This window comes from Cryptomeria japonica, chromosome 5 (assembly GCF_030272615.1).
Source record: "Cryptomeria japonica chromosome 5, Sugi_1.0, whole genome shotgun sequence".
Classification (NCBI taxonomy): domain Eukaryota; kingdom Viridiplantae; phylum Streptophyta; class Pinopsida; order Cupressales; family Cupressaceae; genus Cryptomeria; species Cryptomeria japonica.
Genome location: NC_081409.1, coordinates 930,186,301 through 930,258,389, shown reverse-complemented (window position 1 = coordinate 930,258,389; position 72,089 = coordinate 930,186,301). Strand labels below are relative to the sequence as shown.

Below are 72,089 nucleotides of genomic sequence, written 5' to 3'. Positions count from 1 at the left end.
ACTACTTTTTTTTAATATTCTAGGACATTTCCATAGCATAGCGACATTGTAGGCAAATAAAATAGACACTTGAACACATTATATTAAATTTTCATTTTTTTTAATATCAAATGTTAATAACTTCAAAGAGAATGACATTTAAATTTTCTATAATTTAAATTTAAATAACAGTAAATTAAATTACAGTAATACAGTGAATTAAATTACAGTAAATTACAGTAATACAGTAATACTATTGCTTATAATTATTAACAGTAAATTTGCAGTAATAATTAAATTTACAAAAATACAGTAATATTACCGTTAATAATTAAATTTACAGTAATACACTTAATATTTACAATATTAAAATCATAAAAAATTATAGAAAAGAATCAAAAACTACTTTTTTATATACATAAGGGCATTTCCATACCATAGAGATATTGTAGGCAAATAAAATAGATTTTTGTTGTTTATATTCATTATCACTGACTCAAACATACCACAACATAAATAAGTAAACTAGGTATAAAGTTTAAACAATTTATTGATATTAATTAAGTATTTATATATTTTTTAATTTTTTTGATATCTTTTATTAATGTCCTTTATAGATTGTTTAAAAAAAATACCCCTTTTTGTGTTATTATAATAAAAAAAAGTATTTAATATTTAAGTTGAGATTCAATACATTTCATATATATATTTTTTAAATAACAAACTTTTATTCTTATCATTAAAAACATTTGTTTCAAAAAATCAAAATAAAACAATCAATAAATTTTATTTAACAAATTATTAAAACATCTATATAATTATTTTATTTTTACATCTAAAAACAAAATAAAAATACCAAATTCTATTTTAAAAAACATTTATATTTTTAAAGTTGAAAACAAAATAAAAATACCAAATTTTATTGTATTTGAAAAACATATGATTAATAAGTATATTAAAATAATAGTAAATTTAAATATATAAAATTTAAATTTTTTATATAAATTTTATATAAATAAGATGATAAAATGTAAAATCATTGCTTGAAATTCGCCACGTTCGAATTCAAGTTCAACTCGCCAATAATAAAATTCGAATAAAATTAGCAAAATTCCGCAAGAGAAAAAAATTAGAAAAAAATTTCGTCATTAAATTGGCTTTATATAAATTTGATTCTAAAAAATATAATAAACAATATCAAATTTGTTTAATTTAATTGAAATATTTTAATTTAAATTTCTCAAATTTTATATATTAATAATTGAAAATTTAAATAAAATATTCTAAAATATTTAATTATTAATATATTAAATGTAGAATCCCACAAATTTTATAATAAATATTAATATATTAAATGTTTATCAAAATAGACTTTATATTTATATTGATTAAGTTCTACTTAATTTTTAATACTAATTGACATTTATATTGGACAGCTATTCAAATCCCGCAATTTTTTAAAGTCCTTTTTAACATTATCAAAATGCATTTATATCTGATGGCATTAACAAAAATCTGGCAATTTTTTTAGACGCAACTACAAACCCTACTGGCGGAAGCACTGCATCAGCGAGTGGCCCTTCAGCGACCGTCATACTTCCCGACAACAGCAAGGGTGAACTAGTCGTCCGCCGATAGAAGACACCTCTGCAAGCTATCCATCGATTTTAATTTTGCAAATTTCGTATGATTTTTATACATTCACTGAATTTTGAATTAGGGTTCGCATTTTTTCTGCGTTTTTCTCCCGACTAATCCCGATTAATCCGATGTTTTTTGTGTTAATTTTAACACTTTCAGATTAACTAAGACTCAGAAAATCAGAATTTATTTACTAATTAGATTCATTAGATTTAGAGATTTATAGTTTCAGATTTAACACAACAAAGAAAATAAAGAAATAGAGGCAAGACACAATTACCCTGGGAAAACCTCCTAGGAGGAAAAACCCGGCCAGAAAAGATCCTCAGATCTGATTATGGATTATAGTTATGCAAACAATACAACACTTATCTCATGTGCTTTGTAGGTTCAGATTTTGCTGTCACTGGAGGTATGGTAGATCACGGTGGCTGCCTTCAACATTTACTTGCTATTATGTGAGAGATGGATGTTGATGTTGTCTTAACCTAAATTGCAGACCTTTAAGAAGTTCACTGATTCCTTGTGATGGATTTTGCACCTCCTTCTAATGGCAGATGTATATTGCTGTTGCTGTCATGATTTCGCACCTCCTATATATGTATGTTGCTGTAGCTATCATGTATTTCGCACCACCTTCAATATGCAGATTGCTTTAAGTGCAGATCTCTTGTGATTTCTTGGAGTTCGCATTAGGCATGTAGGTTTCGCATGAAGAAGCAGATTGAATTGATTGTTTAACAAATGAATCTTGATCTTTTATTTATATGGAGCGAACTCCTTAACTAGGTCGGCTTTTCAATAATTAAACTTTTAATTATTTCCTTTTATCTGCCTTGTTAATAGGGTCGGCCCTATTGGATAGTGCGCTGAGTGTTTATTTGTTATAGCGTGGGGGATAGGACCACGTTAGAGGGAAGAGGGGCCAGACCTTATTTGGGCTGTTTCCAATGTTGCCTAAGGCAATATGAATCCGCCCTTCCCTAATTAATATCAACATTTTGGCCTTTTTTTTGGAAAAAATCATTGACTATCTTTGACCGATTAAATTCGATGTTTTTTGGGAAAAAATCGGCAAGTTGCCCGACTGCCGATTAATCACGATTTTTTGCAGATGTTTGCTTCCATGATGCAAACCATTCTTTTCTTGTGCAATATATGCCTGAGTTCATATATCACTCTTTTTTTGAAATACTCTAGGCCAACAAAGAAATAAGAGATAACTCACTTTTACATTATCTGATAAATTTTCATCTCCCTTATTCTCAGAATGCTTGAGTATCTCATTGGTTTGGAATGCACGAGATTATACTCGTTTCTGTACCATCGCTATTAATATCCAACCTTTCTGTGATTGTAAATCAAAAGTTTTATTTGTTGTCCCTGCCTCTGCTGGTTTCCATTTTGTGCTCATGTTTTGGGTTTTATTGTAATCATCTATGTTGACAAAGGAGAGCTGGACTTCTCAATTGAGTAAAATAGATAAAGATTCATTTTTCATAAGTTTAATTATTTTTTTCTGATATCCTAGATGCCAAAATGAAAAACCTTATGAGGAAATAGCAGCAGTTTGGGACAACAGTTCATTACTATTGTGCAAATCAACTGCAATTGAAGGATATACGTTCTTCATTAGCCAATGTGTAATCCATTCTGGCATAGGGAAACTCTAATTTTTTGTTGCTGAATTATGTAATGTCAACAAGTGTCCAAATTATACACAGTTGAATCCAGAAACTCAGCATAATTAGTGACCAAATTTGTTAATTAGGGCTTGAAAGACATTGTTCAATAGGAAAGTGAGAGGGTGAATAGAACCCTATAGGCTAGAATGTAACTAAATACTAAGCATATGACTACAGAGGATTAAGTTTAAGCAGTTAAACACCAAACCATATCATCTACGTAAGAACAAGTAGTCATCTGAGTGAAGTACCCTTAAGTGAAATGGAAAAAGGACCAGAGAAGAGGGAAGCTTGTGAGCAAGATTGGAAATTGGTGCCACAATTCATATTTAGCAAGGCTTGGATCAGTAGAACTGTGCCATATACACTACCATGTGAAAACCAATTCAGATCTCATGTAATCTATATGATGAGTTGGCATTCGAATGAATTAAATGTTGCTTTTTCCTCATTCCTTTATTTTTGAGAAGAATCAAGTGGTTAGGTTGGGGAAGGGAAGAACATCCATATGTGTTACAAGGGGATGAGTCTAATAGAATTGGAAATACCAATTATTGAGTTTGTTTTCCTTTTTGAATGCTCTATATGCAACATAATACACTTGAAAAACAATAGGCACCTGTAATGTTGGAATCAATAGAGTAATCCCATGCCAATAATCAAGTAATCCCATGCCAATAATCAACAAGGATTGTGATTAAACTGCTCAATCTTCAACCAGTATGATAGCAAAAACCATCTGCTAGGTAAGTTTGACAATAACAAACTATGCTATGTAACATATGTAAGAAAGCTATTATTTTTCAAGTGTTCATTATGCTGCATATAGTGCATTCAAAAAGCAAAACAAACTATGATATTTGGTATTTCCAGTTCAATTAGACTCATCCCTCCCATACCAATAATCATCAAGGATAATTACATACTTAATATGATTACAAAACCATCTAATATAAAAGTTTGACAATAACAAACTATGCAATGTAATATATGTAAGAGAACTTTTGCAAATAGAGAACATAGCTTAACAACCTACCTATCTTCTATGCAGTTTATCGTATTATGTATTAAGTTATTAAGTATTAACTAATTGATCTAACATTTGTTCCTGTAATATGTAGTTTTAAGAGTACAAGATCGAATTTTGAATGACTCAAGCTTCACTTGTGCAAGTGATTTGGTGAATGTATTTGCAGGTTGCTTTTGAGCTGAATATCATGTAGCATGCTTGTGTATGAAGTGTCACTGAACTGTAATGTGTTTTGTGCACTAATGGAACACTGGATTGTGGACTAGTTTTAGAAAACTGTAATTGTTGTAGTATATGATTAGTTGTTGTGTGTGGTACTCTTTTCTTACTAGTATACAATTTTACCATATTGCTTCATGGTGTTCAATACTCTACTGTGGTGAAAGTTTGAATAGTTGTATTCTTATTCTTTCTTCACCATGATGTTAAACCTTAGAAAGAAAACATATTGTGATGTGGATTTCTTGTCATCGATGGACCTTGATCTAATAACTTGAAGAAAGGTACATCCTTTCTTGTGTTCTGTTTTGAGTTGTCCCAAATGGACACATCGAAATACTCTCTTGGTCCTCAGGTATAGAAAAATAATTTCTTGTGACTAGATTGATAGGTGGTTCTAGAGGATTTTCTTTCCTTTTCTTGTAAGCTCTTTGGAATTTTTCATCTCCTTTGATCTCTTTGCTTGTGGGGTGATTTGAGTCTTCTTTTATAGGGTTATTAAACTTTCTTTAAGTTGTTGACTGCTTTTTCTCTTGTTCTTGCTATTGATGTTGGTCACTGGAGTATAAGGATGTTTTTTGGTAACTCCACGTGAGGGCATACTCTTGCAAGTTTCCCTGTGCATGGTAAACATGATATCTGAATGGCTGTCGTCCTAGTCAATTGGTTGTACCTATTCAGTGTATCCTAGAACCAATGCTATTCTATAATGAAGGAGCATATCGAAATTTAAATCAACACATATGGAAAGTTTCCTTGTGCATGGTAAAAATGATATCTGAATGGCTGTCCTAATCAATCGGTTGTGTACCTATTTAATGTATCCTAGAGATGATGCTATTCTATAACGAAGAATCTTATCCAAATTTGCATCAACACGTATGGATGTAGTTTATATTCCCAGATTTTTGATGAACTTAGAGGCCATGACATATTCGTCCATGATGTTTTGTGACCATGTCAAAAAAGAGTTCCCGCCAATATTCACTTTAAAAAAGGAGAGGAATTCAAATTTGGACCACACCATGCTAATCCTTTGTTTGGTTGAAGGAAGGGATCTAATGTCTCACAAAATCTTAGAAGCCTCGTCCTCTAATGAGAATGTCAATGTAATTATTGTTGTCAGGGTGACTGTTACTCATCCCTTCCGTAGTAATATAAGTTGTTTCCTTTTCTCAAACGACAGATCAAGGAGCACAACTGTCATTAGGTAATGCCAAGTGTGAGGCAATGGTGGAGTGATAGATGGGATCATGCCACACCTTTGGTGCCCATGCCCATTGCAACACAACATGTGCCTGTAATTCTATAACATTGTTTACCTTTAAACTCTTAGGATGTCCTCCATAATTGTTGCTGCCTAAGTCACAAGGTTCGAATTCAAGTTCGAGTTCGGCAACAATAAAATTTGGATGGATTTCGACAAGTGTAAAAAATTCGAAAAAAAAATCGGCATTAAATTCGCTTTATATAAATTTAATTTTTAAAATATAAATAATATATTCACAAAATGATGAAAGTATTTTAAAATTGATAAATAGATTTAGATTCATTCATATAAAAATATATAAAATTAGTGCAAAATTAAAAATTATTTTAATATCACATACATAATAGACAAATTCACCATAAAAAATAAATTTATAATTTATAAATTAAATAATATTAAATTATAAATATATATAATATTATATTTGTTAATTACAAATATTAAAATTTACATATAATATTTTGAATATATATAATATTATATTAATAAATTAGAAATATTTAACATTAAATATAATTATATTAAATTTTAATTGTAATAAATTCATAATCCTACCAATAATAATAAAACTATTGCTTAGTACATAGTTTGAAGCTATGTCGAGACTTTCGAATCACTCGCTCAATCCAGATCTTTGTAGAATCCTTTTGTTGTTTGTAATTAGGGATGGTGGATTCCAATTGCTCTAGGCAACATTGGAATCCGCCTAAGGGTCTGGTCCCTCCCTTTAGCGTGTAGGGCTGGGCCCTATACCTCACGGCACACCTTAAAGAACCCACGCCACTCCACGTCTCATGCAAAGGTCCAACCCCATATAGAATGCACTTCGGATTAAAGGAAAAGAAATAAATTAAAATGATAAGCCGACATACATGGTCAATGCATCATATAAATGAAGACACTTCTCACCTCAATAATATACACTTGATCATTCTTATTCCATGCGAAATATACGTCTGCCATTGCGACTTAAGGAGGAATATTAGATCTGCCATCACAGCGAAATACCTCAGTTACATCAGCGAATTACTTCTGACAGTAAAAGTGCGAAATTCATTCATGTGAAGAGCGAACTGGTGTTGAAGGAGAGCAAACTGAAGTTGCAGTAAATCAAGAGCAGACTTCATACAGTACCAACCTAGGGTTTGGACCTGATTGCTGTTGGAAGGGTTAAAGGTGCAGATGTGACTACTTGATGCTTGTGAAAGTGCAGTCTTGTGGAAGACATTATCAGTTCTAAGCACAAACACCTTCAAGTACTTGAGATAAGTGTTGTAACCCTCATATGAACATAATTCATAATCAGATCTGAGGATCTTTTCTGGCTGGGTTTTTCCTCCTAGGAGGTTTTCCCAGGGTAACTTTGTCTTGTTCTTATTTTGTTCCTTTCTTTGTTATGCTTAAATCTGGAAAATAACAAACCCTTCATTTAATCAATTTAGTTAGTATTTAAATTCTGATTTTCTGAGTTTAGATTAATCTGAAAGTGCTAAAAATAACACCTTTGTCGCTGTATTTCTAATCATTGAAGAATCCCTAGGAAAGTCTGCTCCAGATTATATGAATGCTATTCGATGCGAAATTGAAGACAATATTATTGCAAACTTAGGCGGAACCCTACAATGGCGAATGATTATTTCAAACTCAGACAGAAATCTAAAACAGGGAAAAAATCCTCTTGAAATCTTAAGAAGCGGGAAAAAACACCTACAGAAAACATTTTCCTGGAACATATTTTATTAAATATGCTATGCCATTTAATCCGTTGAGGGCCAAAAGTTGGAGCGATCTTGGTCTCTTAATCAGACCCTAAGAGGGAATTAACTTACCCCTAAAGTGATTCTTCTTGCTACCATAATACATTATAGGTAAATTAAATTTGTTGACAATGGTAAACTGCAAAGGAGGTTTACATACACTGAAAGGCTGTGAATGTGAAGAGAGGAAAGAGAAGAATTGAAGTTGTAGGGAACAGTATCTCTGTGTATCAAAGATCAATATAGAACTACAATCTTTCAATTGTAAAAGTGCTAAGGAGATGTGTAATATCCCCAAATAGGATACTAAAAACAAGGCAATAATTTCCGCAAACTAGGGCACAAATCTGATAACAAAAACTTTTACAAACTAGGCAATAAATGTGGAAATTTATTTGTATTAAAGTAGTTTCAATCCAACCCAGAATTTCTGATCAAATTTTAGATCAGAGTCAGAGTAGCTGGAAACTCTTTTGTCCCTCCTTGGGCACGCATATCTCCATATCCGTTCCCGTATCCAAAACAGATACGTATCTGATATAGCCCAGATAGACGTCGAATACTGTACCCACACGTACCCAAAAAACCTTGATTTCTAACAATGCTAGATAAAAAACCTTAATTTCCAACCATCCTAGATAAAAAAAACCTTGATTTCCAACTGTGCTAGATACTATGTAATTTGATTTTTTTAAAATTTGACGTAAATCCTTCTAAATTTAATTTTAAAAACCTTCATTCATGCATTTGTAAACAAAAGCTACACCAAATGATAGAGACAAATGAAATGTTTTTCTATTTTAGTGACCCATTTTTTGGGTTATCTTCCAATGCAACTCTACCATTTTTGCATATTGTAAAATGTTAAATCAACTTATCATTATTTATGTAGCAATTATGTATCTATATTGCTTTTGAAGTAATGAAAATCTCCTCAAATAACTTAGAAAATTGTGTTAAATACAAGGTTGCATGGGTACGGGTGTACTTGGAGACTTTGGAGACTGGTGCTGGTACTGGTACGGCTATTTTTTCAAAATAGGAGACGTGGGTACTTGGAGATGCCAATTTCTTTTAAATATAATTTAATAATTTATAGAAAGTCTGAAAATATAATGACATTGAACATTAAATATAATGACACTACATATAATATAATAATTTAGTAATGGCTGTTGCAACGTTTCAAGAAATCCTTGTGACTTGCATTTGTTTTGAGCATTGTTTTTTTGCCATTTGTACTACATTTTGATTATTTTGTTGCTTGTGTTTTGTTTTTTTTAACATTTTAAGGTTTCCTTTTTTTTTGTTTGGCTTGGAGACGGTGGGAGATGGGCGGATATGTTAACGAGAAGTCTCCTCTCTATGGAGACGTTTCCAATGAAGTTTCTGGTGCGGAAGACGCGTCGGAGTTTCCGGTACGAGTACCCAAGGGCTGGGTACGAGTACCCATGCAACCTTGGTTAAATATATGTGTATGTGTTTTTTATGAATGATGTATCCAGCTGTATCCATATTAGGGGTCTGAAAAAATGGCCGTATCCGTATCCGTATCCGTGTCCATGCAACTTTGACTTGAGAGCTAAAACTGAAAGATAGAAAATTATGATTATTAGTTTATTATTATGCTCAGAAAAAATGACAATTTAACCCAAAGTTGCATGGACACGGATATGGTATCCGATACGGATACGGTATTGGATACGGATACAGCTATTTTTTAAGACCCCCAATATGGATACGGCTGGACACGTCATTCATAAAAAACACATACACATATATTTAACACAATTTTCTAAGTTATTCGAGGAGATTTTCATTACCTCAAAAGCAATAAAGACACATAATTGCTACATAAATAAGTAGATTTAGCATTTTACAATATGCAAAAATAGAAGAGTTGCATTGGAAGATAACCCAAAAAATGGGTCACTGAAATACAAAAACATTTCATTTGTCTTTCTCATTTGGTGTAGGTTTTGTTAATACCATTTTTTTTTATAATGTGTTAATGAAGTTTAAAAAAATTAAATTTAGGAAGATTTACGCCAATTTTGTTTAAAAATCAAATCCTATCAGTTTTTAGCATGGTTGGAAATCAAGTATTTTTGTGCATGCGTGGGTACAATATTCGACGTGTATCTGGGTTGTATCGGATATGTATCCGTTTCAGAAACGGGAACGGATACGGGGAAACGCGTTCCCGGGGAGGGACAAAGGAGTTTCCGGCAACTCTGTTTAAACCCTTATAACTGCCCAGATATTTCCAGAACTAAGAATCAGACATTTTCATCAAATAAATGTGCAGATATCATACCAAAATATTCCAGATTTGGGATAGAATATTTGTTCTAACCCTAGCTGACCTTCCAAAAGTGGTGCTGGGCTCCCAAATTGACTGGCATTAAGTTTGTAATTGATGCTCTTCAACAGTTGTCCTCAGAAAACTTAGGAATGAATGATTTGCAGCAGTGAATGTTCCCAGATCTGACTCTCCAGCTCTGATATTGTCCTCAATTTGGCTTCCAAACCTGATGAATTCTTGCAGCCCAAAATAAACAATGTGCTAGGGTTTCACAAACCAGAGTTCTTCCACCGAAACACACTTTCCTGACTAGGGAGAGTCCGTATGTCTCACCGAAATTAGGGACACTCAAGGGTTTTAATCCTCAAGCCAAGTTGCAGTAGCAGACAACAGCAAATTTCATCACATAATCATCTCAAAATGAGCCTTTAGGGTGTTATATAACAACTCCTAACAATATGATTTAATCTCCACCCTCCAAACTTAACCTCATAATCCAAGGGCTTATAGTGAAACCCCAAAATCTGTTCTTATCTTCTCCTAGAAGCTGGACGCCCCCTTAGGCAGATTGTCACATGATTTTAAGATGTCACTTAAGTACATAAAAAGGGCACAATTTAAGTCCCATGGCTAGGCATTACTAAGTTACTTTAAGTTGCCTAAAAAGATGTGACCAACTTAAAATAACTTAAGTTCCCTTAAATAACTAAGTTGCATAAAAATACATGCACTCAACTTAAAATTAGAATTTAGAACAAGCCAAGGACTTCATTTCTTACCCAGTGATGCTCTACGTCCTCTTCCTCTCGGGTAATCCAAGGACAGCCAAACTGCTGCTAATTGTCTTGATTTGAGTTGGGTACATTACAAGATGACAAATCCTCCGGGAAGATTCCTACAGGTTGAAGATAGTCCAATACTAAGTGATTTGGAAAACCACAAGTTTCCACTGAGTCCTAATAAGATGCCTTTAAATTTATTATAATTTTTTCAATGAAATCTATTATAATTTTTTTCAACAGTGGCCCTTGAAACTACTAAATTTTTTTGGGGCCCTCTATACGAATTTTGATTTCTTTTGGGCTCTTAGGTGTGGATTTGGGTTTCTACTTTATTGAGCTGTTGGAATTGTTTTCTTATTATGCTTCCTTGGGATATGCCTTTAATAATTGTAGTTGCCTACCTTTTCCAAGTAGTCATTCACATTATTGGCATGGAAAAGGGAAATGATTTTGCCTATGGAGACTTTTTCTACCCTAGCACTGCCCAAGATGCTTAGTTCATCCTTTTTTTTCGGTGGAGAAGATTGCCATGAAATACCACGTAGCAATAGTTAGAACCTCCAGGATCAAGGACTTCTGGTTGTCTTGAAACAAAGTCTCAAACTCTTAACAAAACTTAGCAATCGTGTGTGAAACATTGTGACTTTGATTCAAGATTTATTCTAATTATTTTTTGAATTCACAAATATTCTGAATTAACATTATGAAAAAATCAAGTTCTTCTAGAGTAGTTGTAAATAGAAGTGAGAAATTAAAAATTGCCAGATATAAGGATTAAGAGTGGACAGAGGTCCAAAGGCAAACACACCAATCTGAAACAGGTCCAAAATGCTCTTAAGGCTGTTTCTCCTTTGAAGGGAAGGATGCTTTGAAATGCTTACCAAAGGTACATTTTTCCAAACTCCTAACTTTTATGTTCCAAGATTTAACATACCTCCAACCATTGTGTAGAGAAGTTGTCATGCATAATGGTAATGTGTTAATCTTTTGCTATAACCCTCAGCAGCCAAAAATCAGGAATAAGAGCACTAGCAGTACAATAACAAGTGTAAAATACCCTTAAGAATGGTCCCCATTGGAAGGCATGCTTTAAAAATTCCTAACTCATATGGTTTAAGACTGGGCATTCCTTCAACCGTTTTAAAAATAGAGGAATTCAACCAAAGTAGGGATGGCCCATTCTTTTGTTGGGTAGCTCGTATCAGCTGAAAATCGGAACAAGAGCCCTGATTGCCACAATATAAACATGAGGGTGTGTTACTTGCATTCTCATATTTTTTTATCAATATTCTGCACAATTGGAGATTGTTATCCAAAAGTAAACATTTCTGATCATGAAACTCCAATTGAGAGGTTGATTCTCACACATACTGATTCTCATGAAACTAGTGTTGGTGAGTTCAGATTGTTTTACAGTCGTTGCCTGTCACTGAAAGCTCACAGCGACAATGTGAGGCTCCCTGGAATCAGCTTCTTAGCTCTTAAGATGAAAACTAACAAGCCAACTGTACTTGGGCCAGATGACTAAGTGATGCGTGTAATGAAGTTTAGGAAGGAGAAAAGCATGGATTAAGAAGGAGAAAAGTATGGTCTAGGAAACATGCTAGGGACCTCAAGTAGTTGTATGGTTTAGTGTCCATTACGATTTCATCTTGCACTGAGTTGTAGCACACCAATGTGCTGCAATATGTGTTATTTTAGTTATTTGTATGGCTTAGTGTCCATTACGATTTCATCTTGCACTGAGTTGTAGCACACCAAGATCCTGCAATATTTGTTATTTTTGGGAGGGCATTATAGTCATTTTCTCTGTATAAGGAGATGGAGCTAGAGCCTTTCAAATTATGAAAATGGCATTAATATTTGATTTTTATCCATAATAGATTGGATGTCTGAAGCTAAAATGCTCTTCTTGCAAGGAACACAGAGTGGACAAACTCAAATCTGATAAGGAAAACAAAAATCTATCAAATCAATCATGCTAGAGATGGTATGGCTAGATAACAAGGCTATAATCAGGAGGAAATAATATAAAATTAGAATTAATAAAAATAGAAATCCTTGATGGTGCAGTCTAGATGATCGAAGTAAAACTTTTTAGATATCATTCTTGGTTGGAGAATTTTATAAGGGAAACAAGGGAAATCATGATTTTATATTCCAAGTTCTATAGGGGAGCTATCTTGACAGTCTGGATCTCAGTAGATAAGCACAATATGTATAGTTTTATAGAGAACAAATACAATCAAACACATTTTCTCTTTTTTATTTCGATAAGAAAAGAATTATATTTGATGTCCGCAAATCACCAAAATATGGTAATGGGACAACACATCGAGTTACAGTAGAAAAAAATATTGATTTGGAAAGGATCCCAGAATTTGAAAAGGTCACTAAATTCTAAAACACTATGACAATGTGAACATAACATGGGGGTGGCAGTAAGGGCAGGGATGACAAAGTAACATAAACCATTTGATCCATATACAAGCACAATAGACACGTGGTAAAAGTTCGTCAAGGAATCAAGAATCTAATGAAGATCAAAGCTGGATATAAGGGTTGGAAACCAACAGTGTTATGTGCCTGTACAAAAGATTAGACCGGAATTGGATAATCTACAATAGACCATTACAGAAAGACAAATCCAAATTCTGATAATATCAGTAGGAGAATGTCTAGGGCTAAGGGGGATATGATGGACAATTCTAGGAGGAACTATTGTGCATCTCAAGAACCTATTTTAAAACAGAAGGCTTAGTGAACTAGATGTATATTGTCTAACCAATTTGTCTACTTGTGTTTGGATCGATGCAATCTAGAGGTTCACTTGCTACCCCCAGTGTTCGAGATAAGCTGGAAGAGAGATGAATCACAGCATTACATTGCCATACATCTATAAGTGACTGTCTCCCAAAGGAAAGGGTCAATCACGGCATTTGTACAAGAAGCATTTGTGCATTTTGTAAGGAGGATTTTTCACGATGCATATAACTTGAACAAAGAATAACTGGATTCTAATATTTGATTCATGTTTGTGATGCTGACAAGTTGCTGTATTCTTTGCAGCTTGGCTGATGAGTTTGAGATTCAACGGTAAATTGATTCCCTTATTTATATGGTTGCAAAGTTCTTGACACAATTGACTTATATGTTCATATACCATGCCATCTAATTTTGAACTGATGCTTTTAAATTTATGAAAAACACATACCCCAAATCTGGTTGGTTTGTCTATTTTAAAATACTTCAGCATAAGGAAAATGTGAGACGTTGATTTAGAGTGGTTACTTTGGTTGGAAACATTAGGATGTTCTGGCTTGGGATTTTGGTTTATCCTATAATTTGCAATATAGAGTTTTGAATCTATTATCACCCAGTTTGGGTTGTTGATTGTAAAAAATCTAACAGTAACCTAAGATGGTTTAGCTGACAGTGCTATCTTTACAAAGATGATTGCACCATCTCCTTTCTGTAAGATTATTTCGGTTTAAATGTTAAACTATTTGTTTGAATCTTTCAGAATCTCTGTGACTTTATGTTAACTAGTTGTTTGAATCTTTCAGAATCTCTGTGACATTTGTCGATAAAGATGGTGAGGAAAAGACAATCCAAGTGCCAATAGGGATGTCAATGCTTGAAGCTGCTCATCAAAATGACATAGAGCTGGAAGGTGTTTAACAAACTGACTTACCTCACTTTAGTACTGTGCTGTCCCTTTTCTTGATGTATAGAATTCTTACAGTTTTAAATGTTGTGCTTGGCATGTTCAGGGGCCTGTGAAGGATCGCTTGCATGTTCTACCTGTCATGTTATTGTCATGGTAAATTATTTACTTTTTCCCAATAAAACAGGTCAAATTTTGAGATGGAGATGGTGGTATTCCCTTTGATTATTGTTAGAAAGATGTACACGTGCTGCTTATCTGTCATAGGAGTTTGAGTCAAATAAGAACTGTAGACCTGTTTAAGTTTGCTGCTTTGAATTATATTTATTATTTTTTCATATTCAACAAATATTTTCTGTTACAGGATGAGAATTATTATAATAAACTAGAGGAACCGACAGATGAGGAGAATGACATGTTAGATCTGGCTTTTGCTCTTACTGAAACGTGAGTATTTTTAATTAATGTAAATACAACTGTTTTATGTGTTTGGTAGGAGGCATGTAAATTTTTGCTTGGTTTTTTGTAGGTCTCGACTGGGTTGCCAAGTAATTGCTAAGCCAGAACTCGATGGAGTGAGACTTGCTTTGCCTTCTGCCACCAGAAATTTTGCTGTTGATGGATATGTTCCTAAACCCCATTAGTAATGGTAAATCAAGAAGACCATGGATTGATAATATTTTTGTAGATGTAATCTTTGCCATTTATTTGCGAATGTGCTTTAGTTTAGTCTCACATGCACCTTTATATGTCAAGGAACTTTAGTGAGTGCTCAAAAGATGAGTTTTTTTTCCCTAGATAACCGTTTTTGCAACTATGTTCTTTTTTTGGCAGCAGTCAATACATATTAAATTATATTCTTGTCGGGGTAAATGTGATCATTTAATATTGGTGAGAACAAGTATTTTTTTGTCAGTCTACGAATACTGAGGCATTTTAGGAGAAATATTATCTTCTGAAGGCACAATCTATGTAATAACATTTAGTGATGCTCTAATTAACTAGAGTATTAGCAGTCCCTTTGCTATTATTACATTGGATTTACATGTCCAATCTTCCCCAGAAAGATTTTTAACTCAGAAAGAAATCAAATTCACTTAATAAATGCAAGAAACTTGGAGTCGGTAAATGTATAGTGGAGAATGGTTAAATTTTGGCAAACACACAAAAGAGTATTGTAAGTTCAATAAACATTCAAGTGCTATGTTCTCCAACCTCTTTTTTCAATAATATATTTTTAGAAGATAAAATGTGGGTAATATTTGAGCTCCTGTCTTCTTAGAGTGATGTTAGTATAGCATATTCCACGAGTAGGAGGTAATATTTGTTTTAGATTAAAGCCAAAATTGGAAAGTAAGTTGATAGATTCTTGTTATAGTATGTATTATTGAGGTATCATTTAAAACATTAAAGCATTTAAAAAATTATTTGTTACATTTATAAGATTTCAAGGAACTAAGTGAATAGCTTCAAACTAATGAGACTAGAAATGGAGCATTTTTCTTTAAACAGTAGGGTTTAATGCAACTACTTGGGGTTTTTTTAATATGAAAGTGTCTACGTGGCATGTTTGTGGTTAAGCAGCAGTTGTATAATTCAACTCGGTTAAAATCTCAATTATTAAATTATAATTGCCTCGCCATTTTAGAAGATTTAAGTTTTATATTTTACTAATTAAAAAATTGGATGTAACCATCCAAAAATTATGTAGCAAGCGGCTGCATGGGTCCATGCAATAAAATTATAAGAGAGCAAATTATATGATTTTTAGCTACCCATTTTTCTGTAAATTTACAAAGTTTTTGAAGACAAATATTAACAATTAAAATGATTTAAATGAAATGCTATTGAAAACAAAGAATTGTTTATCTACTTATGAGTTATTTTAAATTAGGCTGCTTTATTAGAAGTATACATTGGTTAAATAATACATGGATGGTGTTGTCATTTAAATACAAAATACAACTAGAATAATTAAGAAAGTACTTTCAAAACATTTATTAAATTTCTCTTCATTTCTAACCTTCCAATTATGACTGTATTTCAATTGATAGACAAAGCTATAACACATTATGCCTTAGACTTAAATTAGTAACATGACCAAAAATAATCTCAATTAAAAAATTGCTTTTGTTGTTGTCCAAGCACTTGATACTTGCACAAAATATTGGGGATCAAATATAAAATGCACTCTTAAGGGTAGATAAAGAGTCAAGAGAAGAGGGAAGTTGGAAAGACAATGATAGTTAGACTTCATAATCAACAATCTCTAACTTGAAGTCCAAGTACATAGGTGTCTCTATTTTTTCAGGCTTATTTTTACTTGATTACAAGACAAGGAAAACTTTTGCAAAATTTCAATTTCTTGTGGAAAAAGTTTGGTGAATGGATTTGTAAGGTTCAAATTGGTGTGTATATTCTTCAACTTCAGCTTGTTGTTGCAAGTTGATCAATGGGGCATGGGAGCTAGATTGATGACAAGGGATGAGATGTGCCATTTGTCATATATTCATTAGAATTTTTACAACTATACACCACTAGAGTATATATGTACATTTTTTTTATGCAGTATGATCCTTTCAAATTATTAATGTTGTTTGGGCCGCCTCACTCATTCCTAGTGGACTAGTCTTGCCTCAACATGCCTCGCTTTGACCCTAAAGCTTGACAGTTCAAGTTAAGACCAATGAAAGGTTTGATGGGAATCGTTGGGTTGAGACATAGGGACACCTCTGAGTAATTAAAAAAATAATTATTGCAAAAAAATGTGTTTCTTTATATTATATTATCTTAAATATATCGAAACTAAATTCTATAATCTATTTTTTTAGCATTTTCATGATTACATATAGGACATTTAAGTGGTTTTGTTATATTTTCTTAGATGACTACTTCATATGATTGAATAGTCTTCATTGAGAGTGCATTTAAATACCTCATATCCTTTGAGGATTATTTTATTAATTTTTTTGGAATATCTTTATTCATTTGTGGATTTCTAAGGTTGACTTAGTTATAAATATTTCTTGTAGATTTGGAATGTTCCTCATGAATATACAAATATGAATATGATTATAAGATTCTAATTATGATCATATTTCTCTTTGCAATCATGGTTTATGCATTTGAATCTCACTTCACTTGTGAGCTTGATTCTATCATCAACAAGATCAAGGAACCAATCTCTCATTGTTTCCACCACATGCGTAAAATTAATTTGAAGTTCAAATTTCTTTATTTTTTTGCTTTATTTCTCCTACCAATTTGTATGAAATGCAACTCGAAGTTCTTACAAAATCTTATGCAAGCCAATATATTGAACTATCTATAGAAGATTATGTATTTCATTTATATATATATAAAATCACTAATGTATTGTAATCTTGAGTTACATAAGTTACTATTGGAAAAAAAAACATGTTTAAATATATTTTATATATATATTATTTATATTTACAATTCTATGTAACTTTTGTTCAATGGAAAGTTCATGGGGCATCCCTACACATATACTATGTCTTTTTAGTGAGATCAATTTTATTATTTCTATTTCTCTTTAATCATTTTAAACTCTTTAGAAAGAGTCCCTATTTTGTTGATTTATCCTTAATTATCTCTATTCTAATCATAATTTTTCCTCATCATTATAGAATAACTTTATTCTTAGGTGTAGGTCTTGAGGGTCATTCTTAGGTTTGTGGGCTATGTGGTTTTGGGAAACATTCGGTTTTTCTTGTGCTTATTTTATTGGTTGGTATGTGTAGGTGCCACTTTTTTTGGTTGGTTAAATTTAATAACAATCCTAAGGTCTTCAATCATATGGTTGAATGGATAAGGATCTCCATATATGTTGTCTCTTATTTTTATGTTTAAGCACTATGACAATGTTATGTTTAGATACAAAACCCATTACACAAGTTCATAATAATCCAATAACATTGTTTATTAATATCCTAGGTATTAGACACAATTGTGTTACTAGTAAGTGTAATGATCTACTCATAGGTTGTCTATGATCACTGTAAATTCCTTTGATAAGAACATCTAACTTCCCCATTTTAACATGCCAATATTTAATCTTTAAAACAATCTCATTGCATACATTCAAGCTAGATCCATTGTCAACCAAAGCAATTTTTACACTCAAGTTAATCAATAATGAATATATTTTAAGTTGATCAATGGTATAATATCAAGCACATGCAAGAGGAAAATTTTATATTACAAGTGTAATAATCAACTATTTAGATAATTTTATATCCTTTATCCATCCATTTCAAAGAATAAAGCACTGTATGATGTATGAACTTTGCACTGAATCGACATAAAAACAAACTTTTACTTTTTCAACTTAATATTATAAGCATACAACTTAGTCTCATAAACATATCCATTGCCTATTATCATTCACATAGTCTAACTATCATGTAATACAAATAGAACACAAGATATACTAGAGAAAACCACGACAAATTACTTCTTTATAATAATCTTGTACAAATTTTGTAGGCTTAACCTACTAGAGGCACCAATACCTCATTCAAGTCATGGGAACTTTCCCACTAGAGGCACCATTCCCTCATTCAATTTGTGAGCACTAATCCACTAGAGGCACCGACCCCTCATTCAAATTTCTACCTTATCCATGTCGTTTCTTCAACAAATGATGGATAACTATTTTGCCACACATTTTGATAGAAAACTCTTTTTCAAACTGTTACAATCTTTTCCTCGAATCTGATCACAAATTCCTCATTAAACTAATTATAAATCTGCTATTATATATTCTTATATACTCTTTATTACATTGCTCTTCTACAACTTTATATGTGTAATATCCCTTGGCTAATCTGACCCTGTTTCGCTTATTTGAACCCCAAGGAATATTGTCAAACACTTGGCATACAATGTTTGAAGCCGCTGTTATGAATTTTTTATTTATCTTCTCTGGGTTTGTAGGCTGCAAATGAAGTTATGGAAAGCTTCTAACAATGCAAGGTTGTTATAGAAATGATATATTAGCTGTTTTAGACCTTTCCACACATATGTAATGACTGAAATTAACTAGTACAGCTAGTTGACATTAAGACAAACACTTGTCATGCATCCCAATGTATACCTACAACCATTGAGCATTTAAGCAAACAATTGGCATGAAAGCTAAGTGGCTGATCAATGTTGAATGTTACCATGAATGTGGAATATGCAAATTATATCTCCATTAAACATATGCAACCTCCAAGTATTTCATGATATAATCATAATAGAAAATGATGCAATGAAGTAATGATTTTCTAATACAATGACCATAGATAGAAAACCTGGAATTTCAATGGCTGCCTTGATATATTGGTTTGATTCTCCTCATATGCAAATCCCTTGTCAAATATATATAGCTGTTCACCTTTCTAAATCCCCTTCTATAGAACTCGAACTACTGTAGCGCACTGTTCATGCGCATTGTAGCGCACTGTAGTCTCTTTCAATTTGCAAACAAACTCTGAAATAAACCCTCCAATCAGTTCAATATTGACTTCTGAATGAAGCCAACTCTCACAAGCACAATCAGATGATATTGCACACCCTCTATATGTTGTTACAATGAAGAAGCCACGCTCTCCAATGCCGACAAGCCTTGAATCCTGCAGAAACCCTTGGTATTCTACACTTCAATGCTCCAGAGAAACTTCAATCAAAAACTCCAATCACATAATGAAGTTCGATTCCTTTTGAACACTTATATTTCCTCAAGAAGTTCGAACTTCTTCAAAAAGCTCTTAATTAACATTAAAATGTTATAATATTTCATTGGCATCAATAATGTAATTAAACCTTGGGTTATGTGCTCATAAATTATTAATAAACTTGGCCCCCTTATCATGATAAATAGACCCTCATTTAAGTGCTTTATAATATAAAGTCATTTTATAACTTAATAATACAATCTCCAAATAATTAATGTTTAATTGAGCCAATTAAACATTAATATCTCCATGAATACTTTGTATTTTCAAACGTCGTCTGAACTGGGAGCTAACATGAGGAGACTGCATATGACCATAGCCCCTTTACTAAAAATAGCAGGGGTCCATCTTTAACATCCCAAGACTTACTAAAAATAGGAAGTAGAGCAAATGATGTCTGAATGATGCCAAACGAAGACCAAACTGAAGCACTCTGAACACTGGAGATGATACCAATCCTCAAAAGACCCTCTATCCAACACATTAGCCTACGAGGGTCAGGATAATAAGCTAATCTCACAAAATCCAAGTCTGCTAAAATGGGGACATTACAATATGCAGATCTGTGTATGTCTAAATGATATTTTCTTTTTCTATACACTTCAAATGTCCTTCACACACACTTATTACCCCATTCTTCATCTCCATTTATATCTGCATTTCATCAAAAAGCCATGTCTCTCCAAACACACTTCTTCAAAAACACAATTACTTCTTTCTAAAAATTGAACCTCTTAGATAAAATAATTTCTTTAACAAACCGTACTTAATTATCTCTGTCTTTATATGGCTGTAGCATTATTTATAATTAAAATAGGCTCTTTTCAATCTGTTGCTCCCTTAACAAGTCACACCCTTATAGATTTAGGGAATCACAGCTTTCTTGATTTGTTAATTATTAACAAACCTGTCTTGTTGCTAATCGCTGCACTTTATCTTATAATGAACTTCTGAAGTTGCTGCCTTAATGACACACAATCATAGCTTTCATAAAATCTGTTGTTATGTATTATGTATGATGGATCATTGCTTGTTGTCTTAAAAATGAAGTCGCTACCTTAATATTTTGTGTGTTATTAAGGAAGTTAGCCCATGTAATTATTATATTCAGACATATGATGAAATCCTCTATGATGAAGTATTTAAAATTAGATTGTAGAAATAAAGAAACAATTGAACAGAAAAAGACTGAGTTACTGATTTATTCATTTAAGAGTATCACATAGTTATAGCTGTAAAAAGTTCAAATATCTTTCTATAAAACAACTACTTTTTTTACAACAAATTAGAAACTAGTGACAAATAACTAAAATATATTACAGCTAACTGGAATTGTTCAACAACACAATTTATTTCAATAGCCCCTCTTAATGCTATAATTTTAAACCAACTTACAAAATTAAATAAAAATTACAATATATAGAATCTATTATTTGAAAATAGTTCATAGACTAGTAAGGCTTCTTCAAGTTGCTCCCAGGTGCTGGTATAGTTATGCAACTACCATCCAAGTTCCCAACATCATTGGACACCATTTGTACATGAAGTGTCTCATCAACCTCGTAAAGGTATAATGTTGAACTTTCAAATTTTTTGTTCTCCCCTAAACTATTGGACACCAATCCTCACATGTATGTCTCATAACCTCAATGAGGTATAGTTTTTTTTATCTGTTAGCACCTTAGACTATTGAGCAACTATCTAGCCTCTATTGCATCTTTTCCTATCTTCAAAGCATTGGCCTCTTCAAAATAGAACAAGTTTTTCATCTTCAATGATGTCATCATCACTAACAACATCTGGTGGTTCCCCAACAACATCTATATTTACTGATTTTTTTACTTCATCTTTGATAAGGCCATTTGCACAAATTTTACAATTAATTGCACTATGACCTAATTTCTTGCAGTAGTAACATTCAATCTCATTCTTACCTTACATTCTCTTTTCCATCCTTTTCTTTGAGTATAATGAAAGCTCAATCTGAGCATCTCCTCCTTAATCTCCTTTAATTGCACTCTTTTCTTCAACTAAGAGCACTTAAATCACATCTTCTAAAGTATGTGGCAACATTTGACTAAGAGTAATATAACATTGTTATATTTTGAAGGCAAACTATTCAACAAAATAGCTTTAGCATCTTCTTTATCAACCAAACACCAACTTTTGCTAGTTGTTTAATGAGAGATCTTAGATTGCTTATTTGGTTAGACATGGTAATATCATCAGATATCTTGAATCTAAATAAGTGTAGCTTCAAAAAGAACTTTGCATTTGTTACTTTTGTTCTAAACAACTTATTTAATTCATTCCAGATTTCTTTAGATGATGTTTCTAAATCAATATGATGTAATTTTGAATTGAAAAAAAGAACAATAATGGACTTGGCTTTCTCATCTTTACTTTCCCAGTCAATTTTCTTTTTAGCATATGTAGGTATTACTTCAGTGCCATTAACTATATCCTATAAACTTTTGTTCCTCAATTGCATTTGCATTTTTACCTTAACATGTGTGAAAATTATGGACATTATATTTTTTTTCTAGAGGCACGTCCATTTGCAGATACTTCAATGATGAAAGACAACAAATTACCTTTAAATGTTGCATAGCAACAAAATTTACACCCTCACACAATAGCAACAACTTCTTGTCCTTAGGAAAATGGACATTGTGCTTACTGTTGTTGAAATTCCAGCTACAGTAAAAATAGAAATAACTTAATAGAATAGTGAGAAGATAGAGTAGCACATAAGATCTGACACCAAAATAGAAAACTAGACTGCAGAAATAAAGAAACAACTGAAAATATAACATAGAAAAATTGAGTGGGGGAGGCTTTAGGCGACTTTGTAATGATTGATAAGGATTTTTACTATATATATCATTCTACTTATGCTCGGATTTTGGTTGACACTGACGTTTCTAAAGGGCTCCCAGCTGAGATAAATATTGACTCTTCTTTGGGATCTTGGGTCCAGTCGCTCGACTTTGAGGGTATCCCCTTCATATGTCGAAATTGCTTCCAAACTGGGCATGTTGCTGCACGGTGTGAGTCAGAAAAAAAGAAAAAAAGATTTGTTTCTTGGTGGAAGGGTGCCTCTTCTGAACACTACTTTGTTCGAAAGAAAAGCTTCTCCTAGGTGGTTGCTCAGGTTCCTCAGGCTGATGTGGGTGAAGGTATTGTGCCTCTAGCTACTGCCCCTGGTTCTGGTGTTGCTTCGCCTCAGGTGTGTGTGGATGCTTGTGGTGGCATCTCGGCTGATCAGTTGAAGGATGCTGGATCTTCTTCTTTGGTGGATGACCTTCCCGCTTCCCAGATTGCTGCTGGATCTTTGTTTGATCCTTCTGATTCTCAGATTTTTGTCATCCTTGCCTCTCTAGATGCTGCCTCTGTTCCTGGTGGTGGGAAGTCCTCTATTCTGGACCCATCTTCTTGGCAAAGGACTTCTGCTAGGGTTGAGGAGGGATGGATTATCATTAAAAGTAAGAAATCTAAATCGTCCCAGGTCTCTTTTGATATGACCCTTCGATCTCACAAGTGTAGATCAAATCCTTGATAATCTTGGTTGGGTTGGGGCTGCTTGCTGGTCTTTGGTTTTTGTAGCCCGTTGGCTCTTGTTGGGGGTCCTTCTTGTGCTATCCCCCATCTTTTGTCTAGTTTTGCCGTGTCTCACTTGTGTTCTATTTCATTTGGTGGACTTTCAGGCTTATCTTAAGGTTTGGGTTTCAGGTCCCTTCAAAACTTGTTTTCCCTTAATCAAAAACATAGAAAAATTGAGTTATTGATTTATTCATCAAACAATATTTCATATTTATAGCTACTGAAGACTCAAATATCTTCCTATAAAACAACTAATTTATTTGACAACACACTACATATAATTGACAACAAACTAGAAACTAGTGACAAATAACTAAAATATATTGACAATTAACTAGAATTGTTGAACAACAAATTGGACTTAACTAATAACAATCAGTACAAATGGACACATCTACATGTTTATGTTGGAGCATTTATTCCAATAGAAGTCACTGTCATTAAGGAAGAAGTTGACAATCTAGTTTGGTACAAATTTTCCATAGCAATCAATATTTTCTCAGTTTTTATTTCTTATTTTCAACTATGCCATGTTTTCATACTCTTCTAATATCTAATTACATCCATTGCATTAGTTTCACAAAATGTCAAGTGTGGATCTTTGAATTAGATCCTTCCAATTATCCTATAATGCTTTTAAGCTTTTCCTTAAATAATCCATGGGGTAAATCAAATGTTATTAACTTATAGGTGAAATCAAAACCCAAATTACATTCCAAAAACTTTATCAACTTTGCAACTATTTTCCAAAATGAATCATTTGTTCTTATGGCATCTATGCTTGTCGTAACCAAAAGACTTTGATATGAGTTTCTTAATATATTCTTTCTTATCCTTGTCTAACCTTCATTCTTATTGTCACTCTCATGTTGCAAAGTCTTAATACATTCAATGATCTTATTTATACTCTTTTGACATCAATGATGATATATTTGCTAACTATCTCCACTGAGTGCCTTTTTGACATCAACGACGATATTTCCAACAAAACTAAATCTAGGGTTTGGAACCATAGTTCTTACGAAAATGTTGAGGACTTTTTATTTAATTAGTGGAATGCATTATGATAGAAACCTAATGATACTTTCAAAACTTGTCTCCATACTTTATTCCAAGATATTTCATCACATATTATTTAATGTATGATTTTATGACTTTATTTTGAGGAAATTGATTTATACATATAAATTTAAAATAAAAAACCCTAATTTAATTTTTTTATATCTATTCCATTTACATAGAAATATAGCTCATTTGCCAATTGCTAAGATAAATACAAAAAATCCTAATTTATAAATCCTAATTTAAATCATAACAAAAGACCCTAATTTAAACCAAAACAAAAAAAATACCTAATTTAAACCCTAATACATGTAAGACAAAAAAATGACATTGGTTGGAGGAGGTGGCAGAGTGTTGGGGTGACAAGAAACCGAGTACCCATTTCTGTTATATTAACTTCAAGTAGAAAAAATGAAATTGCAAATTTTCTTTTAAAATAAATAGTTTTAGGAAATGTTTCCTTGTTACTTACAAAAAGGGTACTTATTTTCTAATTAATGAGTACCCGTTTCTTAAATAACAGGTACCTATTACCTAGATAATGGGTACCCATTTTGTAAATAACTCATACCCATTTCTTGCTCTTTAATATTAAAAACTGCTACCCATTTCCTTTCTAATCCAAACAAAAATGTGTTCTTGCTTTGAATTTATTTTGAATATGAAAAACATAATAGGAAATTGTTATTTACAAAATGGGTATCTATTTTTGTCAACATTTTAAAATATTGAGTATATTAATGTTTATTTCCTCTAAGCATTATTGGAAAAAAAAAACATTCTTGCATCATTATATCATCTTCAAAATCTCACATTCAACTTCTTGTGGGTGCCCCATGTAACTCATCAATCTTAGGGATGGGATACTTGCTCTTAATAGTCTTTTTGTTTAGGCTTTGCAGTCTATGCACATTCACATTGTGCCATATTTCTTCTTAACCAACATTATTGAAGAAGCAAAAAGACTCTCACCTAATTTAAAGTAATGGTTGCATATGGATTTAAGCTCATTTACACATATAATGTTTTTTTACTTGAGTAGACAAATGGGTGATTATGATTTGAAAGATTATTTGTATTTTGTGGTTATAGGGGATACAAATGTGGTTCTTGGCATGCACTAGATGTGAAACCTTGGGGAGTTCACTATGAATTTGCATACCATGGAGATGAGGTTTGATTCAAATGGAAAGAAAATAGAGCTCACAGGCATATTAGATGGTGGTTCGAGAGTGGTCTCCTTCAAGAGAATGGAAAGACTAATTAGACATGATCGGGTGAAATAGGTAGTAGAGTGCATCATAATGCCTATAGTTACAAAATAGCAAAAGAACAAACCCAAATATTCAGATTTTGTTATCCAAGTACAACAAGGTGTTTAATAGTATACCTCTTGGGATACCACCGGAGAGAGGCATCAAGCATGTTATAGCTCTGGAGAAAGGGTCTAAACTAATGATCCCAACATCATATTAACATCCAAAGAAACACAAGGATTAAATTGAAAAGACCATTTAAAGGAGTTGATTGAGATGAGACACATTAGACTAAGTGAGAGTCTTTTTGCTTCTTCAATAATGTTGGTTAAGAAGAAATATGGCACAATGCGAATGTGCATAGACTTCAGAGCCTAAACAAAAGGACTATTAAGAGCAAGTATCCCATCCCTTAGATTGATGAGCTTATTGATGAGTTGCATGGGGCACTCGCAAGAAGTTGAATGTGAGATTTTGAAGATGATATAATGATGCAAGAATGTACATTTTTTTTCAATAATGCTTAGAGGAAATAAACATTAATATAATCAATATTTTAAATACCCACAACTTAGAAAATTTTAAATTTATCACAGAGTATGGACAATGAAATAACAATGAAACTATTAATAAATATTAGGGTAAATAGCTTCAAAATGATATTACAAACATACCCATTAGTTGTAATAGACAAGAAGTCCGAAGCAAACTTTGAACTACCAAACTAGGATTTTGATAATGGCTCCAAACTCCTCCAAAACAAAACTCCTCTCCATAATGATTGCCAACCATGCCCCAAAATTGTCCAAATCTTAGGTGTTTGGTTTCAAAACTCCCCATGCCCCTCCTCAAGTTTAATGGTCAACTAAGAAGAGGGTATGACCAACTTGAGTGATGGAGAAAATACAATTAATGTCTTCAAATCAACTCCTTTGTATTTATGAATTTATCAGGAAATCCTCTCAAAAAAACTTGGAGATACACATAAAAAATATTTGCAAATATGCTCTTGTATAGTTTTTGAATAAAACTACTTGCAATTCCACCAAGAAAGATCTTTCACTTTCATAGGAGATGTCCTTTGCGAAGGTTTTTGTCCTCACAAATCCCTTGGAAGAATTTTGTTCAACTAACAATATCCTTTCATGAAATTTAGAAAACATGAATGCTAAATGATCTCCTCAAAAGTCTTTTATTTATTCCTCCAATTCTCATGCCTAGCTTTAGGAGTTAATATATTTTAAAAAATCCCCCTATGTCCCATGTAGGTGTCCCATTTAATAAAGAAAACTCAAAAAACCTTTTAAAGTGTCTTCTTATGCCCCTTAGACGCCACTTTACAAAGTCACATATATACTCAAAATAATGTTAAATTAAATATTTAATTTAACTTATAACATTAACATTATTTAAAATAATTTCGTTGATCATTAAATATTGTCAAATAATCGACAATGAATGCAATCACTTACCATACCAGAGTGAAACTCTACCATCTGACCAAGTCAGTGCCCAAGCTGACACTTAGTAAAAATAGGAAAATGAACTAATTGTCTGAAACCACCCTAGAAAGTGTCATAATGCATTTCTCACTGAACTGAGCTCAAGCCAACACCCGCAAATACCTAATAAGATAATTTGCCATGTCTCCAAGTCCTAAAAAATCTCTTAACCCAACCAAATTAGCGAGAACCTATTGAATAGGCTAATGGTCACCAAGTTGTCAGTTCTTAGGATGGGGACATTACAATTCCATTGGACATGAGAGGAAAAATATTAAATATTTGTATTATATGTCAAATTGTAATTGCATTGTCAAGAGGTTAACTTTTTCAGTGACGAGGATAGACAAAATGGATAATATTCCCTCCTAGACATCCATTTTTAGGGATTTGAACAATTATGCTTTGGGTGCTCAAGATTGGAGGGTGAATGGTCATATATTGAGTGATCCGAAGAGTCATCAAGAGTTACGACCCATCCGAGAAGATAAAGATTTGAGTTGTTATGGGTTGGGCACTGATGTTGGAGCCATTTTAAGGAAATTGATATTTTATTGTATCATGGCTATCCATTGGCCTAGGCATGCCTTATTGCAAATGGTTTTTTGCCTTTTGTTTCAAGTTATCACCATGGCCTTTCCTCGCTTATTTTTCTATAAATTGGAGTCATGGCATAGTAGTTTTGTATTGGGTTTCTACAGGTAACAAGTTGCTTCGAAGTTAGAGAGTAGTGAAATGTATTGTTATGTGTCCCATTGAAGATTAAAAATATACTTAATCTCTTTTCATGATGGTGTTTTTTCTCGAAAGGGTTTCTTCACATAAATTCAATATCTTTATGGCTTGCAAATTTTTCTATTGAATTGAATGTTGTATTCACTTTCTTAAATCTCATTTGGTAATCTAATTTTTAGTTTTACAATCACGTAAAGAAGTTGCACTTACATGGGTACCTAAAATGGCCTCATAACAGAGACCCATCTTGCATCATTTGCATTGGTTTGTTCCTCCCTAAATTGCACTTAAGGGGGTGCTAGTGTGAACAAGGCCTTGTACTTAACTAGTTCTTTACGAGGACCTAGTCACATGTTAACTTAGGTTCTAGGCGCCTTTGTAGAAGTCTTAGTTGTCAATGAGATCATATCTCTTTTACTTCTTGCGTCCTAAGTCATAAATAATATTTTTTTTGAGTTAATTGTCTCATGTTATAGGATTAAGATACATGTCAAGATCTTGTTTAATCCTATCACTCACCTTGCCTATATAAGCAAGACTATTGTATGCTTCATAATATAACTCATAGATCTTAATATCAAGCAAGCTCTTTTCTTGCATACTCTCTTGTGGAAGGTTTTCATTGTTTTTGAAGGTTATCCTCAAGTCTTGAGCTAATATTCAACTCTAGTAGGTGACACATGTGGTAAAGTTGTTGCTCTATGTAGATAACCTTAACTTAAAGGAGAAAAATGACACATAATTTTCAAGAACATTTGAGAGCTTTAGAACTACTTTTTTATGAGGTGAGAATGCAAATGTAGACTATCAAAACTAAGGTCACAATCTTTACCTTAAGAAGAAAAATGTAACAAATAAAATTTGAGTTTGAAGAAAGCCCCTTTGCAAGTGATAAATGAATACAAATAGATGGGCATTGATTTTCACAACAACCTTATTTGGGGGCTCATAGGACAAAAATGATACAAGGGGGTGTAAAGCCCTATACATGCTTCAAGATAGATGCATATAAACTAAGTTATGGGATTGAAAAACAAAGAAGACTTTATTTGGGCTGCTTGTTATGCGAATGGTGTTGTATGGATTTGAAGTTTGGGGCAGTAACACATCAACATCAAAATGGAGACAAATAAGAAGATCTACAAAGATATCGAATAACAAGTAGTTTCAAAATAAAAGCCATGGTTGCATATGAGATTGTCTTAGGCAAGACTAAAGTCATTCTCATAGAAGCAACCATGTTGATTTGGCTGTTAGGATATTTGAAGATAATTTAGAACATGAAGGAGACAATTAGTCCAAAGTAGCACCAAATGAAAAGTTAAATAGAAGGAAGAATGTAGATGAAGTGAAATAGTAAGTGGATGAATAAGTGGGAAATTAACATGCAAGAGTGCCCAAACACCAATTTAAAAATTAAAAAAACTATGTGAGAAAGAAGGTCAAAGCAACCATGTGTACAAAACAATTCATTCAAAAAAGAAAATATTATGTCAAGCAATTCAATCCCACATGTGACCGTGGGCAAAAGCATTATGTAGGAGTGAAAATAAAGTGGATGTTAAAATGTTAATAGCCTAGCTAAGAGTTGACTCACACCATCTTAAACACATCATGGAAAGGAATTACAAATAAGTTTTGTCATCTTTGCATGTCACAACCAATGAAAAAATAGCTTTAAATCATGTTGGATATCTAAATTAAAATCCCATACTCTAATTAAATTAAAATGTTAACAACTTTATTTAATTTGATCAAAATTTAAAACAAAAAGATCCATGATCAACAAATAAATATTTAAGGTTGTTATTAAAAATTCCATTAGATTTGGGATTAGTCCATTCTTGGTATAATACATAAAATAGATTGTGGAAATCTCACAGATTCTTGGTTTATCATATCCTTTAATGTTAGAACATGCGGCTAACTACTGGTCCATATAACAACTGGAATCAGTATAAAATAGATAAATTGAAATGGAGTTCCCATTGGGGATATGTTGATCTGCTCTGGCAGCTGGTTACTGATCTTTTCATTGCAGTCTATTGACTGCTCTCCTCCTGCATTGTTTCAATAACAAATAGAAAATAAAAATTGAAATGGAATTCCTGATTGTTAAGTTCAATTCTATACCAAGGAATCGTGGGAGTTTGTCAGAATATAAAAGGGCAATGAGTTTAAACACCGGCAATCTAACTAACCAGTCTCATTCAGAGACAGAACAAATTGGCAAATACACCACGTTGGAAAACGAAGATGATGATTATGTTTCGTTGTGATAAAAACAGAACTGATTTAGCACAGACATTTCCTCGCGCTTCCGTAATAAAATGTCATCCGTTGGCCATGCCAGAGTTCTTTATAGAGAGGGTAGTTTAAAGGAGGCGCTACACATGCTGCTTACTACACACAACCCTCCTGTAGATTTTTCTACGCATATTCAATTATTGCAGACCTGCATTGCGAAGAATGCGCTCTCAGAGGGAAAGTTAATCCACTCTTTCATCACCGACAGGGGTTTTTCGTTTGCTTCAGGCACATTTTTTCAAAATAAACTTACCAACATGTATGTCAAGTGCGGTAGTTTAATTCATGCTCGTAAAGTGTTTGACGAAATGATAGAACGAGATTGCTTCTCATGGAATGTGATCATTGCAGCATATGGAAAGCATGGGTTTCCTCAGGAAGCAAGAACCCTGTTTCACCAAATGAAAAAAACAGGCGTGCAACCCGATCAGTTTACCTTTACAAGCATGCTCTCAGCTTGTGCCAAAACAGCAGATCTGGACCAAGGCATGGACTTACACGAGAGTATAATAGAAAAGGGATTTCTATCTAATATCATAGTTGCAAGTGCCCTGATAGACATGTACGCTAAATGTGGAAGCATGCAGAAGGCACGCGAGTTGTTTGACGAAATGCCCAACCGAGATGTGGTTTCATGGACTACTATAATTACAGGATATGCACAAAATGGTGTGGTTGATGAAGCTTTAAGGCTTTTTAAAGAGATACCTGAACCAAATGTGATATCGTGGAATGCAATCATTGCTGGATGTGCTCAAAATGGTCTTATGGAAGAGGCTTTAATGATTTTTAATGAAATGCCTCAACCAAACGTGGTTTCATGGAATGCAATTATTGCAGGATATGCACAAAGTGGTCATCTTCGGAAGGCTTTTAAGTTTTTAAAGAAAATGCTACGTACAGGTGTTCAACCCAACCAGATCACATTTTCCAGCATTCTCCCAGCATGTGCCAGAATGGGAGCTTTGAAAGACGGCATGTATATCCATCAGAGCATAATTGAAAAAGAAATTTTGCCAGATGTTGTAATCGGGAGTGCCCTGACGGACATGTATGCAAAATGCGGAAGCTTACACAAGGCACGCCAACTATTTGACAGAATGCCTCAACGAGATGTGGTCTCATGGAATACAATGATTGCAGGATATGCACAAAATGGCATTTTTGATGACGCTTTACTGCTTTTTAGAGAAATGCCTCAACCAAATGTGGGCTCATGGAATGCAATCATTGCTGGATATGCTCAAAATGGGATCGCTGAAAAAGTCTTGGACACTTTCAATCAAATGCAACAAACTGGTGTCCAACCTGATCAGTTCACCTTTGCTATCATCCTCTCAACTTGTGCTAAAATGGAAGCTTTGAAAAGGGGTATGGACATCCATCAAAGCATAATCAAAAGTGGATTTTTGTCTAATGTTGTTGTTGGGAATGCTCTAATTGACATGTATGCAAAATGTGGAAGCATACAGAGGGCATGTGCATTGTTTGACAAAATGCCTCAACGTGATGTAGTCTCCTGGAATGCAATGATTGCAGGATATGCACAAAATAGTGCTCTTGCTGAGGCTGTAAGGCTTTTCAAAGAATGGCCTCAACCGAGTGTGGTCTCATGGAATGCAATAATTTCTGGATATGCACAAAATGGCCTTGTTGAAAAAGCTATGGAGGTTTTTGAGCAAATGCAACAAACAGATGTCCAACCCAATCAGTTCACCTTTGCCAGCATCCTCCCAGTTTGTGCTAAAATGGGAGCTTTGGAAAAGGGCATGGACATCCATCAAAGCATAATTGAATCTGGATTTTCAACAGATGTTGCAGTTGGGAATGCCCTGATAGACATGTATGCGAAATGTGGTAGCATACAGAAAGCACGTAAACTGTTTGACAAAATGTGTCAACCTAACACAGTCTCGTGGACTACAATGATTGCAGGATATGCACAAAGTGGGCTTTTTGAAAAAGCTTTGGAGCTTTTTAAGCGAATGCAATTGGAAGGTACAAAGCCCGACTCCACAACCTTTGCCAGCATCCTCCCTGCCTGTGCTAAAATGGGAGCTATTGATCTAGGAATGGAGTTTCATCAAAAAATAACTGAATGCGGATTTTTTTCAGATGTTATAGTTGCAAATTCTATGATAGATATGTATGCCAAATGTGGAAGCATACACAAGGCACGTAAATTGTTTGATAAAATGACTCATCCAAATGTGGTCTCATGGACTGCGATGATTGCAGGATATGCAATGCATGGATATGGAAAAGATTCTCTGAAACTCTTCGAACTAATGAAGCTTTCTGAAACATATCCAGACAATGTAAGCTTTGTTTGTGTATTATTCGCATGCAGCCATGTGGGTCTAGTGGATGAAGGCTGCAAATACTTCAATGATATGAGTAACTCTTATTGCATTGTGCCTACATTAGATCATTATGTATGTATGGTTGACCTTCTTGGACGTGCTAGCTATCTAGAGGAAGCAGTGAACTTTATCATCAAAATGCCAATTAAACCTGATGTTTTTGTGTGGATGTGTTTGCTTGGTGGTTGTAGATCACATAAAAATATAGGGCTAGGAGAGTTTACAGCAACTCTTCTTTTTGAGTTGGATCCTAAAAATGGAGCACCTTATGTTCTTCTGTCAGACATTTATGCAAAAATGGGGAGGTGCAGTGATGTTCAAAAGGTACGGGGATTGATGAAAGATAGAGGAATAAAAAAGATGCCTGGATGCAGTTGGATTGAAATCCATAAAACGGTACATGCTTTTGGTATAGGAGAATGATTACCCACAAACACATGAGACTATGCAAAGTTGGAAATTTGTCCCGCGATATGAAGACAGTGGATATATCCCAGATTCAGGACCTGTATTCAATGACGTGGAGGAGAAAAATATTCCATTGGCACAATACTGAGAAGCTGAAAATTGTATTTGCTTGTTAAACATATCCATTGGATCAACTTTTGGAGTTGCCAAGAATCTTCATGCATGCTGCCATGCTGCAATGAGGGTTGTCTTTATGATTGCAATAGAAACTGTTGAAAGATGTGAACAGTTTCTGTCTCTGCAAACATGGAAAATGTTCTTGTACAGATTTCTGATCATGCTAAGTGAAGCAAACGTTAAATACAGTCTTGCACTTTAATAATGCGCCTTGTGCCAGACTTGCAGTGATAAGAATAATCGGATTGATTTTCAATATCTAAAGAGAGTTGTTTCTAAGTTTTTGGAGAGCTTGACAAAATCATATATGTAGTATGAATCACTGCCTAGATGTACTAATGGAATGTTTATAAAATCCTTGCTTGACACTACCATAGAGGAGTCATACCATTGAACTATTTTTCAAGAAGCCCATTCAGCTCTGGAATGAAAATCTGGAAAAGGCGGAAGTATTGGAAATATAAAAGAGAAGGAAACATTAGAAGAGGGCTTCTAATCATTCCAATGCTTGAGTGCAATTATGGGAACATCTGTTGGTAGTTCTTTACCCCAACCTTTGTTGTTTCGTATGCCGTACATATGTCAGGTCAACCATTTGGGATTTAATCATATGCACCAAACTACAGGTATGTTGGTTTTGTGTCGTTTATTTTGAAGATTTGCAATACTGAATTTTTATTGTTTAATTTTTGTTACTTTTCTGAAGAGCTAACATATTTAGGGCACTCACAATGTTTGTAATTTCTGGTACGATTTAAATTCAATTGCGTTGATTCTAGTTTGAAAACTGAAATAAATAAGTAGAAATAAATAATCTGTAAGTGCAGACAAAATATTACATTTTTTGTTGTTGATGTGATAAATCTCTCTTGTGTTGGCTTAGATGCCGCAGTTGGTGCTTTCTGTAAAAGTCCAAGTTGCTGTATCGGGTATGGGTATGGGTATGGGTATGGGTATGGGTATGGGTATGGGTATGTGGGTATGATAAGCTGGTATGACATATTTTTGCGTGAGGGCTGGGTATGTCTGTACAAAAAAAATGAATAGTATATTATATATTAATATAGAATATATATATTCATATGTATAATTAGATTTATTAATTTACAATATAGTACATATTATATTGTATTTAATTTTACCAATTTAATAAAAATAAATAAATAAAATATTTAAAATTATGTAATATTTAAATATATCATTTAATAAATTTATAAAATTATATAATATACTATATTTCATAAAACTGTTAAATAAATAAAATATTTAAAATTATGTAATATTTAAATATATCATTTAATAAATTTATAAAATTATATAATATACTATATTTCATAAAACTGTCTATATTCATATATATAACAGATAGACATGAAACGATATACATGAAGAATAGATAGATTGCTATATGGAAGGAGGAGAAGATTTGAGTGAGTGTAGTGAAAAGGAGAGATTTGGGAAGAAGAAAATCCTCTTGAAAGAGGATAATGCAAGAAGTGAGAAAAGAAATGTTGTAGCTCTCAGATACAAGGGGCATGTAAAGAGAAATATGTGGGAGCAGCCTACATAGTTACAAAAGGAAGAAAAGGAGATAAGTAAAAGAAGAAAAGGAAAGAGAGAATGATCACTGTGGAACATAGAGTTATTAATTATTTTTTTGAATAATATGAGATTGAAGGGTGTAAACAGAATGGATCTACATCACAGGTTGTAAGAGCAGGGGAACCAAAAACCCTCAAGCAAGGGGATAACGAAGAGGGAAGAGAAGAAACATTTTGTTTACAGGCAGAGAAAGAGAGAATCCTCATGGAGGATAATAAAAAAAGTGGAGAACATGGAGCAGGTAAAGAAAAAGTTGAGAACATGGACCTTGAGAGTCTTGTGTTTGATAAGATAGCTGACGAGGATGAGGGCAATCTCTTGTTGAAAGAGGAGATGCGGAGAATATAAAGATTCTTGCATGGAGAAGTGTTATATGAGTCTGAAACAAAGCATGTGGTTATGGGAGAAGATGAATCCTAGATTTATAAGGACATTATTGGGAATGCAAAGAAAAAGGAAGGGGCAACGAAGTGTCATATAGATGGAATTGAAGAATAAATTGATGAGAAGAATGAAAAGATAGCCGACATATATCCTGTGCAAGGCATAAGAGTAGAGGATAAGGAGATTGCATGTACAGAAGAAGTTGCAACAGCAACAAAAGAGGAAAAAAAGATCACAAAGGTAATGTGTTACTTTTTAGAATTTTGTAAAAAATGAAGTTGATGTTGAGTTACATATAGAAAAGAGATGGAAGAAATGGTGGATGAGAAAGTGTGTAATGAAGATAGTATGGCCAAGGCAAGGAATGGTGTTGTTGCAACAGATTTTGGTCTTTTGAAGGGCATAATGAATATAATGCATCTAAGAACAAGAAGAGAAGATAGAGGATCTGATGATATAGAAGAAAGTAAAGAAGAGAAATTGATGATGGATGAAGAATGGAGAAGTGTAGAAGATCATGTGGTGTAGTAAAGCACTGATGAACATGTGGGCGTGCAAAAAGAAGAGAGTGAAGGAGAGGTAAGTGAAAGGGAAGAAGACTTTTGTGGAAGAGACTAGAGCATGGTGGGTTTAATCCTACAAGAGGAAGAAGAGGAATCAATAAAGGTAAGAAGATGAAGAATATTAAGTGGAGGAGTACTTGGAGGAGGTTAGGCTATGGTGGGTTTAGTCCCACGAGAGGGAAGAGAAAAGTACAATTAAAGGAGATAGTGGACATAGGTCCACAAAAAAAAAGAAGAGGAGCAGATTTGGCAAGGAAAGAGACTTGTCCCAGCATGCTGGAAGAGGAAAAGGAAGAAATAATAATATTTTGATGGCCCTACTATAGTAATGGAGTTTGCTGCAGGTTGTGTGTAACCTAGAAGGGTAGATCTACCATTGAACTATGTTTTGTGAGTCTATGTTCACAAAATTCATACCTCGAGTACTAGGGTGCAATGGCAGTCTTGCGACCAAAAAGAGTTTCCCTAGTTTGTTGTTGTGTTTTCCTTCTTTGTGTTGGTTGTAGGGGTTGAGGGTTCGATTTTTGAAAATTTGCTGATGATTCATGGCCAAGTGACAACATCACCATGTTCAGAAGCTCAAGGGGTACTCACCTTACTCACCTTTCAAGTTTGGTGAAGTTTGACCAAATTTGAGCAAGTTACAAAGTTGCAGAATTTAATGCCTATTTGGATTGTAGAACTTAAGTCTACATATGGATCTCATCCAATTACACCCTGAATCCCCACAAGTTCTTGTCCCTTCGATTTTTTGCAACTTCTCCATATTGCAGAACTTCAATGTGTTTCAGAAACTTGTCTAGCCCTACTTGAAATCCTGCGATTGCCTATGCTCCTGATTTCTTTGGAAAGCCTTCAAACTGCAAAACCTTCTATGTTATGTGGATTTATCCACATACCCCTTGAAATCTTGCAACATCCTAGATCTCCTCGATTCTCCACAGCTTCCTTTAACGCTTATTTTACCGCAAGAATCAACAATTGTGGAACTTTCTAAGTCAAGTGCAATAGTGGAATTTCTGACCATATTGGGATACCCCTCGGATTTTCACAATTATTTGCTAAAACACAGAAAAAGACAAAGTGATGGTTTTAACTGCTTGCATGTGGATCCTAAGGACGAATGGAGGCCCAACACATGTCATATCTTGTTTGGACATGAATTAACCACTTCAACTCCATTTTGTACTGTAAATATAGATCTTGAGCTCATTGTCGGAGAGCTTTTTTGGAGAGTCTTGTATAGGGGTTGTGAGTTTGCTGGGCAAAGTTAGAAGATTTCTATGAACAGAAGTTGAAGCATGTTTGCTGGGGTTGTAAGGCTTGAGAGCCAAGGTTAGTTGGTCTGTAATGACATGTAAGGATCTATATGAAAACAAAACCAAAAACTACTGAGAGGGGGGGTGAATTCTACCAAATGAGAAAGCTGAACAAACAACCACAAAGATGACACAGAGTTTATTTCATGGAAAACCCTCTCAGGTAAAATACCACGACACAAAATAGTTATCATAAATGAAAATGGGCACCAACCCTATTACAAAAAGTGAGCTACAACTCACATCAAGAGCACCGACTCAACAAGAAACACTGAGGCTCCAACCTCTCTGATCATATTGAAGAAACCATGACAGACTTTCAATATCACTGAACATTTTGTGGGACTTCACAGTGCAGACGGCGTAAAATGCCTATGGTTTTATTTGTTATCTGCCAATGTATTAATTAATTATATTATGTGGGTTGTCACTCTCGATAGTTATGTGTCGGTTGGTTGACGGTTGTGTTCCTCTTGACAACCGTCAGGCTCTTTAACTATGTTCTGTACTGCCAAGGAAGTGGTACGGTATTGTCGGATTGATTGTAATCCTTGGCTGACCATCTCTGGTCTCTTCTCTGTAATAATTGTATGTGTGAATAAAGATATATTTTACTGCCGTGTCTGGTATGCATTGTCACGTATATTATAGTTTTCTGTATTTAATTTACCAGTTGTAGCGGTAAACATTTTGGCGCCGTTGCCTTAAAAGAAATCGGGTCAGCCTTGAGTGATTCATGCTCGTAGACCCCATTAAAAGTGAGAAGAGGTCACAGGGTGGTCAAGACCAAGCGATTAGGTGATCTGTCGACCCTTGGCCAGAGGGAGCACAAAGACGAGTTAGAGCCTGGAGGTACCCAAAGTGTTGGGACACTGGAGGTGGACGTGTAGAGGACGCGCACGTTTCTGAGAGTGCAAGGAAAGCATTAGAACGTAGCGGTCGGAACAGTCCACCCAGGTTTGACACACCTGGAAGTATTTAGAGTGTTGGGGACGTTGAAGGTGGACGTGTAGAGGATGCTTGCGTGGTCGAGAGTGCAGGGAAAGCACTGGAATGTAGCGGTTGAAACAGTCCACCCAGGTTCGACACACAAGGCGAATACGCATGTACCTTCCGAGTGAAAACAATGTTGAACACCTAGGAGAAGCATAAACTGTCGAAGTTCGCGGGGGATGGATCAGAGGACCCCGTATGACATTGCAAAACATGTATAACCATTTGGGAGGCAAATGGCCAAGACGACTAGGATTACTGGTTGAAGGCGTTTCCGACCACCCTTCGAGGGATGCCAATTGATTGGTATACCAACCTCGATGCTCAGTACAAAACAAGATGGAATAATTTGAAGAAGGCCTTCGAGGAGGAATTCAAACTCCTAAGGGATGACAATGAGATTGTGGCTGAAATCTATAATACCAAGCAAGGGAAAAATGAGATTGTGCGCGCTTACAACCTTAGGCTCAAGGAGTTGCTACACAAGATGGAGAACTAGCTAGCCGACGGGTTGAAGAAGAGGTGGTTCACTGAGGCATTGATAGCCTCACTGCGCAAGAAGATGAAAGTAGTGCCTCCGTCCTCATACGTTGATGCTTACAATCGAGCGATGGACATCGAGAGTGAAAACAAAACCTCCTCCTGAGGGAAGAGGAAGACAGATGATGACGAGAGTGCTGAAGGTAGCAGTGATGAAGAATCCAAAACTCTACGAGCCTTTCGACGGGATATGATGAGAGTGATGAAAGAGTTGAAGGTCAAGAAAGGAACCAACAAAGAAGGTAAGGAACTATGGTGTACTGAGTGCAAAAGTGAGGGGCACATGAAAGTTAATTGTCCTAGAAATATGTTTTGTGAGATTTGCCAGGTAATGGGTCATTCAATAAAGGAGTGTCTGTATAATTTGATCCGTACAATTTGAAGACTAGAAGTATGCAAGTACTCTTTGCACAAGGAGAGTCCAGCCCATCGAAACCACAAAATGTATCGCCAGGCGGTTCTGCAAATCAATGAGGGCGAAACCAAATACAGTATGACTCCAGAGGACGTCCTATCATACAGTGCCGACAATGTAGTGAATGGGGACACTTTACGAGAGATTGCCAGAACAAGAAAGACAATGTACAATTATTGTGCAAATTGTGTGGACCAGGTGACCATGAGGACACTGATTGCCCAAAATAGAAAGGGGTGAATATGCTGGACATCAAGGAACCAGACGAGGAGGTACTGGCAATTACAAGATTGCAGAGAAAAAAGGCTATGTACTTGAATCCCTGTACAGAGAAAGAAAGGCTTCGGGAGGCAAATGTTGATGTTGAACGGGCGATGGCAGACGAACGAACGTTGCCAGTTGTGGAGGGGAAAAAGCGAGACCGGGTGACTAAGACCTAATCCCACTTTTGCCAACACATTGGGAATACGAAAGAACCTAGGGAGATAGCTCACTTTGGCTACTTCTTGTGAGAAACAGAGAGCCAAGGATTATCTCTTAGGGTTTCTATTCCTCTTGTAAAATAGGGTGTGATTGTTAACTAGACTAGGAGATGAACAATGAAGCATATATGAACTGATATTGCAGAAACTTGTAGAACTGGAACTGAGATGCTGAAAGCAGAGAAGGGGGAAGAATTTGAATGTGTACCTGGTGTTGAAAAATGAGTCAAAGAAAGCTGCAACTGAAGACCTGCAAATTTGATGTTCCGAGCTTCCACCTTGCCAAATTTCACTTGAAACTGGATGGACCAGGGCGCCCAAAGAGGACCAGGGCACCCAAAAAGGACCAGAGCACCCAGAGAGGACCAGAGCGCTCAGGGAGGACCAGGTCGCAGGACCAGGGCGCCACACCCTTGTCCCGGTGATTTCTTCTCAAATTTGATCTTCGGGACTGTCTGTGTGCTTTGCTGGACCTGAAATTTGTAGCGACGATTGGATCCTGTACCTGCACCTGCAACTGAAAATAGGGTTTTGGGTGGTTATATAGGGTTTTTCCTTAGTCAAACCCCTGTGTTGGTGATTTCCACCTCCACAAATAGCTGATTTGTATAGTAAAATAGTTTGTGCAGGAATCTTGTGTGTGCAAGACCCTAAAATGATGAATGCAATCAATCTAGAGCAATCCTAAAGAGTAAACCCTAAATGCTTGTAATTGAAAAAGTAAATCCTCTAAGTCAATGATGCTAAGTGATCTAAAGCATGAATGTAAATGTGCAAATGAGTGTAAAGAAGCTCATACAAAGACATGAACATAACATGAAATCATACCAATCCCCAAGGGAGAGATATTTGCCACTAGATCTCCAATTATTCTTCAATTTCTTCAAGGCTCCTAATTGATGATGAATGCTTGATGAAATGTTGTTGAAGACTCCACATAGGCTTCTCTTTCACTACATAGAAGGCTCCTTGCGCTCCAAAAACCCGCTCTTAGATTCTTAGATCCCATTAGATTCCATCCCTTCAAATGAAGAAAGAGAGCTCTTATGTATAAAACACTAGATCTTAATTTCGTCTTTAGGCCGACCTAGGATTTGAATTTACCGCCAATCTTTTAGGGTTAAGCATTATAATATCATAGAATTATGCTCCCGAAATTTTGGGAAAAAAGCCGAGGACCAGGTGCACTTTCAACATGGTCCGACCAACTTTTCACCAAATTTTTGGGGCTGTTAGATATGATGATATTAGAGCGAATCCCAAAGTTACAGTTGATTTCGAGGTGTTTTGATATGTGAAATCGGGCCTTAAAGGTCGAAATAGGACATAATTAGGGTTTATGACTTAATTATTTATTGGAGGAATAAAATAAAAAGGGGCACACTTAGGGTAAAGGGCCCAATTTTATGATGTGTGAAGTGATGAAATATGCCTTTAGATTTAATTAAATTAATCAATTAAATGCTTAGAGGGAAATTACAATGCAAGATGCAAACCCACTAAGGCAGGTGCTAAACTAAGTGTGGAGTTGTACCACCCTAAGAAGGGCGTACAATTTACGATGCTACACAAGTACTCCACTTTGATTAGGGTCCGAAAAAACCATAATCAAATAGATGTTGCAAGCCACCGTACCTATACAGGTATCTTCTGCAAACAATGCCACAATTGAGGATGGCTCTTACAAATGTGGTTGGTGAGAACATCGTCGAACAGGAACAGCGTCAGATGGCAACAGAACCATCTGGCACGGACCCCATGACAGAACCACCTGGCACGTCTGCCACAGACCCCTTGCTGCTCACTATGAGTATCGGTCGAAAGTCAACCGTGGTGGAAATGGAGATAATGGGACAGAAGTTGACGAATACAATCGTGGACAACGGCTCCGAGGTGAACGTATTGCTAGAGAAGACATGGAGGGGTCTGGGCAAACCAACCCTCTGGCCACCATTCCACCTTGTTGGTGCGGACCAGCATGACATCAAGTCCCTTGGAACACTCATGGCACAAAAGGTTGTGGTTGGCACACAACATTTCTTTCTTGACTTCGTGGTCATCTCGTTGGAGAGAAAAGCTTACGACGCTCTCCTTGGAAGGGGTTGGCTGATTATGGCCAAGGCAAATCACAATTGGAAGAGAAATACACTCTCCATCGAGAATGAAGGCTGCAAATATGTGATTGACTTGAGGAACCAGGCGGTGAGTGAAGAACTGGCATCCTCCGACTCAGAATCTGAGGGTGGAGAGTTTGGTCTCGACGAAGGGAGGAAAGGCATGGAACCCAACGATGAAGGGGTGCTCGAACTCGAAGATTGCTTTGAAGATGAGACGAGTTCCCTGAACAATTGATGAAAGCATGTCAAGTTATGAATAATACATCTGGTAGACGGAGATGGAAAGTGGAAGGGAAAAGCCCACGAAGGAAGAACAAAGGTAGTACGAACAAGGCACTCGGAAGGAATTACAAGTTGTCAAGTATTGGAGCACATTAAAGTTATGCAGAGGAGAAAACCAGTCGGCAACTCAACTGTACAACCTCGTACAAAATTCAGGAAGCACCATTGACACAAAGCTGTACACACCTGTACGAGACCGGGGAAAGCAACAAAGAAGGGAATCAACTGTACAATTCCGTATGGGAGAGATATCCATACAAACCCGTACGACAAGATATTGGCGAGAGGGAAGATCGGTCGTACGCATCCGTACAAGCATGCAACTTTGGCAGGAAAACATCACACGCACCATACGAATCTGTATGGAGAAGACAAAGGTTGGTGTTGTATGGATCCATATGGATAAAGCAGGCGATGAGATGGAAGGGCCGTACGGAAACCTATACGAAGGTTGGGGCTGTTCGTACAACATTGGCAGAGAGGGGTAAAGGGATTCGTACGGAACTGACTAGGGTAGAAGGCACAAAAGACATCCGTACAGAATTGGTAGACAAATTCAAAGAAATCTGGAATTCCGTACACAAAGTTGCAAGATTGAATTTGTACAAAATCCGTACCATAACAGAGGAAACAAGTCGCGTCGAAGGAAATATGGCCAAACATAGGAAAATCCATATGGCTAGACACAAGGAAATCCATACGGCCAGCGACAAGAACTCTAGTACGGCTAGACACAAGGAAATCCGTACGACCAACCACAAGAACTCTTGTACGGATAGATAGGAGAAATTCCCTACAAACAAGTAGGAGAGATTCTGTACGGCCAGGGGTTGACAAAGAGGATTCTGTACGCTCAAATTGAAGAAGGATTTCTGTACGAAGAGGAGAGGTGGTCCGTACATAGTCCAGACAGTATGCTGTATGGCTTTGAGGTAGAAATTGCAGAAAATAATCACTGGAGAGGAAGTTGGGAGCCGTACACGGAGATGCCACCTGAGCCGTGTGGGATAGACTCTCACTAGAGACTATTGTTTGACTTCATCAACAATGTTTTTGGCCTCTCAAAAAATCACAAAAATTATGTGCGCCATGGAGTTCCGTGTGGTTTTGAAGGTTGTAATTTGGTGTTGGCGGTGGGGGCGCTGCCCCTCGACCCTGCCCCGTACTGCGACAGGGAGTGCACCCTGGACACTGCCCTGGGACCCTGTTAGGGGCGTTGCCCCTCGACCCCGTTGGGGGTGTTGCCCCAAACCCCATTTGATTTGGCAAGTAGTTATGTGTCGGTTGGTTGACGATTGTGTTCCTTTCGGCAATCGTCGGGTTCTTTAAATATGTTGTTTATTGCCAAGGAAGTGGTACGGTGTTGTTGGATCGATTGTAATCCTTGGCCGACCATCTTTGGTCTCTTCTTTGTAATAATTGCGTGTGAATAAAGATATATTTTACTGCCGTGTCTGGTATGCATTGTCACGTATATTATTATTTTCTGTATTTAATTTACCAGTTGTAGCTGTAAACACAACACAAAATTTATGATAATGTCAGACCTTGAAAAGCTTTCTGCAAAAACTGAGAGCAACACTCTAGAAGTACCAGCACTCAATCTTCCTTCATACAAACAAGTAAACCATGTTTACCTCACTGGGTAAACAGGAAGAATACAGAAACTGAACAACAATGCACAATGCAATTACAAAGGAAGTACCAGAACAAGCTTTCCATTAATGTCAAAAGATGTTCATATTATAATCCGTCGTCCATATTACATGTCCTCCAACACCCGGAGGTGTTACAATATATGACAGCCGAAGGGGTGTGACACAACTGTCGCGACTCCAACTACCTACCCGTCGGCTAACTGACTATCAATAATTAACATTACTAAACGATACATATTTTCCGATAACATCATCCCCCCCAAAAAAGAAGTCGTCTCCGACGACTAACAACAAAATGGAGACAATGCATATATACACCCAAAACAAAGTCAAGGAGGGTGCTAAGGAAGCGTCCCTGAAGTCGAAGGCTGGGATGTTGGTGTCTGGGCCGCCAGGCGGGCGCGGAGGTCATAAACCTGCTGAGTGCGTGCTGCCACATCCCGCTCCGCCACCAACACCTTCTCTAAAGCCGTCTTCACCATATGCGCAGCTTCCAGCAACTCCTTCTCCTTGGTATCCGCGGACTCTGTCATACCGACCAACTGAGTCTGCAACAAACCCCGCTCTGCAGTAACAACATCCAACTCCTGCTGCACAAGGCTCCGCGCACTCTGCTCCTCCGACAGGCGGATGTCAACCGCAACCTTCTCTGCACGGGCTGTCTCAAGCTGTGCTAACAACTGCGTCCTCTCGGCTGCCCACGAAGCCTGCTGTCTGGCGAGATCTCTCTCTATCTCTACACGAGCAGCCTCGCGGACCGCGGACTCATGCTGCGTCTGCCGCAGTGCATAGTAGGCATCCCTGTAAACCTGCTCAATCTGTCGGACGAGAGTAGTCACCCTACTCTCCACGACGGGCTGAGGCACACTCCAAGCCTCGAGCATTGCATCTGTCTGAATAGTTGGCCACCCTTGTGACTCAAAGCATGTAGCAAAAGCTGTCGAACAGCCTACCCGCATAAACTGGAGGACCTGCTCTAATTCCTCCACAACCTGCTGCAAAGCTTGCGTCTGAGCCGATGCCACCACTCGCCGACCCCTCGTCACCATATCTGCTAAGTAAGCCTCAATGTCCTCCCCATCCTGCCCCGAAGGCTGGGACCCCGATATAGGTGCAGGGGGCTCGAGTGGGACCAAAACTGCTGCATCCTGCTGGCACAAAGGTGTCTCCTCTACCCCCGCCTGCTCCTGGATAGCAGGGATGACTTCTCCTATCTCATGCCCTACTGCTGGTACCTGTGTCTCACCTGATGAATCCTCCAAGTCTACCACCTCCGTCAGAGGCTCTCGCCGAGGTGAGAATACAGCAGCTCCTACTGGTGGCATCACCGTCATCTGAAATCGCCGGGTCAGCCAACTCCCCATAGCCACCACTGATGGATCCGTACTCAACACCTCCAAGCCTCTCTCCACCTCTAAAGTGTGTCTATCCAGGGGCTCCTCCAACAAAGAGGCAGACACAGTCACTACTGCCTCGGATCCCACAACGTCCAACCGCACCTGAGGCTCTGCGTGGACCACCTCCCTGTGCTCCTCCTCTGCCACTACTTGCTGCGGTGATCCACATGACTCCGCCATGCCTTCTGTACGTGCCTCTATGGCCGGAGGCGGTCCCGCGGGTGGCGCACTAGCCTGCGGAGGTGGTACGATGGAAGGTGATGCCACCTGCTGCATGGGCCCAAGTGCAACGGGCGTGCGGCCCTCCCCAAAAGCTGGAATCGACGTGCCTCCCACTCCCGTGGATGACCTCACAAGTGTGCCAAGTGGTAGTGAGGGTGGCGCAAACAAGACTCGCTCCCCCGCGGGCTCCATCCTCCCCTCTTCTGTCGCCCTACTGCTACTATCCTCCGCCGAATCCTCTTCCTCTGAAGCCTCTTCGCTGCTGGAAGTCTCTCTTCCACTATCAGGTTCTGCCGAGGGGGTCTCTACTATCCTTTTCCGTTTCGCGGAAGAATGGCCAATGTCAAGGTGTCTCCAATGCATGATAGGAGGCTCACCTACAGTCAATGGTCTCTGCGGCTGTATCTCCAATTCTGCCTCCGGTACTACTTCTCGTGTGGCCTCCAGAAACAATCCGATGGCATAGTGGGGCATGTAGAACGTGCGATGCTCCATCCTCAAGAACTCGCACATCCGCTCTGATAACAATGTAGCCCAATCATACACAATGCCATTCAGAAGTTCATTCATCAATATGATCTGCGGTAGAGCGATATCCGATGCCCTACCAGACCCCGTCAACCTACTCTTGAGGACGTCCATTATGCACCGCCAATGGCCCTCGGCAACAAAAGACCTACGCATCCCACGGCTCTTCGTGGCATCAACAATGCTCTCCAATTCTGCTGTGGTCAAGTCTCGGGATACTCGTTTAATCCAATATTCTTTTTCCTCCCGCGTCATCTTCTTAGCTTTCAATTCCACTTTCTTGCCATGTACTCCTGGAATGCCAAACACTCTCGTGAAATCTGCCGGTTTGAAGGATATCGTGAGATCCTTCCCAAGGTACTCAAAAGTACTCGTCCGTGAATGGCTATCAAAGGTATCAACCATGAACCGTAATGCTCCCTCGTACTCACGGATAGCAAACACAGGCATTCGGATGGCCCACTCCACTCCTGCTTTCCGAAGGCTCTTCTTCACCAAATCATCATCTGGTGTATCTTGCCACCACCTCCTGCATTCGGACCCATTCAATCCCTCAAAGGTGATATTCTGCGGAGTCCATGTGTTCTTCCCTCTTGCGGCATGCTGCTGTGGTGTCTTTCTCTTCTGTGTGGCGTCCATTGTGCTACCTGCTATGCGTACACCCGAAGGGAGAACTTGCTTATCCTTATTCATGTGGCTGCCCTCCTGCAACCGTTTTTTCCAATTCCTTTTTCTTGTAGACTCCATTAGTTTCCTCCTGCAACTGATTCTTGAGTTTAGCCGTGTCGTTGCAAAAGCCGCTAACTACCTCCGGGCAGCTAAGACCGTGCGGAGGTGATCATCACTCTGCTTGCCAACCAACTACTGTCCACGCGGCCATATATGGCCCAGCGCCGCCAGTACCAACCAGGACGCGCGTGGAAAGATCAATACAATTGGAGCCCCCAAATCACCAATACGAGTCGGTGCGGAATGTTCTATTACGCCCAGCAATCAAACACTTCCCTTAACCGAGATGACTGTGCCACTTCCAAGCAGACTTGCTACACGTCTAGCTGTGCGATGACCACGGCCAATGACTCCCACACCCAAGCGTAGGTCAGAACGGTTAAAATCCACCTCCAATTCGCATGCCCTCAAATTGCGAATACGTGTTTTGAACAATCCGGAGCACAAATTGCAAATACGCGTTTTGAAGAAATGTTGGCCATGCATGGAAATGCCTGCCAAGTAATTCCCCTCAGGTGATCCCACAGTTGTATGTGCCTGTGCGTTGGGCGTGCGGTAGACACCGGGAGGAGCAAACCCAAACTTCTTGCTGCCTGTCCGTGGGGTATGTGCGGTGTGCGGCGTGGTGGCTTCTTTCGTGTGGCGTAGTGTCTTTTCCTTGCGGCGTGGCGTGGTGTGCCTTCGGCGATGTGCGTCCTCTTCCTTTCCTTGGCGTCTTTTCCTTGCGGCTTGGCGTGGTGTCTCCTTCGTTCCCTCGGCGGTGTTTATAGCTTACGTGGCGTTTTAACCTTGCGGCCTTCGGTGGCTCCCACCGCACGGTGGTGCCACCGTTGGTGGTCCCACCGCACGGTGGTTCCACCGTCAGTGGTTCCACCGGGCCACTTTCTCCTTTTTTTTTTTTTTTAAATTTTTTTTATTTTATATATATTTATATTTTTTTTTTCAAGTTTTTCAATTTTTTATTTTTTATTTTTTATTTTTTTAGCGGCTGACTGACTGGGAGGGTCCCGTTTCCCTCCGTTCGTGATAGTTCTTCAATTTCGACCCGTTGACTGCATCTGGTATCTCCTTCCCGTCCAGCGTCCATAACTTTATCGCCCCGTTCGTGTTGACCTCATGTATCCGGAAGGGCCCTAACCATCGGACTTTGAATTTCCCCGGTTTAATTTCGTTTCGTCCATTATATTTCAAGACTAACTGCCCTGGGGTGAACCTCGCCCGCCGAATGTGTTGGTCGTGCCAATGTTTCCTTCGTTGCTGGGCCACGTCTGTCACCCATTGTGCCATCAGCCTTCGTTCATCGAGTTTGTTTAGAGCATACAGGCGCTCCCTCAGGCTCTCCATATCGCCAAGTTTATTCTCAATAGCAATTCGGAGACTTGGCACCATGAACTCCATCGGTACTACCGCTTATTGTCCGTACATTAATTGAAATGGTGTCTGGCCCGTCGTTACTTTGTAGGTGGTGCGGTATGCCCACAACATCGACGGTAGTCGCTCCTCCCAATCTTCCTTTTCTACCCCGCACGACTTATAGATGACCGAAACCAGAATCTTGTTGGTCGCCTCCGCTTGACCATTGGCCCTCGGGTAATACGGATTGGACAAGGAGTGAAAATTTTTGAACTCCATCATAAGGAGTCTCACCACATGGTTCACAAAATGGCCTCCTCTGTCACTTGTTATCTGAAGCGGAATTCCATATCTCGTGATAATTTGTTCATAAATAAATCTGGCTATACTCACCGCGGTGTTATCGGGTAGGGCCCGTGCTTCGACCCATTTTGTCAAGTATTCCGTAGCTACCACGATGTATGTACATCGCCGCGGTCTGCTGACTTTTAAAGGCCCCACAAAATCAAGCCCCCAACGTTCGAATAACTCTTGTGCCGCTGAAGGGTTTAATGGCATGAAGTCTCGTTTTAGTGGTTTTCCGGCCCTCTGGCATGTATCATAGCTTCCGACCCATTCTCTGGTGTCGCTGTGTAGCGTCGGCCACCATAGTCCGGCTAACAGTACTTTCCTAGCCGTCGTGTCCGGCCCCATATGACCTCCTGCGGGTCCTTCGTGTGCTTCCTTCAAAATCCCCGGTATCTCTTCCTCCATCACGCATCGGCGGAGTACTTGATCTGTCCCCATTTTGTAAAGGAGTCCATTGATCAGTTGGAACGTTCGGCTCCTCAGAACCAGTTTGCGTCGTTCCCCTGGTGGCATGTCCCGAGGGAACTGGGACGTCAATAGGTACTCGCCAATACGAGTGTACCAGGATGGTAAAACCGCAATCCGGAATAAGTGCGCATCCGGAAAATCATCATTCACCCCCTCCGCTCGTTCTCCCGACTTGATTCGTGACAGTTGGTCAGCGATCACATGGCTCTTCCCTGGCCGTACTATAATGTTGAATGTGAATTCTTGCAGTAGTAACAGCCACCGACTCACCCGTCCTTGAATAATAGGTTTATTCACCAAGTACATCAAAGCTTGGTGGTCTACATAGAAGGTGAAGGGTGTCGCCAACAAATAATGCCGGAACTTCTGTATTGCGTAAACCATGCCGAGCGCTTCCCGTTCAGTTGTACTGTAATTCCTCTCAGCTTTCGAGAGTAGTCTACTGGCGAAGTAGACTGGGTGATCCAACCCATGATCCCCAACTTGTGCTAATGTTGCACCTATTGCATAGTTGGAGGCGTCGACGTGCACATGAAATTCTCTGTCCTAGTTTGGGTAGGCCAGTATTGGTGCCGCCAACAGTCGTGACTTCAATTCCTCGAAGGATTCCGACTGCGCCGTTCCCCATACGTACGGTTCCCCTTTTCTTGTGAGGTTATCCAGGGGGTAAGATATCTGGGAGAAATTTTTTATAAACCTTCGGTAATACCCGATGTGTCCCAAAAAAGATTTCACCCCTGAGACATCCTGTGGGGGTTCCATCTCCACAATCACCTGAACTTTATCCGGGTCTGTTTTAAGTCCCGCTTTACACACTATGTGTCCGAGTAGTCTACCCTGAGGTACCATGAATCTGCATTTCTTAGGGTTCAGTGCGAGTCGTGCCCTTCGGCACCTGTCCATACATTCTCCGAGTGCCTTCAGATGCGTCTCCTCCCCGCTGTAGATGGACCAATCATCTAGGAACGCCTTGAAGTTACCCACGGACATCTTATCAAAAATGTGGAGAATTATTCGTTGGAACGTTGCCGGAGCATTGCAGAGACCGAAGGGCATCCGGTTGTAAGCATATACTCCGTCCTCCACCACAAATGTCGTCTTCAGCGTATCTTCCTCCGCTATTGATATCTGATTATAGCCGGAAAATCCATCCATAAATGAATAGATTTCATGGCCGGCCACCTCTTCCAGAATAGAGTCCGTGAACGGTATGGGAAATGGATCTTTGATGGTAACTGCATTGAGTCGCCGGAAGTCGACACAAATCCGGATCTCGTTACCATCCTTTTTGAGAGATATTACGATGGGGGATACCCATTCGCTATTCTGCACCCTAAAGATAATCTTGGCCTCCAGCATTCGTTCAATCTCTTTTTGTACTTTTGCAGCATAGTTTTTATTCATCCTGTACGGTCGCTGCCGTACTGGTACTGCTCCTGGTACCAACAGAATACGATGAACACATAACTCCAGTGGGACTCCCTTCAAATCCTTATAAGTCCATGCGAATACATCTTTGTACTCGGTGAAAATCTTGAATGCGGCCGTTTTCAGCACTGGGTTCCAGTCATCTCCTACCAGAATGATTTTCTTATCCGCCTCCGTACCTAGATTCAAAGGTTTCACCGTCGGTTCTTCATACTTCATGGCCTCCTTGTTTCTAAATTGATGTGCGGGTACGGTGTCCATTGTAGCTTCTCCTTCCTTATACTCCCCGTATTCTGGAGGATATTGATCTGGCTCCTCTCCTTCGACGCTTAATACGTTACAGGAGGGTGAGAACATCTCATAGTCCTCCTGGTGCCAATGGAACAATCCATTTAGTGAATCTGTGTCATCCTCTGAACAGCAACCTCCGATTTTTAATATGCCTTCAACGGCGCCAAATGTTTACCTCACTGGGTAAACAGGAAGAATACAAAAACTGAACAGCAATGCACAATGCAATTACAAAGGAAGTACCAGAATAAGCTTTCCATTAATGTCAAAAGATGTTCATATTATAATCCGTCGTCCATATTACATGTCCTCCAACACCCGGAGGTGTTACAATATATGACAGCCGAAGGGGTCGCGACACAACTGTCGCGACTCCAACTACCTACCCGTCGGCTAACTGACTATCAATAATTAACATTACTAAACGATACATATTTTCCGATAACAAACCATTCCCCTTTTTGAACCTCAAGATGAAATTTGAAATCAGTGCAATAATTAGAAGTACAACACAGCTGAATATATCAATGATCTCACACTTTTCTCATATGCTGCTCCATTTCGATCATATAGCACACAAATTTTTTAAAAACACTGAAACAGATCAATAATACAATAACCCCGAAGAAATGTATATTCAATTTGAATTCCCTTTATTGGCTTGACAGACACACAGGCACCTCACCAAAAAAAGAATCATTTATCTTTTGTAACGTAAATCATTCTCCACCGTAGTCGACACCAACTCAAAACAAATAGAATACTCCCCTAAACCTTTCAACATCGTTTCCTTTGGACAACTCACCCTGCATCTATCGCATTGACACATAAGAATAAAATGGCTTCACACATAAAAAACCCTTTATCACAGCCAAGAAGAATCCAAAATATTATAAGATAAAAACGGCACAATAGAAAGGCTGTCAAAACTTAATTCGCCACCACCAACACTTTAATCTGCTTCAACACACCAAATAAAATATCACGTCTACACTCAGTGTAATTCTGAAAGTTTGATTGAAAAAAAAAATGCCTCAAAAAGATACGTGATACTCTTGCAGTTCAAATACCAAATATCTGACAAACAAAAGAGACATTTTTTAATTTTTGGAACTTAGTCGCAGTTGCTATCCAATAAAAGTTGAACTCCAACACGAATTCTACCAACACGTATTCCAGCTCGATGCAGAAAATCACACACACAGAAGGCTTGAATCATTTTTTGAATACATTAAATACTCAGAACAGGCTTCATCATCATCATACACTGAACATGAACAAAATGGCTCCACTGCAGAAAAAAACATTTAAACAGTTACACCCAAACAAAGCCATGTATTTACTTATTGGAGTGCCAGAAGAATCCATCCCAATCCAAGTGTATGCCGCTGTCAAAGAACAAGAAAGAAGAATGCACATCTCTGACAAAGAACAAATGCTGCAAACACACGTACTGCCAGAAACATTTGATTGCAGATACAATTGTTTTTGTTAATGTATGGTAGCTTCGGTAAGATAAATGATTGAATGAGAGATAAATAAAGTCTCTCATTCAATCATTTATCCTATCAATAAACTATCAGGAAAACTTCAAGCTATTTCATTTGATGATCATTCTTCAGTTGTATATGTCCAATCTACTTAATCGATCAATATTGATAATCATATCATAGTATAGTATATCGGTTTGCATTATAACAGTGATCACCGATTATTATCGGGTTAACCATGCATCCCGATTTATATCGGATATCTTCACAGCAGTAAACAAATGATGATTATCGGATTGTTATCGGGTGGCAAAGTATGCACCGCTTGGTTTATAACTATTAGTTAGTGATTGGTATTGGTCAACTTAGACACCGATTGGCATCGGTTAACATGCCACATGAATACCGATTGGCATTGAACACTAAGTTACGTAGATCCCGATTAGTATCGGGCTGTTGATTAGAATAAACACCGATTGATAATTATATATCAAAGGGTGCGATCAAGTAATGTCTTGATCGGTCATGTCCATAAGACATGACCGGTCAAGGCATTGCTTGATCCTCCCCTCTTGCATATATATATCAATCGATATTTGTGAGAAGGATATTGAAATCGATAAATACTCCTCTCACCTGCCATACAAAAGAAGACAGTCAGATTTATAATATAAATAGATAATACATAGATAGAGAGAATATAAATTAGAATACATCTTGCATATTGAACTGTAAATTGAACATCATTTACAGTTTTTAACTACCCAGTCATCATCATAACTGATATCCAACAAAGAGGAAGATACTTGCCAAATGTAAGCACAAAAACAAGCACCGAGTCAGTCTTTTATAACACTTGAACTCAAATCGAATCCACAGAAGGAGACAAATCTTTCAAACAAGACACCTGAAGATGTGACATAGACAGCCAGCTAATACAGATACTAAGCCAACATGGACATCAATGACAAAATGCTCTACACTATAAACCTGCTATAATGATTTTATTGCCAATTAATAAGGGAAAGTTTCAATATTGTGTTTAGAAATGTGCGAGTTGTGTATTTTTGGCTGCATGATTGGGCAATTTGGTAAGACCCCCTGGTCCTTGACTTCATCAAGTGTGTGAACTTCTTGCTATTTGTCACTTGAAGCAAAAAACTAAAGAATTTTATCAGTTATGGGTTACAATTTATTGTCATTCAACTCCACCTTCTATATTTGAAGATGCTGCAGCACCTCTAGTGACGTCATCCTCCCTTGTCACTTAGTATTACATTCATTTTTGTTTTCTTTTGTTGCCTGGAAGAGTTTTATTTGGGGTGAGATTATGTAGCTAGCATATTATGCTTTGGTTATGTTTTGTTCATATGGGTATTCCCCACTATTTGTTAATTACTTGGTAGCTTTTGGTAGTTGTTAAAGTCAATTTCTAAATAGTTGCAATGGTTGTGTTTTACTTGGTAACTGTTGGGGTTATAGAATTCTCATATTCAAGAAAAGTTGTTTGATCTTATAAATGCCACATTGTCTATGGTCTTTGTATAAGCAATATATTGAATGAATAAAGCAATCTTTGTTAGTAATTTGTCACTTTCTAGTACAGTACAATTCAATTTATCTTTGTTGATTCTTTTTACTTTGCAAAGATAGTTGTTGCCATCTGTATGTAAAGACTTGCCTCTTAATTGGTGCTCATGCCCTCCAAACAATTTGCATTACATTCAAACTTATAGAATAAAAGAGAGTGAGTGAGGTTGGTTGTGCAACAAACTGACCAAAGATCTAATGTCCCATAAGCAATGGAATAAATTTGTTTCATCATTCACATGATTGTGTTCCAATAATTATATAGAGGCATAAAGAGAATGAAATGGCGCATCACCATCAAGGCAAATGTTACAAATAAAATTAAAATATAGAACTTTCACTCCAAGGGAAAATATCTTCCTTTCCCTTTTCAAGTGCTATTCGTTGACATGGCTAAAGTCGGATAACCAACTCCTTCCGGCCAACGTAGAATAGAATGTTGCCAAGTATCCTATCCTCTCTTGCGTAAGGAATCCCTAATGCTGTTTTAGTTGATCAAAGGGGACAACCTCAAGGTTCCAAATGTCAGGTCAGGATTGCAGGATAACTCAACGGTTTGATGTGTTTTGCTGGAAACACAAGGGGCCTTACGTTTACAACACGCTGGTGTGCATCCAACGATGCTGCGATTCTCAAGTTGGGAAATAAAATCAAAAGGGAAGGGTTTAGGGATCCTAAGTGCAATGATAGGAATGACTAGTGCTGGGGGTAGACAAATTTCCGTAACCAATTCTTGTTTTGCCAAAGACACCCTCACAACTCGACAAGAACGGTGCAATCTCCAAGGGAACGAAGGATTTTCAGACTATGGACATTCTTCCAGACACCCAATTTTGGCATAGCCTGAAATGAATACCCACAGTTGAATTGAGCATAGTTTTGGGTTCAGACTAACCATGCACGGTGACCTACAATCAACAGGTCCCCAATGGTATGAACCTGAAATGCATCAAATACCCCCCACATTTTGCCATTGAAATCATTGAACTCTACTTATAACTAGCTGGAAGAAAACCATGCAAATAGAATAAAACCAAAATACCAAACACCAAATCAATGTTCATATATTGATTTTAACTGCTATTACAACAATTGCTGCAGCAGTCTTATTCTACTCCTAATAATCTAACTACTAAAATCTAACCTTCTACAAAAAAATCTAACCCCTAAAAAACCTAACCCTTTACAAGAGAGAGGCCTTTGCCTTTTATAAATTTTACAATTTGAATCAAAGGCCAGGATTGACTGCATCCAAGGGCCCTGATCTGCCTTCTAGAAACTTGGCAGCTTTAACCCATGCCTAATTAATCCTTAGTTGTCCTCTCAACCACTTTCTCAACTACCCACAATTGTTTGGCATCAATTCAGGTCAATTTGGTAGTTTGAAATAATTGACCTGTGTCCACTCATTTTAAATACATTAGAGGGGGCCCACAGACAGTCCTTTTACAATAAAACAGTTCAGTTTTTAAACTGATTTTCTGGAATTAATTCTAGCTGTTCATTTCTGAGAATGCACACACTTGTTGCATTCTGAGTGCTCTTTTGTCTTCAATCTTGCTAAGGCTCCAACTTGTCGTCTGGTGATGGCGTGCTTCCCCGTGCTTCGTTTTATGCTTTGCGGTGCGTTCTTCATCGGCAACAAACAATCCATTTTGACTTGAGTTAATCACCTCGCGAAATTAAATAAATTCAACAAATATTAAATTTCTAGGGCAATGTCGGGCTTTGCTTTGGCGAAGATGAAAGATGTTTGCCTTTGTGCAAAAAAAAATCGTCAAACCTTTGTTTGAACGCTCTATAACTTAACGAAACTCGGCTTTTACTTTAAATGAACGAACTTTGTCCTCTTTTCCCTCAAAATATAATTACAGGTCGAAATTTTGTTTGAACACTCTTTTGTCTTATAATAAAATTCAGTTATTTCAAATGTTTTGAGCGATTTTTTATTTTTAAGTTTAAACGCCTTTCTTTTGAAATTTGGCCAATTTCTTTAAAAGGTGCGAACTTTGTTTTGCAATTTTTTTAAACACACATACCAAACCTTTCTACTTGCTCACCTTTTTGGTTAAGGAATTCGGTCTTTTTCATGAAAATGGCCGAATTTGTTTTCTTTCCCCCTTTCACCTTTGATTAGTGAAATTCAGGCTTTCCTAGCGAAAAAAATGCTATCTTAATTGGGGTTTCAGTTTTGCAAGGCGTTTAAAAATTTTGAGCCTTCTCCTACGCCAATTTGCTAATGATAAACTTCAGCTATTTTAATGAGCTTGGGCGAAAATCGCCGAACTCTGATTCAAACACACTTTTCTTCTAATGAAACTCGCGATTTTTAGGGGAAGTGTGCATTTTTGTATTTTTTTGGTTTTAAATGCCCTCCCTCCTAACTTGCAAACTTGGGATTTTTGACGAGACTATGTGACTTTGTTTAAACGTCCTTGCCTTTGTGAACTTCAGGAATTTGAGATAAGTGGTGCAATTTTTAAGTTGACTCCTCACTTTACATTATTCGCCCTCTACAAACTTCGGCCACTTTGTTGAAAATGCGTGATTTCATATGATTTTGCCCTAGCTTGCGGTTTTGGTTTGCTAAACCTCAGCTATTTAGCATGAGATGAGCAAACCCTTCTTCTGAAACCAAAAAGACCGAACTTTGATCTAGTCGCAGAATTTGATAAAGGGTCGAATTTGCCTATTCGCCCATGTCATTTGAATTTCGGGTTTTTAAGCAAATTTGTGCGATTTAGTTTTGCTTGTTTTCTTTTTGCAAAACTCGGGCTTTGTGCGAACTTTGGTTGAATCCTTTTGATGTCCGCTCCGTACCTCTATCTCACAAAACCTAGAAAAGGCCCGAGCTTAAATATGCCAAAATAGCTCATAATAAAATTTGCGCGCTTTGATCAAAGCAACCTCTTTGTGAAACTCGGGTCTTGGCCCTAAAAGGTGCGATTTTCTTAGCTCTCTTTCACTTAGTCAAACTCGGCTATATTGGTTGCCTTGTGCGATTTTGACTTGGTTTCACTTCGTCAAACTTTGCTTTTTCTCTGCGATTTGGTGAGGGTTTCACTCTGTCTTTGATTCAAATTTCGGGATTTCAGAATAAATCACGCGACTTTACCTTTCTTTTTGAGCGAATTTCATTTGAAATGCGAGTTTCTATTTTACTTCAAACGCCTCTCCCTGTACGAAGTTCGGGGATTTTCAATTAATAGAGTGATTTTGTTTTGCCAAACTCGGGACTCTAAGCCAATTTGTGCAATTTTCAGAGAGCTTGGTCGATTCTACTTCTCTTTATCGGGCAGATTTTCAAAAAACAATGGGGGTCCCCTGTGAAGCAGGGTGGGGTGTGCATAATGCACAACACTATTGTTGAGCCGTTGTTTCATTTTCACACAAGAAAAAATTATTCATTTCATAGGGCAAGTCTCAATCAATTTTCACACCAAGAGAATGCCATCACCCTACAGATTGTTTGTGCATATTCCTACATCTTGTAAACCTACCTTATCGGGCTCCAGGCTGCTGGTTGTGAGTGTCCATGGAGAATTCTAATTATATTACCCTTGAGGGACCAACTAGTGGCGTTCCTTGAGATATTTTATGGTAGATCCAGTCAAGTACAAGTTTTATGCACCTTGGGATTTACAATTTTATAAGACCTATGTTAGGGTGGTGTATTTAATGTAGACTTGCTTTTATGTTATAGGAGGCCAATATAAAACAACCACCAAAGGATGACTTTTCTCTTTTGGTCTGCTTCCATTCTTTGCATTTAAGGTTTTCATGCTTCTTTCCATTCTAAGAGTAGTCCTTTTTTGAGATGCTTCAGTATTATAGAGTTTGTGTCCTCTATATCCTTTGAGATGGATTTATTAGTGATACAAAAGTTTGTTTTTCCTGTTGTTTGTGGGGCATGCATTTTATTACAAAACTCAGGGAAAGTTAGTATTGTGCATTTTTCACTTGTAAGATAATATAGAAATACCAAGTTTTGTGGACTAACTATACTAAGAACAGCCTTCATATCTGTGTTTAGGTGAATTTAGGCAGTTTTGAGCTTCCGCTATAAAGTTTTTGGTGAAGATGATTATGTATTATTGATAATTGAAGCAAGCTTTCAGAGGAACTTAGTATGTTCTTATATGTTGACAGAGCAATCTGGTTGCTTGAGCTTCAACATTTCCTTCAGGCATCAAGGCTTGGCCAATTAATTCATTCAAAGGGAGTCAAATTTGGTATATATTCTGATGCTGGCATACAGTCTTAGGATTAATGAAAGCTAATATTTTCTTAGATAGGTCTCAGAGGAGATACATGTATCAATACCCCGTTTCCTAACGTTGATTTTTGTTTTTGGTTTCTTTCACCAGATCTAATGCAATGAGTTGAACCATTCAAGGCTTGTGGAACATGAGGAACAAAATGCCAAAACATTAGCTTCACGGTAACTTGCTCTTAATACGATTCTCTGTTCTAGTAATCATATCCTACCATATTTTGGATGAAACTATCTTTGCCCTTAAAACAAAATGCAAAGTTATTAGAGCAGATTGAGAGAATTTTAAGGTAACATGAGAAACTAAGAATGTTGTTTGCTAACATGATTAAAGTTTCAATATTAATTCGATGAATGGATAGGGAGTGGACTACTTGAAATATGATAACTGCAACAACAGTGACCTAAAACCTTGACAAATGTACATAATACTTGTTCCATATTTGGACAACAAATTCTTTATATTTGGGTTTATACTTTGGTTTGGCTAATTATATTGAATTTGTATACAAACCCACAGGTACCTAACCATGAGTGCAGCACTGACCGATTTAGGTTGTCCTATATTCCATCCAGCTCTTGTAATCTACCTAGATGGGGCAGCAAAATTGGAAAAATAAATTAGAGACATACAGTCTCTTAATCTCTGCATTTTTGTCGAGTAGGTAATTGTTTTTCTTTGATTACCAGGGCTTCATATTTCTTGTGTTGAACAGTATATACTATGCAGTGTTTTGTTATGAAGTTGATTGAGGAGTGGATTGTCCTGTCATTCTGCATACGCTAATGTCAAAGGCCTTTTCTATTTTCTGTTTAAATGAACTGTGACATGTCATTTCACAAATTCATTGCAATGAGCAGTGACTGCGTATTATTTATGGTTCACTGTCTTGTTCATTACATAGATTCATTGCTACAATTTTTCTACTTTTCTATAAAAACTAGCTACTCAGAAGCTCTTGTTTTCTGTTGCAAAAGTCATTGATGTAGATGCTATGCACAAATCTTCCTCTTGTTACTTCCTGCAGGCAAGCAGGTACACTATGCCATTCATGTATTTCAATTACTTTTCAACTTCTTGTCCAATCAAATAACTATTCCATAAAGTTTCTTTTGGGACATTGTACTATTCTTTTCATGTATGGTCTTATAAAGAACTGTAGTTCAGGGAGCAATTCCAACATGCAGTGCCTTCCTTGATTACAAGAGATCAATAAAAATCCCTTGAAAGTTGCCAAGTAATCATAACCATCAACAACTACCAAGAAACTATTTTTTTAACTTCCACAAGCTGACAAAGCATTAACATATCCATTGGGGATAAACATTGAGCAAAACATAACTAAGACAATATATGCTAACTAAATCAGCTTCCACCCCCTGGTTCTGTTCAGATTGTCATGGTTAAGATGGGTTTGACGTTTTCAAGTTGGCATAATATCTTAAACATCTTCTAGTGGGTCTTTGGTTTGGAAGTATTGCGGAACATTGACCCTCCTCCAGATTGGAGATTATGGGCACATAAGGATGGGGTGTAATGAGTTTAGTAAAAGTAGTGGAGGGTGGATGTTCGATGAGTGTAGGGATTGTTACCCTTGTTGTCTAATATCCCAATCCCTATTGCTTTCCTGCAAGTAATGATTTTAATCTCCCACACTCAAGTGGGTTTATTGCAGAGTTTCACAAAATGCATGGATACATCCGTTACACCTCAAAAGTCCCCCACAACTTTTTCTCGTGGAAGCCTACATTGGCCTAATACCTTCCACTCTATCATATACAGGTGGGCATTAATGGCTGTGATGTCCCCGATATAATTAAATAATAAATCTAATTATTTTGTTGTAAGGCCCCAAATTTAATAACAAATCTTTCGGTCCCTTTTATTTAATTAGATTAGACAAGTTTGTGTTGGTCGTGTCAGCCCGTTCGTAACCCTTCGGGAAGTTTCCCAAAGCTCATATATATGGCCGTATTAGTCATTGTTGTAGGTATGCGAATTTGGATATTTTTCTCTCTTGTGCGAATTCCTGTTGGAGTTCTGGTTTCCGCCATTTCGGAGGTGAAAGACCTGTAGGATTTGAGAAATACAAATCCACAGAACCCAAAAAAAACCTGCATGCAAGAAACCTGTCACAGAGAAAGAGAGAGAACAAATACAAGGGTTTTGGCTCTGACAAAGAGAAAAGATATTATCAGAGAAAAATATGAATCAAGAATATGAATAATACAAGAGATCAATCCTTATAAAGGAGATCAACACCAAAAGGAAAACCTAACCCTAAGGTGTGAGCATTTAATAATTAAATATTAATTATTAAATGACTAATGTATGCATAAAGAGAAATCTTAAGAGGAGAGCAAAGTTAATTAATTACTTTACTCTAACACCCCCCCTTAAGATGAGCTACAATGCAGCTACAAACAATGCAGAAGAAAGCAAAGGAACTACAATGCAAAAGAGGGTCCCGGCAACAAGGCCTGATGAGGTACCCAAATACAAGAAAATCTCTATAAAGTGGAGTAAAGGAGAAAACCCAGTGGGAAAAAACTCCTCTCCAAAAAGAGATAAAGAATCATGCTGAAAAGAAAACATGAAGGAAGGAAGGCCTCACTGAGACCCCCCAAGGACAACTTCCTTCACCCCAAGCATTGAGCGCAACTGAAGATAGCGCGGAGATGCCAAAGGTTTAGTGAAGATGTCTGCAACCTGCTCCTCTGTAGGAATATACTCCAAGATGAGAGAACCATCCTGAATCAACTGTCTGATGAAGTGCATGTGGATTTCAATATGCTTTGTCCGCTGATGCTCCACTGGGTTGCGAGAAATGTGAATGGCACTCTGGTTGTCACACCAAAGAATAGTGGGACAATCTGGAGGAAACCCAAACTCTGTCATCGATTGCCGAAGCCATAAAACCTCCTGACTGGCTAACACTGCTGCACGGTACTCAGCCTCTGTAGATGATAATGCAATAGCAGATTGCTTCTTGCAAGACCATGTGATAGGACTAGAACCAAGGCAAAAAACGAAGCCAGAAGTAGACTTCCGATCATTGACATCACCAGCCCAATCGGAGTCAGTGAAGCCAATGATGTGAGGGGATCCTGAAGAGTAGTGAATGCCATAATGTGTGGTGCCTCGAATATATCTCAAAATACGTTTGGCTGCTTGCCAATGGCTCTCATGAGGATCATGGGAGAACCGAGAGACAAGGCCAACCGCAAAGGAAAGATCAGGACGAGAATGTGTCAGGTACAACAGACTGCCAACCAACTGCCTGTATAAAGTGGGGTCTACTGAAGGAGTAGAGCAAGTGGAAGACAAAACAACACCTGACTGAAATGGAGTGGGGGCAGACTTGCAATCAAGCATGCCAAATCGCTGAAGCATATCAAGAGCATACTTCTCCTGAAAAATGGAAATCCCATCCGAAGATTGAATAACCTGTAGACCTAGAAAGAAGTGCAAGAGACCAAGATCGGTCATCTCAAACTGCTCCATCAAAGCTCTTTGAACACTCTGAATCATGGAGGATGAGCTACCTGTAATGATGAGATCATCTACATATAGCACTAGAATCAAAAGATCACCCTCCTGACGCTGAATATAGACTGTGTGATCGGAATGACAGCGTGTGAAGTGCGAGGAAAGCAAGAAGGAGTCCATCTTCTCATACCAAGCCCTGGGGGCTTGTTTGAGACCATACAATGAACGTCGAAGTCTGCAAACCAAAGAAGTGTCCTGCACAAAACCCTGAGGCTGCTCCATATAGATCTCCTCATGTAGGTCTCCATGCAAGAAGGCACTCTTCACATCCATCTGAAACACTGTCCATCCCTGTGAAGCTGCAAGTGAAAGTACCAGGCGTATAGAATTCATCTTGGCGACAGGAGCAAAGGTCTCAGAGTAGTCAATACCCTCTACTTGAGAAAACCCCTTCGCAACAAGACGGGCCTTATACTTATCAATAGAACCATCTGCAGCATACTTGGTACGATACACCCACTTGCACCGAACCAACTTTCTTCCCTTAGGAAGAGAACAAAGATCCCAAGTATGATTCTTCATCAAAGAAGAATACTCCTCATCCATGGCCCTATCCCACTCTGGGTGTCCTGTCGCCTCTGAAAACTTTTGAGGATCATCTGAAAGGGTATGACTCAAAAGACTAGAACCAGATGTCTGAGCACGAGTGCGACGAGTATCTGAAGGATCACCTGCCAAAGAACCAGCTGCATCAACAGTATCACGGGCCCACTTCGGCAAAGACGGAGCAACTGGTGGTGGTGGAGATGGTGGATCATGATCTACATCATCCTCAAGAGATAAGTAATCCTCAAGAGATGAAGAGGAAGGAGTAGGCAATGAGGGAGAAGCTGGTGATGGAGAATCCATCTGAGGATAGCACTCATCAAACTGGACATCCCGCCGAAACAAGACCTCTCTAGAATCAGGATCAAACAACCTGTATGCCTTAACATCCTCACAGTAGCCAACAAATATGAGTGGTCGGCTCTTCCTCTCCATGGCTATCCGCTGAGCATCAGGAATAAATGCCCAAGCCTCACTACCAAAAACTCGGAATGTAGAAACATCAGGCTTGACATGGGTCCAAGCCTCCTCAGGAGTCATATGTCGTAATGCCTTATGGGGCATTCGATTCTGAATATAATTGGCACAATTGACTGCCTCAGCCCAAAATGAAGAACTCATAGCTCGAGACTGTATCATACAATTTGCCATCTCCCGTAAGGTTCTGTTCTTTCTCTCAGCAACACCATTCTGTTGAGGGGTATAAGGAACTGTAAACTGATGCTGTAAACCATGCTCAGTGCAAAAATCTCTGAAAGCCTGATTTACATACTCCCCCCCATTATCTGTGCGTATCCTCCTGATAGAAAGTCCAGATTGCTTCTCCACAAATGTCTTAAACTTCCTGAAAGAGTCAAAGACATCAGACTTGTACTTAAGAAAGTACACCCATGTACGTCTGGAGAAGTCATCAATAAAAGTGAGTACATAACGGGCCCCTGAAAAAGGAGGAGTCGAAAAGGACATAAGATCACTGTGTACCAACTCTAGGGCTGCCCTAGCACGAGAGGCTCGACCCTTAGGAAAAGGATCTCGATGATGTTTGCCAAGGACACAACCACGACATACACCATCTGTACAAGAAATCTGTGGAAGCCCAATCACAAGTGCCTGTGTACTCATCTGCTGTAGATATCTGTAATTGACATGACCAAAACGCTCATGCCAAAGCCTGCTCACTGAATCTGCATGTGCTATAAGAGAGGAACCAACAGTGTCTGAACTCTCAAAGCCATCAAAACTATATAAGTGAGATGCAGAATCCACACTCCCAGTAGCCACAACCAAGTCAGGATCATGAAGATCTCGAATAACCACATCATGTGGAGAGAACTCAACTGTCTTACCAGAGCCAGAGTGGCAAATCTGATAAACAGATAGAAGGTTTGTCGAAATGTCAGGAACCAAAAGCACATCCTGAAGACAACCACCATCCAATGAAACAGTACCAGAACCCTGAACGGAAAGTTGTGCTGAGTCACCAACTGCAATATGTCGAGTGCCTGTAGGAGCAAGAGCGGTGACCAAATCCTGTGTGTGTGTCATATGGTGAGAGGCACCAGAATCTAGAATCCAAGTGGACGCTGAGGACAATGCTTGTGCAGAAAGAGCATGACCTTTCCCTGTGGGCTGTGAAGGAGGCTGTGGTGTACTGATATTATGCTGCTGCATGGCTTCCTCCAAAGCCTCTAAACGTTTCCAACACCTGGAAACGGGATGTCCTTCCTTGCCACAAAAACTGCAAGGATCACCTGATTTCTTCTTAGTCTTGGAGGAAGACTCACCAGACTTTGAAGATTTGCCCTGTTTAGAATTGAATTGTGGTTTTGAATCAGACTTAGGTGGTGGCTTGGAGGGATTCTCACTAGCCTCTGAATCTTTCTTAGGCTTCGGTTTCTGCTTCTGTTTTCCTTTGGAGGACTGGGCTACCAATGCTTGGTTCTGTGAACCTGAAAGTGAATCCAACTGCTTAAGCTTAGCTTGCTCACGAGTCAGACGATCACAAAAGACCTCAAAAGAAGGCATGACATGTCGAGCACCCAAGGCATCCATGGTGGAATAGAAGGTCGAAGAGAAGATCTGAAATGGACCCCGAAGCTTAGAGAGAATCAGGAAAATGCACTCTGTATCAGTCTTAGTCTTACCACAACCTTGCAAGATAGATCTTTGTTGTTTGAACTTCATCAGAAAGTCCTCAATAGAAGGAAATGAATCAGGTACCAAGGAAGTTAACTCTGCCTCAAGCTGCAAAGCTTTGAACTCGTTGACAGTACCAAAAAGTCCCTCAAACTTGGTCCAAATGGCTCGAGGAGTGATACAACCCTCAAGATGAAACTGGAGACTGTCGGAAATGTGTAAAGCCATCAATCCCATAGCCTGATCCATATTGTTCCTGTGCTGCATAATCTCAAAAGGACGTGTCAACTGAGGCTGAACCTCATCCAAACAGGACCATAACCCTTTTGACTGGAGAAGAGTCATCATGCGACCCTTCCAAGTGTGGTAATTATGCGGTGTGAGAGATTCAATAGGTCTGTCTGCCATCCTGTGAACTGTGCCTCAACTGCTCTGAAATTTTAATTATTATTAAGTGGTCTTTCAGAACTAGACAGAAGATGCAGAAGGGGGTTTGATTTTTTTTGTATTGGTGTTTGTAAATTCTAGTTTTCTGATGTAAATAACAGAAAGCAAGAGAAAACACCCCCCCACAATGCAAAAAACTAATCCCCAGTACAAACTGAAAGCCAGAAAATGATAGAAAGCAATAACAGGTTGAGACAAAATTTGGAGCACCTGAAGATTTTTCTGATGAAATAGACTGTAGATCTGGAAAGAGTACAGAACCACCTTTCCGACGCCTATTCGCTTTCGAAAAACGGAGTCTGTATGCAAAAGATATGGCTCCTGGAGTGCAAAAAACTTGTTCTGACTTCGACTTGCAAAAAACACTGCAAAACGGAAAAATCAGAAAAAAAGATCTCCATCTTTTAGATCGGGCTCGGAACCAGCTTTCCAACGCCTATTTTCATTCGAAAATCCGAGCTAAAATGCCCGAGTTATACCCGATTTAGTAAAACTGCTTCAAAAGAGCCCAAATAGACCCTTTAAGCCCTCAAGGGCTTAAAAAAAATAAGCCCCTGGTCCGCTGGGCGACCAGGGGCGGGCGCAGGAGGCGGCGGCGCGGGGGCGGCGCTGGGGCGGCGCAGCTAGCGGCGGGCGGCGCGCTGGCTGCGGGCGGGCGGCGCTCGGGCGGGGGTTCTCGGTGGGCGGCGCGGTGGGCGGCAGGCGGTGCAGCGGGGGCGCGGCGGGGGTTACCGCCGGGCTGCGCGTGCCTCCAAAAGAGGCTGCGCCCGATTTAAACAAAAATTGCGATTTTTGTTTAATTTTTTTGAAATTTTCGCCTCAGTTGTCGTGCCCTAGGGCCGTACGGCCTTGGGGCCAAAAAAAATTTGCCTCCTGGTGCAACTGTGTCCAAATCGGACGAATTTTATATGGAAATAGGGGTTTTTGGGCGCTACGAGCTCAACGGTGAGGTCCGTTTGGGCTCAAAGTGCACCAAAAAAAAAATACCCCCTATTCCAAAATAAAAAACAGAATACAAACACAGATCTGATGCAACCAAAACCTGGATCTCAAAATCTTTCAAAAGTCTGAACAAGCTGCAGCAGATCCAGCTCTGATACCATGTAGGATTTGAGAAATACAAATCCACAGAACCCAAAAAAAACCTGCATGCAAGAAACCTGTCACAGAGAAAGAGAGAGAACAAATACAAGGGTTTTGGCTCTGACAAAGAGAAAAGATATTATCAGAGAAAAATATGAATCAAGAATATGAATAATACAAGAGATCAATCCTTATAAAGGAGATCAACACCAAAAGGAAAACCTAACCCTAAGGTGTGAGCATTTAATAATTAAATATTAATTATTAAATGACTAATGTATGCATAAAGAGAAATCTTAAGAGGAGAGCAAAGTTAATTAATTACTTTACTCTAACAAGACCCTCCCTATTTGGTATTTACAGTTTCGGTGGGATTCACACCTCACCCTATTCTGTTCGGTGTTCTTGTTCCGGATCTGGCAAATCTTGAATTTCATCATTGTTACTTCTCCAGTTGAGTATTTGTTGAGTATTTGTTAATCTGATTTACATGCATAAGGATTCCTAATATTCCGAATTCGTCACTCAATACACTTGCGAGAGATTAACCCCCGCACAAGTTGAAGTCTACCGTACCCCCTCACCGTACGGTTACACTCCCTTATCACCACTGTACGGCCTGCCTCCACACTAACGTACGACCTATTTGGCATCACCATATGACCTTGTCACCACTGTACGGCCTCTTCAACACTACCGTACGACCCTGCACCACCGTACGGTACGGTCTTGGCACCACCGTACGGCCTCTTCGACACTACTGCATGGCCCTTCCTTGGCAGCCATACGCACAATCTCCTTCACCATATGATCTTTGTTCCAACACCGTACGACTGCACTACCGTACGGTCCTGCTCCAACACTACTGTACACCCTTGCTTCCTCCGCCAGTACAGTTGGGGAACATTACAATGGCATAGTCTCGAGGAAGTCTATGATCTCAAAGTGCGATCAATTCTTCAACATGTCCTCTTGTTTTCTCATCCAAAGTCCACCCAAGAGCTCGATTGTTCTTGTGGTATCTTCTTGTCGTTCAGTGAAGTTGATCCTCTTAGATTGCTGAAAACAAACTGCATCCTTCACAATCAGGTTTGTGAGTTGAAACTCAGGTGTGGCAGTCATTGAAAAACATGTGTTAAATTTGGGAAAATTGAATGGATCACATCGGCCTCTTTTTATTGTTTGAAGTGTGCTTGTTATTATGTAATATAAATAGAATGACCTTTCTTAAAACAAGGTGTGCTAATGGAAAGCTAACTAGCGTTATCAAGACTATTTTGGGATCCATCCCATAAACCTTAGTAGAATTTGATTGCAGTATGCTTTTTATGGGTGTGGAATAGCCATGAGTTTAGGGTTTCATTTAATGGAGCCAGTAATAAACATCTTCCCAGATCTTGAGGTCTTCGCCTCACAAAAGGGCAAGGGTTGGAATCATACATAGATAAAATGTCGCAGGGATTTATCATGAATAAGAAATACCCCATCGTAGGTTTCACCAAACTAACCCTTAATTGTGACTTAATTTTCTTCATTCCTTCATTCCATGGGGTTTTGATAGTGGTATGGATATATTCCACTGACCACTTGACTCCCGCTATATCCTGTTGGCTTTATTTTCTCTGCAAAGTTCTCTTCGACAGAGATTTGGTCATATTTGAGGATCTATCCCATTTGCCTCAGAACTCCTTATCCATTCACCTCTCGCTCTTTTGCAAGACTCTCTCTTAGTTTACTGAAGTCCCGCCATAACTTCCTCAATCTCAAAACTCAACCTATTCCATCTCGCTTTCAAACTTCTGCCAAAACCTTAAGACCTTTGATTCCCCAGTATATCTCTAAAGGCTTTGAACTCCCCCCCTGGCTATTTTCCATAAGCCCCTTGTATTCCCACAACTTCCCAAAGCCTCCAAAAGTCCAACTAAGGGTATTATCTTATGCATGATAAATGGTTGATAGGTTATTTTTTAAGTTTTCTCATTCAAGGTAAACGTCTAAACTAAACAAAATGAAGTGCAAGTTTAAGGGGATTTTCCTTGAATCAAAAATCACTTCAAATTGGGCTTTGTAGCAAAGATTGACTTGGAGCATGTGGACCTAGAAGACTTCAAATAACAAATGTTTGCAAACAACCCTTCCCAGTTGGCTTAGAAATTGGTTACAGTGGCATAACAGAAGTTAAATTTCCCACATGAGCTCAATGTCCAAAGTTCATCATGGAATGCAAAGAGCACTATTTCTCTAACTTAAGGAGAATTGTGGCATTTGATGGGAGGATTATAGTTGATCTCTCTATTGAAGCAATCGTAGAAGCATTGGCATTCCCTACTAGTTTGCTATGACTAATACGTTAAAGGAATATGGTCAAACAGTTTATGACCAAGTCCCAAAGAAATGTAAGAAGGTCATTAATGACCATTGGATGAAGAAGCCAAGCTTTGCATTGATCAAGATGCCCAAGAACTTGTACAGGAGTAATTTAATTCCTGAGATCAATGATTTGGTGACTTTGTTGAGCAGAGCAATGGGCTTGCCATTTGCTTCCTCATCTCAGGATTGGATGTTCAACTTTATTGAGAAGTTATAAATGGAGACAAGAAATATATTGAGCCAAGATAATCGATGACAATATTCACAAGAAATTTATGGCCATGAGAGAAACTAGAATATTCTACATGACCTCTTATGTGGTCTACATGTTGGCAAGGAACTTTTGCTACTGAGGATTAACATGCACTAACAACATTGGTAATGCTCTTGGCCAAGTGAAAGTATATGATTGCTACCCACAGTTGCAGCTGTAAAACTCTTTCTCATTAGAAAAGAGTCAATGATGCATTCACCATCCATATTACTAGAATTGTACAAGGTGATTTGAGCAAGAGGTTGTCTAACCAGGCCATGCAATTAGTAAAGACATTTGAATATTGGTTTATCCAATTTCCAAAATTCACATACTCGAGAATAGAGCATTTTCTTGGAGCACCCTACAAATTACTGAAGTACCTAACTAACAAGATGGTACTCCTTGAAGTGGCAAGGCTTGAACTTTGTCACTCTAATAAGCTTCTCCAAGATTTGTATAGGGCTGTTGTATCCTATCCCCTTTTGGTTGGTAAGGGATTGTTTTCTTGCCCACATTCTGCAGAGGAATCAGATGATGGGTTGCAGATGTACCACTTGGTGTTTTATCATGCAAGGCCACAGTTTGATCTTTACCACAAATTAGAAAACAATGTGGGCAAGCAATACTGTCATGAGAGATAGTTGGAGGACAATTGGTATAACCGTCCTAATGAATATGAAATTAGAAAGAGTTATTTCTCTAGGCTCCCATAGGACTTTATAAGGCAGTTCAAAATTATTGTGGTACCAGATTTGCTGGTAAATGATGAACAACTTGTGCAGGAAGAAAAAAAGAGTTGTGTTTGACCATCCAATTCCTCCTCCCAACTGGGTTGAGGAAGAAGTTAGCAATATTGATGAGATCATGAAAGGTGTCATCAGATATAGTAAGAAACAGGTGGATGTGCAGGTAACTAATTTGATCACCCAAAATGTTTCAGTGACACATAAACTTTTAGAGCCCAAGAAGAGGGCCATACCTGCTACCTTGAAATAAGTCTGAACCCTCTAAGGAAGAAGAGTTGTCTAAAGAAAGAGGAAAGGAGATTAAAGCCAAGGATCTAGACAACAACAAAATCCCAAATGACCAAGAAGAGCAAGAAGGAAACATTTGGTTAGCCCTTTACAATGCACAAGAAGCTGCCTCTGTTGCAATGATAACCTCATCTAGTCACGAGGTTGTTTCTTATTCTTCTCCTGTGACTATTTCTTCTCCATCACCTGTTGCTTCATTATCTTCATTTTCCTCTTCATTGCCATCTTAGGCACTTTTTGAGCAGACAATGCCTTTCATTACTTTTGCTACCATTTCTATCATGTCAACCATCTCTTATACAATACCATCCAAATGTCTTCCTTTCTCCAGTCCCATCACAATACCATCTTCCTTCATTTCACAAATCACTCAGGCCCTCCCTAAGGAAATTGCACCTAATGTACTCTTAGATGTAAACAGGGCATTGGTGGCCCAGGGGAATCTTGCCTTAGAAGGCTGTCCATCTTATGCATAATTGGAATCCCCACCCCTAGAGGCATTGATCAAGTTACAAAGAACTAGAGGCTTAGGAGTATGCTCGCATGAGTGCCTACACTTCTCCTCTTTAGTAGGTTGATATTGTTGAAATAATAGATCAAAAGGTAAATGTTGTTGGTGAAGCTTTATAGGATTCTTCCACAAGTCTTTTTTGAGAAAGCACAACATGAAGTGATTGTGGAGGTCCTTTCTGGAGAGAAAATGTCAACATAGGAGCCACATGTGACCACAATTGAATCAAATTTGTAGGATCAATCTTTAAATCAAAAGGCAACAAATGAAGGAAATAATCAACATGAAGTTTCCCAGTTTTCCCCACCACAACAACAGTTAATAGATGATACTGTAGCCGCAAAGTGATTACAATCCAGGTTGAAACAAAAGCAACCTATTGTTGAAGCTCCTACCTTGGACTTAGCTAGTTTCTCGAGTAGGATTGAAAAGCCCGAAGATAAGAAGGAAGAAAGGATTCTGTCCCACACCTCCAGGGATGCTTCAGTCTTGGGAGTTGTGCACATTTCCAATCTGATAGTAGGAAAGGACAAATTAGTTATGAAGCCTCAAGATGTTAATGTTTCTACCATCAATTTGGGACCCATTTCTAGAGTCAAAAAGATTGAAGAACTACAAGACCCTATAAACATAATTCTGCAAAGAAGGAATAAAGATGAACTTACAAAAGCTAAATTGAAGACACAAGTAGCCGAGTTGCAAGCTTACATCAAACATCTTGTGGGCCCCTTACAGAAGGATGATGGCACAGTAGTTCCACAAGTGGTCTTAACCAGGTAGGAAGTGGATGAGATTGAAAAGATGAGATGCATAATCTTGGCTTAATAATGTGTATGATCGAGGCTGCCATGCCATTGATGAGGCAATTCAAGTACAAAAAGATTTCTTCTCTCTGGAAAAGTTTATGAATACTCTTTTGGATGACTGCAAGGTTAATAACAAATTTCATTCCAAAAATTTTCCCAAAGTTGATGCAATATGCAGGATGCCTCTTGAAATTTTGATAGAAGAAGATTTTTTGGCTAAAGAAATTTGAGAGATCCATATTACTGGAGAGAAGCCATGAGGTATAGAAGTGAAACAATTGAAAATGCTTAGCAAGAGGCCATAGATTTGAAGTCCTGGTCGATGATATCTTGTATAACTGTACTAATTTCTTGGGTGCACTAATTGGATAGTCAATAGAAAAAAGACTTACTTTTGATGTTGACCTGCTTAAGCAACAAGGAAATTGTCATATATGGAAGCTCACAGGAGGCTACTTTCATTCAGGACAATCTGCATGCAACTACTACATTTTTGTTTAAAATTAGTGGTTTCTAGGATTGTACTTATGCCAAGAAGGCTTTGTATGTTATCTTCACGAAGAATCATGACACCCAGTGCAATCCATTGTTGAAGTTAAGGATAGGCTGAGACTCATTTTCAAGGAAGTTCCCCAGATAGCTAAGAAACAAGACTCTGTGGGCGCATTCTCTAGGGTTCCCGACGATGTGATGTATGTTGAAGATGTAAGGGAAGGTGAGTCTCAGGCGATTAAGAGCGAGCAAAGGCATTCTGAAAGGATTTCCAGCAATCATCTGAGAAGCAATCAAATCTTCACACCGACGATCATTTTCAGGTATTTCTTCGAAATGGCATCCGGATCATCTGCTCCTACTTTCATTGCAAATCCCACCATTGTTGAAGTTAAGGATAGGCTGAGACCCATTTTCAAGGAAGTTCCCCAGATAGCTAAGAAAGAAGACTCTACGGGCGCATTCTCTAGGGTTCCCGACAACGTGATGTATGTTGAAGATGTAAGGGCATATATTCATTGCACCTGAATAAATGTCACGAAAGGTCCGCCTCCAAAGGATATTGTACTTGTACTAAGTGCACTCATGACATATGCAAAGAAAGGAACAACATGTAAAGAAATTTCCATTGAAGATGAACTCAAAATGTGAGGAGTGATTTGCGGTGTTTGTCAGATGTCTATGCCTAGAGTATTCACCTTGAAGTTTGTATCATCTCGTCCTTCTAGCTAAAGATGTTTTTTGTCTTATTCAGCTCACCTTAAAGAATGTTGTAGATATGTGTTGCACCAATTGTGCAACAAGATGCTTTGAAAAGTCAAAGGAAGGCACTATTGTATTCTTCTATAGAGACAAATGTGGAGCTATACTTGATTGGAAATGGATAATGAATTA

The 72,089-nt window shown here is 38.0% G+C and overlaps 2 protein-coding genes across 6 annotated transcripts in view; both read left to right on the top strand.

Moving 5' to 3' along the window:
• Positions 1-15,401, top strand: part of LOC131035753 (uncharacterized) — an 18,124-nt gene extending 2,723 nt beyond the window's left edge. The window contains exons 5-8 of the mRNA XM_057967491.2: positions 14,235-14,341; positions 14,442-14,491; positions 14,700-14,782; positions 14,865-15,401. Of these exons, the coding sequence (XP_057823474.1) occupies positions 14,235-14,341; positions 14,442-14,491; positions 14,700-14,782; positions 14,865-14,979 (355 nt within the window). The 3' untranslated portion in view covers positions 14,980-15,401. The remainder of the gene's footprint in view (positions 1-14,234; positions 14,342-14,441; positions 14,492-14,699; positions 14,783-14,864) is intronic.
• Positions 15,402-30,097: 14,696 nt separating this feature from the next.
• Positions 30,098-58,615, top strand: LOC131035770 (pentatricopeptide repeat-containing protein At3g02330, mitochondrial). Of its 5 annotated transcripts, XR_009104004.2 has the most exons (5): positions 30,104-32,542; positions 32,783-34,118; positions 57,841-57,923; positions 58,059-58,132; positions 58,485-58,615. XR_009104004.2 is itself a non-coding variant. In XM_057967513.2 (3 exons), the coding sequence occupies exons 1-3, from the start codon at positions 30,568-30,570 to the stop codon at positions 33,105-33,107; spliced, it is 2,064 nt and encodes a 687-aa protein (XP_057823496.1). In that variant the 5' UTR covers positions 30,098-30,567; the 3' UTR covers positions 33,108-33,240. The 5 variants fall into 5 exon arrangements, 2 of the variants coding, with proteins under 2 accessions (XP_057823496.1, XP_057823495.1); XR_009104001.2 differs by having other exon boundaries at positions 30,104-34,118; XM_057967513.2 differs by lacking the exons at positions 57,841-57,923; positions 58,059-58,132; positions 58,485-58,615 and having other exon boundaries at positions 30,098-32,542; positions 32,783-32,862; positions 33,099-33,240.
• Positions 58,616-72,089: the final 13,474 nt, after the last annotated feature.

Coding starts and splice junctions, on each gene's coding strand:
- LOC131035770 (XM_057967512.2), top strand. CDS start 30,568: ATGTCATCCGTTGGCCATGCCAGAGTTCTTTATAGAGAGGGTAGTTTA.